Consider the following 72,089-nt stretch of genomic DNA (forward strand, 5'->3'; position numbering starts at 1 on the left):
TTTAGTTTTATGAACATTAGCATACTCAGTATCTCTCATGTAATCGAACAAATACAGTTAGGGTTTGCAATATATTGATACAAAATGTTTTTAATGTTTAAATTTGGGCAGACATTTGTTATAAGGAACACAGCGTTTTTGAATGGTGGCCAGCTGCAGTGTACTGAAACTTCTCACCATAGTGGGGGAAAGAAAATGCATGCTGGCACAGTTAGGCATCTGGTGGCGTGTATTCAGGCTTGATGGGGGGTGAGAAGAAAAGAGCCACTGTCACATTTGGCCTAAACATCACAACACTCTTCATAAAACATGATAGATGCAATCTTCAGAATGTGAAAAGGCACAGAGATGACAGCGCTGTAAACACTGGACACTAAATTATGAATGGTCCCGGCTTTATAACAAGCTTAAGGGTGATGCGAGGGTGAGAAAAGGGATTCAGGCTTTTTTCAGGTTAACGTCTTATCAATTCAATGTGATGCATGGCACACTCTCTTACATGTTTTATGCATGTGACTTTTTTATGTTTGCCCACTATTCTATTGCATATTCTACTAATCTACTAAATATTAATAAATGGTATCAATGAATATGTTCAATCCTCTTGTTGAACATCTTCAGGGTATCTGCAGCCACACACAGCACTAAAATATAAAAAAAAGGTATCTTTCTCTTCCCTACGGCTCTAACCCTTTGGCTCCTCAGCCTGCAACAGGTTTGCATCGTGAGAAAAAATCCTCGGCTGTTTTAATCTGTGTAATGAATAAGAACATGCCAGCGTGGTAATGGATGCCTGCCACCACGCAGCTAAATTATTCAGAGTCTGGGGAACCAGAGAGCCGGCTGGCAGGATCGGATGGACCCACAGTGTCATCGGTCCGCCTCCGCACGCCTGGCTCCTCTTTCGGCCCGTGCACCCCGGCTTCCTGGGTTTGAAGCCACGTGAGAAGGCTGAAGAAGCCCCGAGGTTGAGCGTGAGGAGAGCAGGCCAAGGCCCTCGGGTCAACTGGTCAGAAACCTGCAGGTCTTAGACTAAACGTGAAGTATATGTAGTACAAAATATAACCTTTATCCATCCTTTTAACATATTATTACATCTACACAGTAAGCAGAGTTCGGAGAAGTACTCAGATCTTGTACTTAAGCAAAAGTAGAAGTACAGTATTCAAAATGATACTGAAATAAAAGTATTAGCAACAACATGTACTTAAAGTACCAAAATTAAAAGTACTCATTATGCAGATTGGTCAATTTTCTAATCATATGTATAATGTGTTTTGATTATAATTATATATGTATTAATGTGTTTAACTCATTTTAATTACTTTGTAATTACTGCAGGGTTGCTTGTGAATGTTACTCCAGGTGTAACTTAAAGGATATTTGAGTGTTTTTTATATTTTACATTATTAATCCAAATCTTCAAAGCAACTTAATATAATATATACGTGTAGTAAAAGTACACTATTTACCTCTGAACTGTAGTGGGGTACAAAGTAGAAAACATTGAAATACTCAAGTAAAGTACAAGTCTGTCAACATTAAGTACAGTAGGCTACTTGAGTAAATCTATTCAGTTTATACCACTGACAGTGAGTAGCATGGACAGCGCTGGAGCAACCTGCTGCACTAACCTCAGCTGTGCTGTCCATGGTGCTGAAACAAACAAAAAAAACTTCAATTTGAATATCAGTAAAACTTTCTAAAATATAATATAAATTCACAACAACGATCTCATCAATAAACAACGTTTAATAGCAATATTATTCATGATTATTTGTACTTGACGCTTGCGCACAGAGGCCAACATTGTTCAACTTGTAAGTTGAGCAGGTCGGAGGGAAGGAGGAGGAGGAGGAGGGAGGCTGAAAGAAGAGGAGGGGGAGCAAGGGGGGAGCGAGGGATGCCGGGAGGCGCTGTCGATGTTAACAGCTCAGTCTAGTGAAGGAGAGCAAGAGGAGCTCTGCAGCCGTCCAATCACCCGGCGTTCATGTCAGGGGCCACACTGCTCGAGAGGTGCTTGCAGGGAGGAGGATGATGACCATGAACGGAAAGCAGCATTTCTCCATGCACCCGGCCCTGCACGAGCCCAAGTATCCCGGCCTGCACTCAGGCTCGGAGGGCATGCGCAGAGTCTGTCTGCCCGCCCCGCAGGTACGTTCAGGTCGGGGGAGAATATAGCTGTGGAGAGTATGGGAGAGGAGGGGGAAATTCAACAGTGGAAATGTCGGTAAAGTTGATGGAAGGAGTGTTAGAAGGAGAGGGGAGAGAGAGAGAGAGCGAGAGAGAGAGAGAGAGAGAGAGAGAGAGAGAGAGAGAGAGAGAGAGAGAGAGCTCTCTCTCTCTATCTCTCTCTCTCTCTCTCTCTCTCTCTCTCTCTCTCTCTCTCACCCCCTCTGTCCCCCCCCCCCTCTCCAAAAAAAACCCTCCTCCCCCCCTCTCTCATCCACATGTCTTTTCAAGCAATGCTCTTGCTTTCATATTAATTTTTATGACCTGTGCTTTGAAGAGAGTTCTCCCCTCTCCTCGGCGCTTGCTGCTTGCCTTTGGAAAAATGTTTTTGAGATTCTGAGAGCTGCCTGACACAATTCCCCACTGACTCCAGTATGCGCACTCTTGCTTGCAGCTGCAGGGCAATATATTCGGAGGCTTTGATGAGAGCCTGCTGGCACGGGCAGAGGCTCTGGCGGCTGCTGACAGCATTATCTCTCACGGCAAGAGTCATCCGTTCAAACCAGACGTGACTTACCATACCATGAGCAGTGTCCCCTGCACCTCAGCCTCCTCTTCTTCCTCCACCACCGGGCCCATCTCCCACGTCCCCTCCACCATCGCCTCACACCACCACCTCCATCACCACCACCTCGGACAGAGCCTGGAGGCCGGGGACCTCCTGGATCACCTCTCCTCCAGCCTGGCCGTGACCGGGATGGGTGCTCCGGAGCCTTCCGGGATGACCGCGTCGGCGCACCACCACCAGCACCCCCACCACCACCTGCAGACCATGGGGCAGCTGCACCAGGCGATGGCCAACATGGCGCACCCCCACTCGCTGTCAGTGCACGGAGGCATGGCGTGCATCAACGACGTGGAGTCGGATCCCCGGGAGCTGGAAGCCTTCGCCGAGCGGTTCAAGCAGAGGAGGATCAAACTCGGAGTGACCCAGGCGGACGTGGGGTCAGCGCTGGCCAACCTGAAGATCCCCGGAGTTGGGTCACTGAGCCAGAGCACCATCTGCAGGTTCGAGTCCCTCACTTTGTCACACAACAACATGATCGCGCTCAAGCCAGTTCTCCAAGCTTGGTTGGAGGAAGCAGAGGCTGCGTACCGGGAGAAAAGCAACAAGCCGGACCTTTTCAATGGGAACGAGAGGAAAAGAAAGCGCACCTCCATCGCGGCGCCGGAGAAGCGCTCGTTGGAGGCTTACTTTGCCATCCAGCCTCGGCCCTCCTCGGAAAAAATTGCAGCGATCGCTGAGAAACTGGACCTGAAAAAGAATGTGGTTCGAGTGTGGTTTTGCAACCAGCGGCAAAAACAGAAACGAATGAAATACTCTGCGGTGCACTGAGTCTCACACATCATGAATAAAATAGCCTACTACATTTTTGATCGAGTGATTAATAATAGCCTAAGTAGCCTCACTAACAGGGAATTATCAACAGCTCCTCACGTCTCATCGGATTATTTCCAAAAAAGACTTTTTTTTCTTTCCGTGTCACCCACTCTTCGTTGTTGCACTTTTGTTCGATTTTGATATGGGAATCATAAATGTGTAGATCTGTGAGGAGGGTGATTTTGATGTTGTTGATCATGTATATCTTGCACACACTGAATATGAACTTTCAGCAAATACACCCTGACAGTTTGTCACATTCAGGGATATTAACTCACTTTTTTAGACCATGGGATCGAGTGTATAGGCATTGTACATGTATGGGCTGATAAACTGTCAGCAGTGTTAAAGGGACAATTTAGAAAAAGAGAAAGATATGTTTATTTCGTTAAAAAATAATGGATTTTTTTGTAATGTTAGTTGAGTTTATTCTCAACATCACGGGCTCACAAGTGCAATAGTACACCATCATATATATGTGTCATCATATCATATCTAACTGTGTTCTCAATTATTTTTATTTTATCTACGAATTCATACTAATGTGAGTTTAATGATTAAGGTTTTCAAAAAATTCACCCTTTTAACACCACGAATTTTATTTTGCAAACAAATCTCTGTTTGTGAACTGTTTGATTGTCATATACGAACACATATGAATCATTACAGTAATGTAATTTCACACACTGTCTGTTTATCTTCAATTATTTAGAAATTGAAATGACACTGTCATACGAGGCACCTCCGTGTGGCTTTGGCTGCTGCTATATTTTAGTATTTTGATGTGAACATGTTTTTGAACATTACAGGTGAGCTATATGTTATTTATGTAGCAGATATATACAGTATCACCCATTTCATTTTTCCTCACTCTTGATTTCACTTGAAAAAAAATGTGTGAAGTTTAAACTTAATAAATTATTGGTTATTTTGTAAAAAATAAATAAAAAGGGAAGCGATTTTTTCTTTTTGTATACGACATTTGAATTTTTAAACGAGATTATTTAAAGAGATTATGGAGTAACAAACTTGGTTTTAACATCCGATACAATCTTGGTTTGTTTTGTGGGAGCTCGAAGGGCTGTTTTATTTATGACTCCCTTAACCTCTGCTGGGATTAAATATGTATTGTCGTACATGATATAAGCAACACATAAAAATTTAGCGGCTCTATTTTCACAGTAGTTTTCACACCGCGGAGCAGGAAATGTGCGTCTCTTCGCGCTGCTAATGGCCTCCTTTGATTAGTGCGCTGTTAATTATGGATGCCCTCGTGTCACCGGGTTATGTCGTGCATGGGGCTCGAAATTATTAAGTAATGACATGCAATATTAATTATATATTGGTATACAGCGAAGTAATGTGGAGGAGTTGTTAGTAGAAGTCTGACTGGGAACTCTAGGGAGACACAAAGTGGCTCCACAACAGGTTGGCCGAGGAAACACGGAATTAGCCTCTTTACGCGTTCGACTAAGTAAGTATTTTCCACTTTATGTTCAATTGTTCTCAGTTTTACTTGGGATGATAGGATAAGAAGCAAAATTATGTTTTACTATCCATATACACAGGCCAGCAAAGCTATATTTTTAATGTTATTTTTCGATTAAAAGTAGGCCTAGGCCAAAATGCAACACTTTATTTAACATATTTTACAGCGTATTTATTCAATTTATTCGGCCGATTTAATTCAATTTGCTTGAATTAATTGTACTCCTGATTTATTATCTGCGGCTAAAAAAAAGGTTTTCTCCTATTAAAAAAACATTTAAAAAATAATAATTATATCAATATTCTAATAATAATCCCCATCATCATAATTAAAAGCGTCAACCGGATCCTCTCTCCGCCAACATGGCCTGTGGTTGTGTGATTTTCCCAGGGAGACTGTCGGCGGATTTTCACAGCCCGAGGACCCTTCCCTCGTTATTGCGCGGAAACGATTGTGGCTAATATTAATATTCTCTTTGATGTTAGGAGCTGATTATTCTCTGTCTGTAATTTATGGTGTTAAACACCATTTTTTAAAAGGAGAATGCACATGTTAATTGTTGTCATAGATGCTCTTTCCTAAACCGGCCTATTTTTTGGAAAATATTAAGCATGTTTCCGACGATTTTTTGGCTACAAATTCTCAAACCATCTAAGAATGATAATAATTAGGCCTAGAGAAAACCCACATTCTCGTGTGTTTCTGACGTAAATGTAAAGGTTAAAGTAAGAGCGTCGCCGTGTAAATAATTGATCTTTGTAATACCCAGATTGATATCATAACGTAGGCTGCTCCGTGGTAAACTGAGCTGAAGGCTCGTCAGCGGCATGTGGGGACTGAGGGCAGCTGAATTATTCAGCAGCAGCTGAAAGGTATATTACATTTTCTCATGCAATAATGGAGGTGTGCTCCAATTTGTGCAAAAATGCTTAATGGAAAAAAACGTTTGGAATTAAACCTTAAGCAAGTTAATTCATCAAAACAACAAGATAATTAAAGAAAGACTGTTTGAGCAGAGGTGGGAGAAGTTCTCTTAAGTAAACGTATAAATACGGTCTTAAAATACTCCAATAATACTAAGTAAAATGCAAAAGTATAAAAGTAATACCAGCTAAATGTACCTACATTATCAAAAGTAAAAGTAGCGACTGAATATGCACATTGGCTCCTTTTACAATGTAATATTTGTATGTAATATTATATTATCCTGTTTTTATCACTAACATTTACATGTCATGCAGGGCGTTTAAATGTTGTAGATCTTCTAGTGGAGTAATACTTTTTCAAATACTGGGTTGGTATTTTTGTACATTGGTTGTGCAGAACTGCATGTATAAAATAGATAGTAACGAGTGTTAAATACATCTAGTAAATATTTGCTTCTAAAATGTAGTGGAGTAGAAGTTAAACAAGTATAGCATACAATGGAAATACTCAAGAGAAGTGCACTTACTGTAATACTGTATGTCAAAATAGCACTTATGGTACTTGAGTAAATGTACTTTGTTACTTTCCACCACTGTGTTTTCCAAGAGTGGGAATTAAAAAGGGATATCAAACAAACAATATATTATAAAACAAGAGAGAGAGGGAGAGACAGAGTGAGGGGGGAGAGAGAGTTTGCTTGATATGTTTTCATGCAAGAAATACCTTTTTTGACAGAATGAGGATGAAAGTTATGTTTAAATGCTCAAGAATGCACACACACATACATATACAATCTTAGACACGCACACACAAGCACACAGACACACACACACACACACACACACACAGACAGGATGGCTGTCATCCTTGGGAGCAGAGTGAGGGAATGTGAAGAGGGGGTAGGGGGGCGAGAGCCAAGACACCCCAAACTCAATAATTCATCCACTGCCAGTAGCAACACATGAGAATGTGACCAGAGCAAAGGGAGACAGCTACCTCTGCGCTCTCTATTAGTCACCTCCTATTATCATCACACGCCAAACCAGCTCTGGGCCGACCTGCGGCTGAAGTCTGCTGCATACCTGAAGCACAAGCATGCATGGATGGACACACACACACACACACACACACACACACACACACACACACACACACACACACACACACACACACGCACGCACGCACGCACACACACACACACACACACACACACATACACACACACACACACACACACACACACACACACACACACACACACACACACACACACACACACACACACACACACACACACACACACACACACACACACACTGTGTTACTCTCTGGAAACTTGAGGACAAGGTGATGGATGTCTTTTAAAAAGGTATAGCAGGGGATGCTGTCCATCTGTAGCTCCTGTTCCCTTCTCTACCCTGCGGCATGTGAATGCACAGTAAGAGTGTTCAGATAATAGAAAACAGAATGCGTATTGAGGCTGTTAATGAGCGGGGGAGATAACCAATTACACTTGAGTACAGTGAGGTAGCCTATTTTAATATGTGCTACTTTATATTTCTACTGTAAAACATTTTAAGGGGGCACTCCGTTTTTTACTTATGACTTTGCAGATATTTAAAACCTATAACAAGCACATAAAATACAATGCAGATTGAACTAACAAACATATAGGAACGTTTGTACTTCTTAAGTATTTAGTATCAGCCACATTTATATTAAATTCAAAGATATTCCTGCTTTCTCCTCCGTCACGTACTGTAAATGCATATTTTAGACATTTGAAGACTGGAAGTTAGACTTTAAGGACGTTTTTGTGAGCTGCATTTTTTTAAACTTTTGTTCACAGCCTTAAACAATTAAATAATTAATTAATAATAATACATTATCAAAATGTAATGGGAAAAAGAATAAGTAAATAAAATAGTGCCACAGCTCAAATTAAATTGATGACAAAGTAATTCAACAATAGGAATCATTTGGAGACTTTTCTTCACTAATTTCTAAAAATGAACTTAATTATTTTTGCACAAGGTCATCAGATCTGAAGTTTCATAAAGCATCAACTGTGGAGAGAGAGCAGTGCACTTCTGTGACAGAGAAACAGTGAGGTCAACATACTAACCCTGCATTTGACTAAAGTGACGTGCACACATGAAAAGATGACAGCACGAAGAGGGAGATCCTTCTTTTAGCCTAGATAATAAATGAGACAACTCAATATTTCAGCATACATTAATAACATTAAGTGTATATTTTAGTTCCACTTTCAAAAAAACAAAATGGGAGCATTGAATGCAATGGACGAAGTGTGGGAACAGGGTGCTATATTAGAGACACTCAGAGAAACTCACTTATAGGCACTTGCTTAATTCATTCAGCGGCCCGAAGAACAGTATTATACACCCCATTCATTATTCAAGTGCTCTCCATTATCAAAGTGCCCAGAGAAATAAGATGAACTCAGCCAGAAATAACTCACTGTGGCGTGATTTCTTTTTCTACAAAGCACTTAGCTGGTCTTATGGAGGTCTGCACACGAGTATATGAACATATAATCACCCTAACAGTCTGCTGAACACAATAATCCTCTCCAAGAAAATGTTGCTGTAGTGAAGAGAGACGGAGGGAATGGAAAGATGAGAGCAGTGAAAAAAGAAGGGAAAGAATTGTTCGAGGGAGGTATGAGTTGAAGTTGAAGAGGGAAGAAATACAAAGACAATAAAAAGAAGGGAAACACGAGAGACAGAAGGGAATACAGACAATAAAATAAGAACTTAATAAAGGGAGGATACTTGAAAGACATTAATAAAACATGAACTGAAGAAGGAATGGAAGGAGTTAGATGGGTAAAAGAAAGGGAAGCCAGAGATAAATTGCATGTGAATGGAGTTTAGAAAAGAAATAAAGCAAGGAAAACTAAATCCCTAATGGCCGACATGTCTGTCATTGTGACCGTCTGGATTTGGTTCTCTTCATTTCTAAGGTGATCATGTCAAGGTGAGTGCGTCCCTGTCGGCCCGAACAGTCTAACACTAAACTTCTGTGACAGCAGGAGCACCCGGAGGACGTTCAGCTCGGTCGGGAATCGATGGCTATTACTTTTCTTATTCATAACTTTCATAATTCCAGAGATACATCCCATAATTCATCAAATGTTTAACATGGAAGTCAATGGAGAAACTCTTCAGACTTGAGCAATCTTCATGCAACTTCAACTGCTAACTGCTCCTTCATACTTTCACTCAGAAACTTCATTCCAACTTTAAAATGTTACACATCCTTCTGACATTATTCGTGTAACACAACTTTTAAATCTGATTCGTACTTTTAGAGATATTAAACATTGTTCAGACCTTGGTAAAGAGGCCTTCTTCAGATTTTAGAGTGCGTGATGTCACAGAGTGGAGGACAGATTTAATTTTGCATATTTTCTTTTAAACCTGCCATAATTCCCAAACCCTACATTCCTGAGACATCATTGTTCATGAGAAACGTAGGAAAACATCTCGTAGCTTGAAAAATAAAAAAAAATTAAGCAAAATTATTAAACAAAATGCCTCTTGAGGGCATGAAGTGACAACAACTTTCAACATGTCTCCATTAAACCCCATTGTAAATTCAGCCTCATCTTTCCCCACCACAGCAGCCGCACACCTTTAGTTCATCTGCCAAAAAGGCCACATTATTAACCCGAAAGTACACAAAAAGTACACTTCAGATGCTCAATTTCCTTGACATGCTTCACGTTTTGAAATTTCACAGATATCTGTTACGGTTCTTCAACAAAACGTTCACATGTAAGAGGTTTATCTATCATTCAGAACAATGGAAACCTGTGATCTCTGCACACCTCGTTAGCTCAAATATAAACACCTGTGTCATGGAACACGATGATGTCATCACTCCAACTGACATGCTCAGAGCAGCAGACTTCAGATAATGGTTAATGGTCCTGCCCTCAACAGCTCAACGTCAATTATGGGGCGTCATCATCATATGCCGTTTCCATCCCTCGCCATAAAACACGATGTCTCTGTAACTCCAATGGACACGGTCCGATCGTCCCCTAAAAACTTTGCTTGTATATCACCGGTCCATGCCTCAACAGCTTTACGCCAAATCTGAGATCTCACCATAGGCCGTTGCCATGGAAACGCATCCCTCGCCATAAAACATGATGTCGCTGTAGCTCCAATGGACACGGTCCGGTCGTCCCACAATCTTCACCTGTATATCACCTCTCCATGCCTCAACAGCTCTACAAATCTGACATCTCACCATATGCCGTTTCCCTCGCCATAAAATACAATGTTGTCGTAACGCCTATGAAAAGGGTCAAAACAGCACCACACTTCAGATAATGGTTAACGGTCCAGCCCTCAACAGCTCTACGTCAATTACGGGGTTTCATCATATGCCGTTTCCATGAAAGACGATGTCGCTATAACTCCTATGAAAATGTGCAAAAAGTGCACAAACTTCACATGTGTGCGACAGATCATTCGCCATCAAGTTAGTTCAAAAGTTTGCAGTTCAAATATTCTGCTGCTTTTCCAAGCCTTTTTACTTTATTTTCTTCTCTCATCACACATTAATGTATCATTTCAATCTAAATGATTCACTTTCTTCTTACACATTACATTTCAGCATAGCAGTTTAGTGTCAGCTTTTCAGCATAAAGCATTCCCACTAGCAATTTCTTCAGGAATTGCATTCTCTAGTTTTATTTAACAAGTTGCTGGGATGCACTTGTTTCATTTACAAAAAGGAAATGCAATATAGGCTGATAGCTTTCTCCTTTGTGAAATGCAGGAAATACATGTTAACAACTTTAAAAAAAAACAGCGTCGGCTCTGGAACCTTACTTCTGGATAGGGGTTGGACTCTATTCTTCTCCGGAGTTGCTCAAGGTGTGAGGCGCCGGGTGGGTGTGGGGATACTCACAAGTCCCCGGTTGGGTGCTTCGTTGTTGGAGTTTACCCCAGTGGACGAGAGGGTCGCCTCCCTACGCCTGCGGGTTATGGGGGGGGAAAACTCTGACTGTTGTGTGTGCGTATGCACCCAACAGCAGTTCGGAGTATACGGCCTTCTTGGAGACCCTGGAAAGAGTCCTGTATGGGGCTCCTGAAGGGGACTCTTTAATCTTGCTGGGAGACTTCAACGCACATGTGGGCAATGATGGAGACACTTAGAGGAGCGTGATTGGGAGGAACGGCCCCCCTGATCTGAACCGGAGTGGTGGTTTGTTACTGGACTTCTGTGCTATGGATTGGCCATAACAAACACCATGTTCGAACATAAGGATGCTCATAACTGTACGTGGTACCAGAGCACCCTAGGCAGAAGGTCCATGATCGATTTTGTTATCGTATCATCGGACCTGAGGCCGTATGTTTTGAACACTCGGGTAAAGAGAGGGGCGGAGTTGTCAACTGATCACCATCTGGTGGTGAATTGGGTCGAGTGGCGGGGGAAGCCTCTGGATAGACCTGGTAAGCCCAAACGCGTAGTTCGGGTGAACTGGGAACGTCTGGAGGAGGCCCAAGTTCAGGAGGCCTTCAACTCACACCTCCGGCGGAGCTTTTCGGGCATTCCTGTGGAGGTTGGGGACATTGAACCAGAGTGGTCGGTGTTCAAAGCCTCTATTGCCGAAGCCGCGGCGGGGAGCTCAAGGTCCTAGGTGCCTCAAGGGGCGGTAACGCTCGAACCTCCTGGTGGACACCGGTGGTCAGGGAAGCCGTCCGACTGAAGAAGGAGGCCTTCAGGGATTTGTTATCCCGGGGGACTCCCGAGGCAGTTGCAAGGTATCGAAAGGCCCGAAGGGCAGCAGCCTCATTCGTGGCCAAGGCAAAGCAGCGGGTGTGGGAGAAGTTTGGAGAAGACATGGAAAAGGACCAAAGTTGTTCTGGAAAACTGTCCGACACCTCAGGAGGGGGAAGCAGGGAACCATCCAAGCTGTGTACAGTAAGGATGGGACGTTGTTGACCTAAACTGATGGAGTGTTAGGGCGTTGGAAGGAACACTTTGAGGAACTCCTGAACCCGACAACTCCGCTCTCTATGTTAGAGGCAGAGCTGGAGTATGACAGGGGATCAACACCAATCTCCCGGGGGGAGGTCACTGAGGTCGTCAAACAACTCCACAGTGGCAAAGCCCCGGGGGTGGATGAGATCCGCCCAGAAATGCTGAAGGCTCTGGGTGTTGAGGGACTGTCATGGTTGACACGTCTCATCAACGTTGCATGGAAGTCGGAAACAGTACCGAAGGAGTGGCAGACCGGGGTGGTGGTCCCCCTTTTTAAAAAGGGGGATCAGAGGGTGTGTGCCAATTACAGAGGCATCACACTACTCAGCCTCCCCGGGTAAGTTTACTCTAAGGTACTCGAAAGGAGGGTCAGGCTGATTGTCGAACCTCAGATTGAGGAGGAACAATGCGGATTCCGTCCTGGTCGTGGAACGACGGATCAGCTTTTTACTCTCGCAAGGATCCTGGAGGGGGCCTGGGAGTATGCTTATCCGGTCTACATGTGTTTTGTAGACTTGGAGAAGGCGTATGACCGAGTTCCCAGGGAGTTACTGTGGGAGGTGCTGCGGGAGTATGGGGTGAGGGGGCCTCTGCTCAGGGCCATCCAATCTCTGTACTCCCAAAGCGAGAGCTGTGTCCGGGTCCTCGGCAGTAAGTCGGACCCATTTCCGGTGAGGGTTGGCCTCTGCCAGGGCTGCGCTTTGTCACCAATCCTGTTTGTAATATACATGGATCGGATTTCGAGGCGTAGTCGTGGGGGAGGGGGTCTGCAGTTCGGTGGACTAAGGATTGCACCACTGCTTTTTGCAGATGATGTGGTTCTAATGGCTTCATTGGTCTGCGACCTTCAGTACTCACTGGATCGGTTCGCAACCGAGTGGGAAGCGGCTGGGATGAGGATCAGCACCTCCAAATCTGAGGCCATGGTTCTCAGCAGGAAACCGATGGACTGTCCACTCCAAGTAGGGAATGAGTCCTTACCCCAAGTGAAGGAGTTCAAGTATCTCGGGGTCTTGTTCTCGAGTGAGGGAACAATGGAGCGTGAGATGGGCCGGAGAATCGGAGCAGCGGAAGCGGTACTGCAGTCGCTTTACCGCACTGTTGTGACGAAAAGGGAGCTGAGCCAGAAGGCAAAGCTCTCTGTCTACCGGGCCATTTTCGTTCCTACCCTCACCTATGGTCATGAAGGATGGGTCATGACCGAAAGAACGAGATCGCGGATACAAATGGCCGAGATGGGTTTTCTCCGCAGGGTGGCTGGTGTCTCCCTTAGGGTAAGGGGAGAAGTTCAGTCATCCGGGAAGGACTCGGAGTTGAGCCGCTCCTCCTTCGCGTCGAAAGGAGCCAGTTGAGGTGGTTCGGGCACCTAGTTAGGATGCCACCTGGGCGCCTCCCTAGGGAGGTGTTCCAGGCACGTCCAGCTGGGAAGAGACCAAGGGGTAGACCTAGGACCAGGTGGAGGGATTATATCTCTTCGCTGGATCCCCCAGTCAGAGCTGGTTGATGTGGCCAGGGAAAAGAAAGTTTGGGGCTCTCTGCTGGAACTGCTACCCCCGCGACCCGACCGCGGATAAGCGGGAGAAGTTGGATGGATGGAACTTTAAAAATGGTGGAAGATGAGTACAAATTATTAAATTAATACAATATAAGGCCTGCATCAGAATACAATAGCACAGTGGTCGATGGAGACATCATTTCCGTATTTTGTCTAAATGGCAATTTAATACTGCACACACATCACTGCAGAAATCTGTTTTCTTTTTGTAATATTAGACCAAGATGACATTTTTTGTAATATTCCTCATGCTAATAAAGTGCTCATCAGCAATTAAGTAGCTTATTTTTTAATTGGGGGAATCATATATTTTGATAGTACCGTGTACATTCTGTTTTTCTGATTGCCTTCCGGGTGATAAACATGTAAACAAGGATGTGAGAAGCAGCTCAGCGTTGACATGCTCCGCCACCTCAGACCCAAATACCCACGGAGGGAGGGAGGGAGTCTCTGTGTGTGTGTGTCTCTGTGTGTGTGTGTGTGTGTGTCTCTCTGTGTGTGTGTCTCTGTGTATGTGTCTCTCTGTGTGTGTGTGTCTCTCTCTGTGTGTGTGTGTGTGTGTCTCTCTCTGTGTGTGTGTGTGTGTGTGTGTGTGTGTGTGTGTGTGTGTGTCTCTCTCTGTGTGTGTGTGTCTCTCTGTGTGTGTGTCTCTGTGTATGTGTCTCTATGTGTGTGTGTCTCTCTCTGTGTGTGTGTGTGTCTCTCTGTGTGCGTGTGTGTCTCTCTGTGTGTGTGTGTGTCTCTCTGTGTGTGTCTCTCTCTGTGTGTGTGTGTGTGTGTGTGTGTGTGTGTGTGTCTGTGTGTGTGTGTGTGTGTGTGTGTGTGTGTGTGTCTGTCTGTGTCTCTCTCTCTCTGAAGACAGACATGAAAACCAAGCCAGGCCACAGTGGGGCCCCTGAAGGAGGTCCCTTAGCAGACGCAGCCCCACCCCCCCCCTCTGCTCCCACTGGCCCCAGGCCATGAAGACAGCCCCGAGGCTAATTGAACAGGAACACAATACAGAAGCAGCAACGGCAGCCTGCGTACAGATCAAGAGAAAGAGCGTGAGGATGTTTATCAAGCCACTGTAAATACAAATAATGATCCTCATCAGCCGTGGCCTTTTACACACCTTAAGAGATTTATGTCTATGATGCTTCCCCTCTTGTTGTGAATGGTTGAAGCATCGACTATCCCTGACATCATACCTGCTGCATCCCATCACATCAGGTAGAAGAACAAAGATGGTGAGATATGGTTGAATAGCAGGTCAGGTTATATTGCCTTAGGGTGATTCAAGCTTATTTGCATACTTTCCAACATTCCCACATGGGGTTTGGATTAAAAGCCATGATAACGGGTCTAAATTAATCTAAAACAAATCTTATTTTATCTTATAATGAGGCCACAAGATACCACTGGCAAAACAGCTTCCTTTGAGTTATGTAAAAACAGGGGAGCAGTTGATCTTTTGATTCAAAAAGCAACAAAACCAGAGTGATTGAGCGGGTTTAACTTCTATTAATATTAAACAAAATATATGACTGATGTGTTATGAATTACAAGAATGCAACGGCAAAGATTGTACAGGGGTTGCTACTTGCTACTAAATGACATGATTTGATCAAAGAGATGAATGGAAGAGTAAGGTTTTTTTTAAGGAAACAATAATTCAGCAATTTAGTTCTATGTAAGGTATTCTATTCTATTTTTGTGTTCTTACATTTATCACCACTGGCAATGTACACATGTATTCAGGCGATAGGTACTGTACTTAAGTATTGCATGATCTCAAATGTAAGATCTTTTAGAAAAAAAACATGATGCATTTTTACCTAATATTATACTGTTGTTAAATTAAACTTCCTTTTGACTTTCTGTTATATTAAAATGCTTCTTACACTTTGTTCCGCCATTGTTTATCATTCAACAGATAAAACTCAATGCAGTGTGGTCGGCACAAATAGATTCTCATTATGCCATTTTAAACTCATCTTAGTTTATTTGTCCTCTGAAGTCTTAAAGCTTGCAAGGTAAGGTTATTCAAAGTATTGGAAATATTGCAACAGTTCTATAAAAAGCATTGTTGGAAAAGAGAGTGATTCTCTTTATTAAGTAATGAGGGAGCCACGGTTCAGCAGCCCACAGACACACAGCGAGCGCCACACAGAGACCCCGGCAGCACCCAGAGCCAACCCCCCCCCCCCCCCACAGCTCTCACATTGCATCAAGTCACTGACTGACGGCTACATTGTCCAAGGCAAGGGGGAAAATAGTGGTGAAGATGTTCCTCTCAGAGAGCTGCTCACCACAGCCAGTGTCTACTCTACACACACATGGGGCGCACCCATTGGTTGAGTGCACTCCACAAAAACAGGGTCTTAAAGAAGTTATTTGGGGGCTGAATCATTAATATTTGAGCAATCATTTGAACTTCTAAACGTTTCTGCCTTGCCATTAATAACATAACACTTTGATTGTGTGGTTCCCCCTGGTCCGATTGAAAAGGATCAGCTGATTCATATTTCAAGTTTCATTTGACTGCTTTATTTTTTTATTTTTGCTTACTGTTTATAGCCATCTTGGCATAATCCACTATGAATTAAATAAAATATAAGTTTGTTCAAGACATGTTTTGCCATATAGGTTCATTTTTACAAATCCCATGTGTTTAAAATATGTGATGCATAGATGGTAATGTGTTGCTATTAAATAAGCCAATTTATTAATTGTTCAAGGTATTTAAGAGAAGTTAGGAAGCTACGGCTAACGGATGCTCAAATTACTTATTTAAGTATAATCATATACAACACTTCAATGCAATACAAACATAAGAGAAAGATCCTCAACTTCTAAAAAGTCTACTTCCAAACATGGTTTCCAAATCACGTTTTTGTTGGGACCCCTAAAGTAAAACATTAAAGCAAAATGATTGGACCGCACAATTTCCTCTTAATGGAGGTTATCCCAGAAGTTCAAGAATATGGCAAGCCGATTTAGCTTTTATTCATTTCTGGAGGATATCAAAAAAATCAATTCATACTAGTTATAATTACATTTTTATTTATAACTAGTTAGAATTTAATTCCTGATATAAAAAAAAGGATTTTGAACTAGTTGTAGTTTGAACATGTATTACTGATATCAAGAATTGGCATTGTGACTAGTTGAAATGTAATTATTGTTATCAGAAATTTGTATTTTTACTAGTTCTTACTAGTAAGAATTAATTTGTTGATATTCTCCAGAAATGAACAAAAGCTAAATTGGCTTGCCATACAGGTGAACACAGGCTTCAATTTGCCACCAATAGCAGGATTAACCCAGCAGGGGGCGCCATGACCTCCTACCCTCACACTCTGCCTGGTGTGTGTACTCATGCTTTCATGGCAGCCTCAATGTATTTAGCCTGTATCCCTATTCCCCAGATACCATAACACTATTTTTCCCGCTACAAAGAATTCCTGAATACGACATCACACAGAAAAGTGATTAAACCAGAAGGCTCATGATCAAAAGTTGAACAAGCCAGCGCTCTACAATATGTTCTACTTTTCTTGTTGAATTATGCAATGCTTTGGTTATAAACAACTTGACTGATCCCCGTTTAAATAAACAGATGTTTTGCTATATTTGAGAATCACCTTGTAGAACACAAGATCAATATGAGGTCAAAATCAAATTAGCCCCACTTTTAAATTGACTATTATTATTTTAATATTTGGTTATTTTCATATTGTTTTATTTATTTGATAGGTTTTGACTTGTATTTGTAACTTTATTAGCAAATGTCCCTTTTAAGTTGGTGTTCAATTTCATTTGACTTTAATTAATCTTATTCATTATTACATTTATATTATAAATGTCTTATTTGGATTTTATTTATTTAATGTGTATTTATATGTTATCCAATTGATTGATTATGTCTTCCTTTATTTTACCGAGAGGGATCACCATTTCATTGTGGTTTACTTTTTATTATCATACTTTGTACTGCTGTGTCTCTTAAAGTTTTAAACTGTTATATCATGTTTTTTGTTTCGTTTCTTGCTGCATGTAAAACTCTGGTTGTGTTTTAAATTGTGATGTGTGCCTTGGTAAAGCAAACTTTACAAATAAAGCTTATGGTTATTATTATTATTATTATTATGAATAGCTGTGTTGCAAATATAATAGATTTAATAATTTAAAATAATAAGTAAGTTCCCAGCAGAAACAAAAACAGACATAACTGAAATTGTACTTCAGATCCAGATTAAACTATATCTTAAGTAAGTTCTTTGATTAACTAAATGACTAAAGAAAGTATAGCATCGTTGCTATGAAAAAGATACATATAAACCTGATAAAAAGCTTCTTGCTGTGAACAGATCACCATGCCGACCGGAACAAAGCATTCCCATACACACATTCCAATCATGGGCAACACCATTTATTTGTTCTGTAAACAACTATTGAAAACACTGTGTTATACTACAATAAATATATAATTCAAATAAAGATAATTCACTTATTAATTTAGATTAAATACAATGAAAAATAAATATGCAGGTGTATTTGATAGAGATCTCTGTCATAAATAATCCAATGTTTTAGCTGTGCCTGAGGATGCCGATAAACATTTCCTTCAAGATAACTCAAAAACCATTCTTTGTAATGATCGCTTCTAAAAAATAAACAATTGCCATCATCATAAAAAAAAAAATCATTAACAACTTGTTTTAACAGTGTTACAAGAAACAAACCATGTCACATAAATCATTCAATATCTCAAATTTCTTCCCCTAATATTTTGTAGATTTTTGGTAAAAATGACATTTTGAAAACATATTTAAAATGTTATCTTAAATATTGAACTATAGTAAAATAAAAATGAAACACTCAGGCACTCGGCTGATCCACTGGCGGCTGGGCCTTGGGTGTGGGAGTAGTTGCTGGGCGCAAGTTAACTTGCCGGGCACATTTGAGGATTTTGGACCAGAGAAGGGAAACAGGTTCCATATCACCAGGTACCAGAGTAGTATTCCCCCTTTCTGGTTTCTCAGTACAGTTTGCCTGAAAGACAAAAATTGGTCAAGTGTCACTTTAAATTCTGCATTTGCTTTAACCATCTAAAAATAAAGTGGGGGGGGGGGGGGTTTCACAGATTTGGTCTTCTCATTTTGCAAATGTGATGTCAAAGGGAATTCTTACATGAGTGCCCACGATGTAAGCCTTCAAGTTTCTCAAAAGGAATTCCTCCTCCTGCCTGTGGTTCTCAGGTTTCTTCAGGATCGCAAACGATTTACAGAAGAACTTATCCTGTAAGGAACATAAGCAGGAAAACATTAGGACTTAAATAAACAAGGCAAACACAATTATATTCAATTAATCAACATGGCCATTGCAATCTGCTCTGTAAGCTACAGTGTGTAGTATATAGTACTTCAACTATAAGCAACCAAACTCTTCTTACGTTGCATTTTTCAGTCAGACTGGTCAAGCTCTCCACCCAGGGCGCCTTCAGAACATAATACAAAAAGTTAATTTAATATTTCAGGAACAAATCATTTGTTGCAAAAAAGTCACAAGCAAGTAAACGGTTATAAAATGAGCTCTTACCTTCCCGGACGATTTAGCACTATTACCTATTTTATCAATGATGATGTTTAGGTTATCTAGAGGAACATAAGGAGTAGGCTTGGCAACAGCTGGGCCGAGCATCAGTGTCGCGGCGGACAGAAACATCATCACCATCATCTTCATCATCATTATAGCTAGTTGGCTGTCGACCTCTGGTTGAAGTTATTTCAAGTTTTCTTTGACTTGATCACTCAAATGTCAGCTGACGCTTGTTCTGAATACTTGGCTGAGAACGAAAGATTTATACTTGCTTTGCCCCCGCCTTCGCAACGTTTCCCCCCTCATTAGAAAAAACTAACTGCAATGAGTCTGCAGTTTGTGTGAGATAAGATTTTTTGATTAAGCTGTGGTTTGTGACAAACTTCACCAAAAAGAAGCAACGATTCTCTGAAGCTAATCTATACCTTTCAACAACCGTTCAAGAGATATTCGTGAATAGCAAACCATTCCAAGATTTAATGACAGAACGTAATGAGAGGAAAACATAACTGTGAACTTTCCAAATGTTTAAGCAGAACAGATACATGGACAACAGATGGCTAAGGAAACGTTTTAAAGACACAATGCCAAGACCATGCAAACTTCATGATGCTTAACACGGAAGCTGTTCCTGCTTTAGATTAGAATCAGAACTTTGATCTTTTAGTGTACTTTATCTGGCCATTTCTTACTGGAATGGAGGATTTAATAAAGCATTACATAAAGCATAAGCATGTTCTGTTATGAAACAGTGACCTTTTAAAGGCACATTATCAACACAATATTTTGAATCATGGATATTTGCCAGTCAGTGTCTTCGGCGGGTTAAGATCAATTAACTCGTTCCCTTTTTTCAACTAAATCAACGCTGAATTTGCCCAACTGAAATGAAAACAAGAACATCGAGGTGTACTGTGCATTTCCAAGGAAGAGTCTTTGGTCTGCTCAGTGGAGATAGGTAGAGAGGGAGGTGATGCTGCACTTTGTGATCTCAGAGTTCTGGTCCTGGTTCTTACGGATGCGGTAGAAGTGCTCGATGTAGCTGGAGCGGCCCAGCAGCTCCACAAAGTCCTCGTCGTGGGTGATGATGAGCAGCTGGAAGTTACGCTGGCGAGAGCGACTCTTAATGATCCTGAGGAGAGCGAGCGAGAAGGGTACATCAACTCACAGTTCACACAGTAGCAGGACACTCCAAATCAAAGCTAACTTTTCAATTGTGTTCATGCAGAGCTTAGTAATTAAGCATTATCAGCCATTTGATGAATGATTTTGATATTCTTTTTGTTTAATAGGTTAGTCTACTGATTGTTTGCTGTCCCTTCTAAATGCTAGAAGGATAATTAAAGGATTTAAACCTTTCTGAAGCAAAACAAAGCTGGAGGCTTGATGATTAGAGCTGGCATGATGTGCCGTCACTGTGGGTGTTTTCTTTTTTTGGTTCTATCCTTGTTAGGTCCTTAATGAGCTAAAGACCTCTTTTTTAACCTTGGGAGTGATTATATTTACGTGGATCCACACATTGACTTTTGAGTTACGCCAAGAGTGTCCTCTAAAATAATCAAGGTTTAAATATCCTGATTGTGGGAATTGAAAAGAAAAGTGGTTTAAAGGTCAAAGTAAAACAGGGGAAAAGTGTTGTCTGGGGTGCAAATGGGTGAAAGAGAAGGATGAAAGGAATATCAAAAGGTTAGAAAAGTGTCAAAATAACTATCATTTCATGGGAAGACTAGGGGTAGAGGCATGTGAGAATTTGGTCAGGGATATTACCAAATATCTGAAACCTGCAGGTCTGCTGCAACTCTTACTGCTTTTAAATCCAGGCTGAAGACTTTTCTTTTTGCCGCTGCTTTTAATTGAACTATTCACATCTTACACTGCACTGTAACCTTTATTCATGTACCTGTGTGATTCTGTGTTTAAATATAGATGGATAGAATTGGAGGGATGAAACCCGCTTTAAATGGTCACACATGCAGAGCACACAGCTCACACAGTGAAATGTGTTCTCTGCATTTAACCTAGTACTACTTTGCTTTTTAATGTTTATTATGCTCTCAATGTCTTTCATTTTTATAAAGCACTTTGAATTGCCTTGGTTTGAAAAGTGCCTTAAAGTTAAAACAGTGTATCTGTCTGTATGTGTGTGTCTGTGTGTGTGTATCTGTGTGTGTACTGACTCTACGAGGGCGTGTGCCAGAGACTCGATGTTGTCTCGGTCCAGGTTGGTGGTGGGCTCGTCCAGGGCCAGGATCCCACAGTTCAGACAGAAGGTCTCTGCCAGAGCGAGACGGATGATCAGGGACGCCAACACCTGGTCAAACAGCCACATTTAAGCATGTGGTGATATGTTGGAACACTGCATGATGATAAAACAGCATGATACATTATGTTTTAATGTAATGCATGTGCTTATAGAGAACATTTATTGTGATACCTTCTGCCCGGCACTGCAGCGCCCCCTCATGTCCAGAGCGGTGTCTCCTTTCACCATGACCACTCTGTAGTTGTAAACCCTCCGCCGCACTCCAGCAGACGAGTTTTCGTCCACATCAGAGCGGATCTCCACGTACTCAATGTCTGGAGAGGGGGCAAGAGGAGGTGAGGAAACACAGAGGATACATCCACAGCAGTATGTTTTTGAAAATACATCATCAAATGTTGTTGCTGGCTTGGTTGTCTTCACTAGCCGCTGTTTAAGGTGTTAGTAAAGACCGATTATTTCTGTAACGGGGCTAAAATACTCTGCACGGAGATCAGTGTTGTTTTAAAATGGAAAAAAAGTAAGTGTGGATGTAGCCTAACAGAGAGAGGAATTAGGGAGAATGATTTACATATAAATAATACATAACAATCGTAGAGTAGGATTGAAATGCACCTTGACCCCTGTAGGTGCTGCGCCAAAGGTCTCTGATGATCTTGTTGATCTCATCCATCTTCATGCTGTGGAATTTCATGATGGTTCTGAGGAAAACAAAAAGGAAACCAAGATAAAACCCTAAAGCAGACAAGATATTTGACCTTCCCTAAATCAAACCATCAAATAGACATTGCTTTGTTGGACATCTCACTTTTATGATTTGATAATCAAGTGAAAAAAACTCAAGACAGAAGCAGGCACACGTATGTGATTTATAAATACCAATGTCAAACAGTATAATATATGTTACTGTTCACATTGACAACCCCTGCTTTGCACACAATGTAGAAGACACAAATAATCAACTCCAACACATTTGTAAACCTTTACTATTTCATGATGATTTGGTGAACAAAATGATAGCGACAGCATTTTTTAAATGAAATCCAGTGATATTGAAACATGAGAAATACTGAATAAAAGATTTGAAGGCAGGCAACTGGATGTTGCTTTCCGGCATACTAAGAATCATTTTGTCGTTAATCTAGTAATTTGACCCGAAACTCCTATGTGGTCTGAAAACACCGGTGATGACATTATATCAACATCTTCTCTGAAGCCCATATGTGGGCGATGAATTGACAAACCATGAAGCAAGGAAGAAAAGAGAGAGGAAGTAGCGCAGTCCTTATCAATCCATGTGGCCCGGTGTATGCATACGCTTATGCAGCAGAAGGAAGTCATTGGGCACGACTCCCTTCTGCAAGTGTATTTGACTCGCAACAAACAAAAGAAATGTAGTTTTGTAAGTCACAATAATAATCAGTGATTAATCATGAATACAGTTTATTATACTTTCTTGCATTTTAGACGGAGGTAAAACAAACAACTTGTGACATGACACACTGGCCTTTTACTTTGTTATATCATGGATAGATTTCCGTTGTCTCGGAGAGCCGCTGTGATTCCTCCTCAGGGAAATCTGCGCAAAACAGGGCCGCTCTGCCGCCATCTCATTGCAAGCACTTTCTTTTACAGTGGTGAGCTTATCCGCCATCTCTGGGGAAAAGACTTGTACATTTTATTAATTTGCGTTTTTTTTTATGTCTTAAGATTTTCAGACACATCCCGAGTATTGACATGTTAACGTTGATGGCATGAAAAATAGTGACTTGGTCAAAATCAAATCATTTCTGTTATTTATACAGGGTATATGCAGGAATGCTGAAGTCAAATAATACCTTTTAAGACCCTTTCCATACATTTTAACCTCATCGCCAATTCGAGTTCTAACCGGTTACATTGGCGACACACTTTACTTCACATTTACTATATACAGTATTGATTGTAAGATAGCATAGCTAAACCGTTTGTGATAACTCCTTATCATAATTCAGATAGAACAAAGCACAAGAGAATGAATTGTGTGACCAACCCAATGCAAGGTTTATTGGAAAAAAATTAGAAAGTAGTATTTGATCTAGGCATTGTTCCCAAGAGATACAACAGACAGACTACTGAAGAGAGTCTGCACTGCAGCGGTGTGCGTCAGCGACGTGCAGTCAGGGGAGGCACGGATTGGCCATCGGGAGAGTCGGGACTTAAAGCATCCCCATAACGCTGTTGTTTAACAACCGGCGTAAACGGACCTTCGCGCGCTATCAAGCAGCAGTCAGTCAGTGAGCGATGTCCTGTTCAGATGACGTCAAACCCAACGGGATGCCATAAATAAACTACAGAATCACACTACACACTACGCAATGATTACATTCAGGCAGACTGTAGAATACAACCTCTTTGGACCATTTATATATTTATTGAAAACAAGCTACAAAATGTAATACCTTGGAAAATGCAGTTTAATAGCCTTCATTTTCGCTAAATTGATTTGATTGTAATACTTTTTTAAGACCCCGCGGACCCCCTGTTATACATACACAAATCACCTGCTGATGAGGCTTATTTAAAACACTTTTCATGCTTTTTTGAATTTAGAATATTGAATGAGGGTGAAATAGGATTTAATCCTTTGAGTATTCATACTGTTAAAATAACCCGTCCAAACCATCTTCTCCAATGTAAGACATGTGGAACAATCCCCACTTTTGTTGCTATTTGCAAACACATTTCCAAAGTTGATCAGAAGTGAATACAATGCCTCAGAATTCTGAGTTGATCAAATCAAGTGTGTATCTTCCAAAGTTACCACCTGTTAAGTAAAAGTTGTGCTGTTTTTCTTTACACCATGTTCCCTTGCTGAGCCAAGTTCGGTAGTTAGACCAAGTGGGAACTTTTTACCAAAGACCATGTCTGTAGACAGGACCCTGCTAAACAAATACATGCACCCACATTTCTTGTAGTTACTTTATAATGTGATCGCTGAATCTTTAGTGTTGACCTCGCCAAGGTTAAAGAGCTCAGTGATCAGGAGCTCAGATGAATGTTTTTGTATTTGTAGCGTCAGGGATGTCGTGTAGGTAACACAGAAACATAGAAAGCTGTACCATTGACGAATCAAACTAAAAGGTTCCCACTGAAATGATTCTAATAAAACATATTTTTGTTTTAAATTAAATACAAGACAGCTGGGGACTTCAATATAGCTGAGAAAAGATTGAGTTCAAAACGTATAATTATTTTATTATATATAACATTATATAATTCTTCTACAATTCTATGTGAAATGTTGTCCAACTGCTACGGCCAGTTATTTAACAAATGTTGTACATAAACTATTAGAGACAGCAGGTACAAATGAATGAGATACAGGGAAGTTTTTTGAAAACAACATACATACACATATTCAGTTGTGACTGCAAGTGATTTAAGGAACATGAAACATCATTGTCTTGATGGTCTCAACCTATTATGCTGACAACAATTAGTTGCAAAGTAATTTTTTCCAAACCCAAATCAAAGCATCTCACCATGAAAACCATTTTCTGTGTATTCAGATAGAAACTGTGACACGGCAGTATGCTCTGCTGGGAGGCTTGCTTTCAATCTTGATAACAGACACTGAAGTCTTAACCCACACATACTGGTAAATGATGCTCTGCTCTCTGCTCAGATAGCATCTGAGCAGAGAGCTCACGCTTCCTCACTGAGACGAGCACTGGCCTTTCATCCTCACTTTGTCAATCCAACAACAAAATAAATAGGATTGCACCCTGATCAACTACACTTTATATTTCAGATTGTAATAAAATAATGCCATCAAGGAAGGAAAGCCATTATATAAAGCATACGGAGCCTTGCTGAACTCATTTTCAGTGAATAGAGAGAAGTGATATCTACCATTATCTACAGTCATTATAATTTGTGAGTTTTATCTGACCAACAGTCCGAAACCCAAACATGTTCAGTTTAATGTGAAGCTACAACCGTATAATCCATCAGTCCATTTTAAATGTACATTTCTTGATTGCTTTATTTGTTCAGCTCTGAATGTATTAAATATATACTTGTTGAATGAGACATTTCTTGTAGAGTTGTATATAAAAAAAAATGATGACTAACACACTAGCTACACTTTTCAAACTCATAGGGAATTACGATGAGAAACGATACAAAAAAATCAAATAAGGGCAAACGATTGCCTCTTGACGTATCTCACTGCAGAGACTGTGTCCACCCTCGCAGAGGAAGGTCATGATGTCACACATATCTCTTCGCCACAAAGCTCGTCACTGCTTTGATACGTTTGTGGTTTGGATTGTTTCCGAAAAAGCCAGGCCATTTGTTTGGGGGGAGGAGGCGGCCTCGAAGCGCCTCAACAACGTGAAAGAGAATACAACTTAATAAATTAGACTTCAAAGTGTGTGTGTAAAATGAAGATTTGATATGGTGTTGCTGTTGCTAAACATGGCACCCATTTACTTTAATGACAGACTTTACCTTGTTTTTTTAGTCTCTGTTGGAGGAAAAAAATGTCTTCACAAATTCAAGGTAACGTGAACGGAAGAGGATTAGGGGCACATGAAAAAAAAAATTGGGGATGTGAAAGAAAAGTAATAATTCTGAGAATTTGTTTTCTGAAGGCCCTAGCTACTTTGTTTTTGCAGTGACACTGACATCGGCATTACCTGAGACATTTCTAAAGAGCTCAGTGATACAAGAAAAGTGACATCACCAACATGAGCTAAATGACTTTCTAAATAACAACCTAAACGTTGAGGTGGGCGAACTTCAAAAGGCCTGAGAAGGAGGGCATGGACTCATGTCTCATAACAGGAAAACTACGAGAGAGAGAAAGACAAAGGTGCTGATGTCGACACTAAATCTTACCAACAATACGACCTACTGTAAGCTCCAAGCCCTTCATAGATAAATGCTGAGTGTCTATGTTATTGCTTATATACATTTTCTCTGTGAACTATTATTTTGCAGGGTTTTTCTTTAGGTCTGAAATTGAAGGAATTTATTTTTAAAAGCAGTTTTTCGTACTTCAATCAATCTCAAACAATGTCTGTCGTGTTATTTCCTTCTATACGTTTAAAGCCTTTTAACATGTGGTGGTTTCTTTGTTCTCTGTGGTTTCACACTGAAATCATCAGTCAGATCTGCTCCAGTTCAAGTCATTGTATACATGCATGTCATTTTCCCACTACGAGTAAACCTTTTAAGAAACTGGATTTGACTACTGCAGTCATCTGATATTTGTGGATATCACAATGACATCTTCTAGAATTTGATGTATTTTTTATATTAAAGGCATTTACTGTATACTAATACCGTACTGCTATATCCAGCTGGCTTTCTCAAGTTTCAAGATTCTGGGAGAAATCTGTGACTTTACTTTAAGTTTGTTAGTTCACAATCCATATACTCAATGCAATTCCAGGCAACACTTACTGATCCAGGGCCTTATAGTAGAGATCCAGATCTTTAATAACCAGCTCGGTTGTCCTCATTGTGATCATCTTGTTCTTGTAGCGCTCATCAGCTTTGTTATACTGATCTTCTCGAAGCTCTTTCCTGCAAAGAACAGGTCAAAGGCAAAGTTTAATTCAAGAAATAACTCATTAATATAAAGCAGTCATTCATGAGTATTGGGTTCAGAATCGGGGGACAGGAAACGGAGAAAACTGCAGGGAATGATGGGAGGAACGTGGAAGTGTTGGCAAGCAATGGATGCTCCTTTTGTTTTTAGGGATCAGATCATTTACATCATGAGAAACGCAGCTCTTACACCATGAGTGTGAACACAAATGGTAGTGGGGTTATCACTATAACTATCGTTGCAGTGACAAAGGTCAGCCGGAGATACAACATTAATGTAATAATAAAAAGTGCATCTGAATTTGGTTAAGCTCTGTGATGTCCCGAATACCATTTTTCGGGCTCCGGATATTCGGTAGTAATCAGCAGCGAATATTTGGATATTCGGCCCGTGCAGGGCGGGGGGTGCGTAATAGGGATGCCAGAAACTGACCATGATCAAATTCGAAAATCGGACAGCCCTGGCGAATATTAATCGATTATTGGAAATTCGACAAATGGAATTCCGTTGCACTTCATTTGCACTTGTCAGTTCGAAGTAGTTCCACGAGGAACTCTTCTTTGAACGTGCCGCTTTGTTCAACTTTAGTTGTGTTGTTCTCACTGTTCTGTATATCGCCAATAAATCAATCGCACGTGTGACGGAGAGGGGGGGGGGGGGGGGGGGTCGGTGTGTAGCAGACAGCAGCAGTCTGCGCTGCTGGCTTCCTCCAAGTTTACAGTAAGACTAACTGGTGGTGTGACCAATGGCCATTTACAATTATTAATAATATTACTATTATTAGCATTAGTCTATATTTTGGTTGAAACTAAGCCAGAAAAAAAAGAAAAACATAAATAATAATAAAAAATATATATAAATAACATTTTAAAAATAATTTTCGATTATGGAGACTGTAACGAATATTCGAAAAATCGCTGGCATCCCTAGTGCGTAATAATCAGCAGCGAACCGCTTCAACACGTATATTTCGGTTTATTCACGGCATTCATTTTGTTATTCTACAGTATTGTTGTTTTATAGTTATTTGTTAATGTATATAACCCAATTTGTGTTCTTTGAAATTGAAAAGGATATTGTGTTTGTTACTTTTGTTGCAGTTGTATATGTCTTAAGTGTAATTTGGCTTGGCTTCCTATTTTGTATGGACATGCTTTTATTTTTAAGGAGAGTTAGCGCTGTTGACAGGAAGTTGTTGTTGCTATGGAAACAACGTGACAGAGATTCACGGAGAAAAGCCATATCTACATATAAAGACGGAGAAAGTAAATGATAACGTTTATGGTTAAGTGTTAGCACAATCTCTTATAAATTCTATTTGGCACTGCGGCTGCCAAAAAAAAAACAACGAATATCCGAATAACGAAATTGAAACACGAATAGTACTCCAACTAACGAATATTCGGGTACAGCCCTATGTGATGTGTAAACAATAGACGTGCATATCTCACCTGTAATGCAGTATCTCCTCCTCAAAGCCTTTTTGACGACCCATTGCAATACTGCGGTTCTTCTTCAACTCTTCCAACTTGCGGTCGGCATCACGTCGTTCTCTGGACAATGACACGAAAGGATAAGTGAACTTCTAATAAGTGTGATACCGCTGAGGCAAAAGAGACATGGCTTTTGTGCAGCTCGGTTCAGTTATAATAACATTGATTGATCTTAAATAAGAGTGTAGTGCTCTTACTGGCGTAGCTGCTGGACTTTCATGTTGCCCATGTCTTTCAGAAGAACCTCACGTCTAGCCACAACCTCCTTTAACTCCTCGACACGTTTCCTCAACGTCAGGTTGTCCTGCAACCAGCGCTCCTGGACCTAAGAGATATACAAATGTATCTTTGCTTCGCTTCTCTGAAACTCAGCATTGACCTGTACAATGGTGGATAACACAAAGTCCCACCATGACTCAGGAAGTCGTACCTTTTGAGTGTCAATGTCCTGGCGGATGTTTCCCATCTCCTTGTTGATCTTGTCTTTATTCTTCTCAGCCTCGTGGAGCTGAGTGTTGGTTTCTTGAAGCTCAGACTCTTTTTGCTGCAGCAACAACAGACAATGTCAATAAAGTAGTTCAGTACTTCCAAAAGTGAATACTTCTGCACAGTTTGAGCCAAGGTTCTTTAACTAATAAACCTTATTCAAAGAAAAGCAACGCTGATTTTTCAAAGTGAATAAAGGGACATATGATGAGTTTTCATGATGATTGTTTGTATCGATGTCCATCACTAAATAACCCATGGAGGAATCAGAAAAACTGATGTATCAAATATGACAGTGGCACACAACTTGCCTCTTTGTATTCGTGTTTGCCGCCTTCGACATATTTCTTGATGTCTTTTTCCAAGTTGCCGATTGACTTCACCTTTTCTTTAATGGCATTGATCTGTCGGAGGGAAAATGTGTTCATTTCTGCTTGATTTTCAGTAGAGAAAAAAAGGGGGCAGCGACAGAGAGACAAAGTGAGAAAGTACCCACCTTCTCCTGCCCCTCCTCCTGCCTCTGCCTCCTGCGCTCCACCAGCTCCTGCTTCTCCTGCTGCAGCTTCTCCAGAGACGCAGACAGAGGGGACAGCTGCTCCTTCGCTTCCTGTGAGACATGAAGGGAGATGAGAAGGGACAACATGGCATTTAGAGATTCTCTTTTCTTACAATTCACTATGGCTGGACAGTATCATTGTCATAGCTATATGAAAATGGTATATACTTTCCATATATATTTTTGTTGTAAACATTATGATTATTTAGCACTTAAGTAAACTGTTATTGAGACCCAAAATGAACAATATCCTTAATAAAGTTATAACAATATTACAGAGCCATTCTAGAAACCTACACATTTCTTTCCATTTTCCTACATTTGTGTATGAGCTACAGTAATTCACTAGGGCCTCTACATCAACGTCTTCCAAGAAGTATCTTTGATATACAGAAACAGTGAAATGTACCCTGATGTCCCGGGTGAGGGTCTGTATTTCCGTGGTGCACTCGACACACTGCTCCTCCAGCTGCTGCTGTTTCTGCATGTCACTGCTCAGCTGGAGCTTCTCTGCCCTCGTCTCGTTCGCCGAACTTCTCAGCATCTGAATCTGATCCTGCTGGTCCTGGATCAGCTTGCGTTTCAGCTCCATCTTGCTGGAAGCTGCAGGGTCACAAAAAAGACAATATGCATTAAAAAGAAAACTTGTAGTCAACAGGGTTTTAGATCCATATTAGTTTTAAAGATGGTAACATCTAATTACATATTTTTCACTGATAACTTTGATGCATTATCTCTTTAAAGATTGCTCAAAGTGAGAGTTTTTTTCTCAAATTCTGAACCCATTTCCTGTTCTGACTTTGGGATGAAGAGTAAAATTACATCATTGAGATATTCAGCCTTAACTCAAGGAGAAAATGAAAATAATTGAATATATAGTGTGCGTTTTCTTTGAGAACAAATCAAATACATGATTATTATGAATATTTGATGTTAAGTCTTTATTCTCCCTTCAAATGTATTGTTTTTGATTGTATATGTTTGTATGAATGCAAGCTGTCTGATACATTTGGACCCCAAACACAACAAGTATAGCAACTCCTCTACAAAGGACCTTAGTAGAAAAACACATTCCCCCTAAGTGGGTGTTTGTGCATCACGCCATCTTACTTGTGTCCAGCTTGTGCTGAGTTTCTTGTTTCTCCTGACTGACTTGCTGGATGGTTCTGGTCAGGTCTACTCCCTGGAGTTTGGCTGCCTGCTGAGCGATTTTCCTCTCCAACTCTTTAAGGTCCATCTGGAGAGAACAAATATGTAGTAAGGTGAGAAGGGGGATGACAAGATATTTACAGGAAGTCTAACAGTGATGATTTTGATGTTGTCACTTGTTTTGCTTTGATTGCTGTTATTTGTATATGTGACATCAGAAAGTTATCTATTTGGAGAAAGATGGGATGGTGGAAAGATCAAAAGTGGTCAGCTGGTTAGAGAGTGTTCAGAAACAGAGAGGCAGGAGGGTACCAGGTATCTGTCCATCAGAGAGATGTCCTGCAGGCAGGCCTTGGCGGTTTCCTCCTCTGACATGAGGACACCCAGCAGAGTCTCCTGCTCCTCCACGTCCCCCTTCAGCCGCTCGATTTCTCTATTCACAGTCTGCAGGCGGTTTCTCAACTCAGGCAGCTCCTTTTCCTGAAACTGCACAATGGACTGCCTGGGAGGCATGAGAGAAAATAGAAGTATACTTTGAGCAGAGCTAAAAGGTGCATGTTACATGTTTGAATCATGTTAGTCAACATTATCCCTTCTCACCCTGCTGTTATTCAGGGAGAAGTTTTCATTGAAAACTCCTGATTAAATTACATCAATTTGACATCAGTTTCAACAACCCATATAGTCTGAAACATTTCTAGGATTAAATGTCCTAAGAGTTTGCCAAACTAAAGGGCAAAGAGAATGTCTAGTACATGGCCTGATAGCTAAGATCAAGAGTGCAATAATAGTTTCACAAAATGTATTTCATGGCCCATCTACATTAACAATAGATGTCACTAGATACAGTAGGTCCCTGCTGAATTCGTAAATCATGATCCGTAATCGTACTTGGTGTTTCAGGTAAACAGAAACCTATAACCAACAAAGGGCATTTTCTAATGTCAGCCAGAAGAAGTATACTCCTGAAAAACCCAAGTGGATTTTGTGATAAGATTTGTATTGTATTTATAAGAGGACTATCAAATAAACCAATGTGTATGCTGTGTTCTTTGTATATTTGTTCTGACGGAGAAATTACAACAGCTCTAATAGCATTAAAATGTGTTGAAAGGTAAGATATATAAAGCTCTTATTATATTTTGAAATAAAGGGAGTGGCTGCTTGGAGCTCATGCTCTCCAGGGTTCTGCTCAGGTCCTGAAAGGACAGTGGAGAGAACCGGAGACAAATCTCCATCCTATGAGAATCTTGCTCCACCTAGTGGGGAACATAAAACCTGTGCTCCACCCTCTTTAAAAATCAAAGGGGAGGGGAAAAGGACAATTGTAGCTCTATATTTGTCCATCATTTATTGTGAAGTAATTTATCGATTGTATAACTTAAATTTGGTGTAAAATAATATCATGTTGTACAAATCATCAGTGGGCTGGTGAGATTTCCTCCTCCTTTCTCCACGCGCCATACTGCCTGAACGAACACTGCTGAATATCTATTTTTAGAGTGACAAGTTGTTGTTTGCTATTGGGGGACTGGATGAATACATCACAGATTTGTGTTGTACTTTTTTTAAATTGTCTTTGCCATGAGTAGTTCATGTGTGCTGGTGCAATACTCTCAAATGGGATGATTTAAAATGTGTTCATGGAAACAACAGAATGAAAGCAATTCTGAAAACACCTGACACGTCGAAGCCTTAATTCATTCGAGGCTGCAATTATTCAATTCATTAATCAATCACAATTGCCACACATCAAAAGTTGAGGATTTCCCGATTGACAATGGAATAACTTTGAGTGTAGGCAAAACTATACATTTCACGATGCCACCTTGTGAAATTGTGCATTTTTTTATATTGAAAAGGCAATTGAAATGGATTAAGTGTGAGAAGTAGCAGATGATCTGATATTCAAACTACAGGACAAAAAGCCTGCAGTCATAGAGAAGGGAGCCATTTCATAATTGCTAAAATAATGGCTTACATTTTCGCAGTGTTTTTTCACTAAGGCTAAAATGACTAGCCCCAGTACACTTGCTGCACTCCAACAAACACTCTGTCTTTGGCTTTGTGCGTACCTGACAGGTCTGAGTGCCATCATCTCCTCCCTCTTCCTCTCCTTCCTCTTCAGATCCGTCTCTGTGTTCTTCAGCTTGTCTGGCACCAGGCGCAGCTTGGACTGCATGTCGCTGATGACTTCCTGCAGATCAGAGTCTGAAGGGAACGTCCGCTGGCACACGGGGCAGCAGGGCTCTCTCTCCTCCGTCAGCTGGCTGATGAACTGGGTGTACACCGCTGTTGCTCCGGATAGCATTGCTATGAAAGTACAGGGGTAGAAAGAAAGAAGAAACATATTGTTTATTCCTCTGTAATACCTTTATCACAAGTACTATGAGGAAAATAATTTGTGCATGCCAGAGTTCCCGAATATTCTTTCGCCGGTCAACATGTCCGTTAAAGTTTAAATCTTCGGGACAAAATTAGAAAAGTGCCGGTCAAAGGTCTTCTTTGTTATTTATTGAGCTTTAAAACAAATTGATATGATTCGATATTAAACAAACTAATATAGTAGATTAACTACATTATTCAAAAGTGTACAGTAACTTACAATAACACGGGAATAATAAACGGAGCGCTCTCTCCCTCTCCTGACAGCCCGCCAGTATCATGTAGCTCGCGGATCCAGAGTGACCCGACAGTAAAACTAAACATATCTATAACTAGTTTAGGTAGTTTGAGAGGTAATTAAAATAGCTACGTGTGATATTCTAACCTGAAATGTGTGTTTTGCTCCGCTCGTCAGCAGCAGCTGATCCCTCTCTCCCTAGCTAGTTCTAGCTAATGATAGGACTACCTGCTTATTAAAAGACACCTAAACAGTAAGTGTCGCTGTGCAACCGGGTGAGGCCACAAAGTATAGCGCAGCATTATGCATTTGTTTACATGCCCACCGGAACCCCGAGGCATTACCAACAGATCACCGCACAATCAACCCATACAGGACATCTCTTTCTCCACATTAAGTGTTGGACATTAGAATTGACTATTCTTGTCTGTCACATAAGTGGCGCAACTGATGCGGTATTGCGCTAAGGGGAAACTATTTTGACCGGAGAGATTTAGATTTGCCGGTCTTCAGCATATTTTGCCGGTCATAGTCCGGTAATTACCGGCTAACGGGAACTCTGGAACACATCTTAAAACTGCCACTTGTACTTGTAAAGCCATTCCAATGTTTTATTATGGGATTGTAATGGCTGTACATTAGGGTGGTCCTTAAAATTGAAATTCGGAAAGTCTAAGCTCCAACCCCCAGAATTCTTTCCATTGGTGAATCTTTTCCTCAATCTGACAACATGTACCCCTCCCTCATCGACCTTGAAGTTTAGCCTCAGTTGCACCACCAGGTCGATGAGGGAGGGGTACATGTTGTCAGATTGAGTACAAAATTCACCAGGAGAGTTTTCTTGACTAATAGAATGAATTCTGGGGGTTGGAGCTTAGACTTTCAATTTTAAGGACCACCCTACTGAGGCTAAACTTCAAGGTTGATGAGGGAGGGGTAAATGTTGTTGGAATTTGAATAAAATTCACCAGGAGAGTTTTCTTGACTATCATAACAAATTCCGGTGGTTTGAGCTTAACATAAATGAATTTGAAAATGTACATGGCACTAAGGACCACCCTACTGTACATTCATCAGTGAAAGTGATATGTCACATACATGTCATTCACATTTCTTTCAAATGGAAAGTTGTGTGTTGAGTAAAAAGGGGTGTACATGCTATGGCGAATACCTTTTTCAATCCATTTTGGGAACTTTGTGTGAGAACTGTTTGATGCATTGTGAAGGTTTAGGAATGTATGTATCCATGATAAGGTAAGGAGCACAACACATGAGACATGAGACATGTCGTCTCTAAATGTAGTTCTTTTCGAGGTTTAGACCTCTCTATGTCAAAAAGTGCATGCTCACTTCTATTATAAAGCATTCACCTCTTTGTTTGGAGATCTTTTCCAGATCTTCTCGCAGTTTGCCCAGGTCCTGCTCCAGATCTTGACTGCCACACACATTGAAAAACTTCTCTTCGTCGTTGGCCAACTGCTGCTCCTTCTTCCGTACCTCAGCAGCGATGTGGCTTTTGTTCTGCTCATTTGAAGCCAGGTCCTTACTGAGAATATTTAAAACCATGACATAGAACTAGTCAGTGACACAGAATAATAAGTTCCCTCATAATGTATGGGCTGTAAATGTAAAATAATCTTATTAACTTGAATTTGGCAAGTCGGTCCCTGGTGCTGTTGATTTCCTTCGACTTGGAATAGATCCAGTCCTCCAGCTCTCTCTTGTTGGGAAAGTGGCCGAGCAACGACACCAGTTCCTCATTGTGACGAGACTTGATCTTACGAACCTGCTCGTCCTTCTCTGTCTGGAGGAACCAAAGAGAAAAGATGAGAGGAGTGACAGGTAATGAAGAAGGGAAAAGATGAAGAGAGGTAAAAGGCTCTAGTCTGAGACCAAAGAGGAGAATGTTCACACCAGTTGCATTTCAATGAGTGTAGGTTGCACATTACCTTGTCCTTTTTTAGCATGTCCATCTGTGTGCGAGCGGTGGTGTGTGTGTTGAGCATCCCCATCTCTTGGTCGAGTTGTCTCTGTAAGCGGTCGAGTTCAGCCTTCTCTCCCTGGAGCTCCAGCACCTCGGCCTTCAGCTCCTCCACGTTGGAGCTCTGAACCACGCTCTGCAGCTCGCGCTCCTGAAGGGAAAAGAACACACACACACACAAAGTGATCAGAGCAGTGATCCTGAAGGGGCACTTTAGGGTAAAAGGGAACTGTATATTGTGAGAAAAATACTGTAATAACAGCATGAATGAATTGTTTGTGTGCCTACCACTTTAGCCAGTTCATTCTCCAGTTCTTGCAGCCGGCTGGACGAACCCTCGAGCTTCAGCAGCTCTGTCCGGACGTTCCTCATTTCTTGTTGCTTCTTTCCCTGCATGTCTCTCTTCAACTCCACCGTTCTCTCCAGGCCGGTCTTCTTATCTCTCATTTCATCAATGGACTGCTGCTTCTGCTGATCCTTTTCCTGCAGGTCAGCCTGAGTGAACAGAACGATAGGAGAGATATCAGGCCTGACTATAAACACTATAATCGTGTCTCTGGTATGAACACATATGTACAGCAGGAAGAGAAGCAATGCTGTGACATTTTTTGGTTTTTAGGAAATTAAACGGAACATTTCTTACCATAACCTGATTGGCCGTCTCTTTCTCCTGATCCAGTCTCTGTGTGACTTGACGATTAAAGCTTTCAAGTTGAAGACTGCTGAAGGGAGGTCTGTCGTAACCCTCCATCTCCAGAGAGGACGACAAAGAGCGAACCTAAGAAAGAGATGTTAATCAAACATGCATCAAAATGATGTACAGTGTATTATTATAGTATAATACATGTTTTACAGATGTTTTTATCTTTAGGTAAAATACATGCACTAAATACAAACTTAGCATTCTTTTTACATGTTGAAGATCATTAGGGTAGTGTACATGGGTAGAGAAAAAAGGGACCAATAATGAAACCTTTGGTGTTGGCTGATTGTAATGAAGTGCACTTGCTCCTTACATAAAACGACATTTATTTGGCAGGAGCTTTTGACCAAGGTAACTTAAACTGGGTGCGGTCCACCTCCATGGGAATAAGAGTTGGAGTGCCCCACAGATTTAGATGTTTCTCTCTTACCTGAGTGTCTCGGTTCTTGATGTTTTGAGTGTGGCGGTCAGCCTCTAGTTGTAGACGACCTGTGCAAAGGTAGCAGGATTTCAAAAGCTTATTAAGTCTTCAGGGGATATCTCTTTATCCACCTGTGTCCATCCTTTCTTGTATCTATCACTGATTTATGTTTTTCTCTTAAAAGAACAGCATATTTGAAGGTTTTGGGGTAACTTTCTAAAATCAATTCTGCCAGTTCACTCTAATTTTTTCAATAATACCTATGGCTGTAAGGGCTGCTTGAAACTTCAGGAAAATGCTATTAATGAGTGTGTGTACCTTGTTCTACCAGGAGGTCGGCCTTGATCCTGTTGAGTCTCTGACACTCTCGCCCAGCTCTCTCCAGCTCCTTCTGGCAATCTGTCAGCCTGCGCTCCTTCTCCCTCACCGTCCTCTGGTGGTTCTGGTAAATCTCCTGCAGCTGCTCATCTGAACCCTGGAAAACCTGCCGAACACACACACTTCACTGGCTTAGAGCGGTTCTGGAGCTCACCGAGTACAGCGTAGCAAACTGTCAGGGTTTAGTGGAAGAAATCCCTCTGTGATAAAAAGATTTGCATTATGGCTCTTTGGATATGATCTGGATAAAGGACACGGCATACACATAATCGAGGTGTGCAATGGCTGCATAGAGCAAAAGCAGTTCATTAGTTTCATTACTACATAGCATAGTGATCAAGCAAGACTGGTTCAAGCTTTCTGATACCTTTGCAATATTAGCTAGGAGGAAATGGTGGTCATAATTTTGACAAGCACCCAAGACTTCCAACAAACTCATGTTATCACACTGACAATTCACCTGTCTATTAAAACAAACACAAAAGTGCAATCGGATAGTGACACGTCCCCTGACTATAAATAGACAGTCTTTAAACACAGACTCATACACGGCTGAGGCAGGGTTTCCGTTAGCCGGTAATTACCGTTTTTTAGCTGGTAAAATGTATTAAAAACCGGTAAATTCAAAACCTGCCGGTCAAAATGTCCGGTAATAATTAGAGATGCTCCGATCGATCGACCGCCGATCATTATCGACAGATATTCACTCTTAATAGTTTGATCGGTGCTCTCTATAGAGGCCGATCAGGAGAGCTGGATCTGATCGATATGGACATAAACACGAGTGAAGTGTAACCGGACGCGAGAGAGAGATCAGATCAGCTGCTGAGTCTGACCGAGGCACGCAGCTCTGATCACCTGAAGCCCCGCCCACTGTTTAGCGAGCTGCATTAGATACTGACGGGCGGCAGGAGAGAGAGAGAGGGAGGGAGAGGGGAAAAGAGAGGCTCCGTTTCTCCCGTGTTATTATTCAAAGTTAAATGTAAACTTTTGAATAATGTACTTCATCTACTATAAGTCGTTTGTTTGAATGTAATAATTATGTTGTTTGGGGAAGCGTATCATTTTTTGAAAAATGAATCTTTTACGATTATAAACTGAAGCAATATAAAAATGAGCCCCATTAACTGAGATAATGGGGATCAGCATATCCGGTCATAGTCCGGTAATTACCTGCTAACTGAAATTCTGCTACACAATTCTTCTTCTTATTATTATTATTGAAACATGACCGGTAAGTTTCGAATTTGAGTCCGGTAAAATAAATGATTTCCGGACATTTGACCGGCGAGAAATAATCCTAGCGGAAACCCTGAGCTGAGGAGCAACAGCCAGATGGAGGAAAAGGTTCCTGGCTCCCTTAAGGCAGAGGGGCAGAAACACACAAAAGAGGAATGTGAATAAAGGACAGTGACGGACTGGTTTGTGATTACAGCATGACAACAACCTCATTCTCCATCCGCAGTCTCTCTGTTAGTTTTCAATAAAGGTTAATGATACTTATAAAGTGGAGTCCGGGGTATGATTAAGCAGGTGTTAAGATGAAACAAAGCTCTCCATCCGACAACCTTTTTAACATTCTAAAAATAAATAACTTGTGTTTGGTGTATGTATTACATGTTTTATATGTTACCTGTTCCATAGTTTCCTCCAGCTCCTTGTTGTCCTCCTCCATCTGTTTCTTCCTGCTGTCTAAAGCCTTGATGTCGTTGTCCAGCTTCATCACTTTCCCCAGTTTCGTGTCAATATCCGTCAGTCGATTCTGAAAGTTATTTTAAAAGTCAATCGTTACTTGAGGAGTACTACGGGTAATCCACCATTCTTTCGACATTTTAATTTCAATTCATAAATAAAAGAATGCAAACCAAGTTAGTTACAACTCTACATATGTCAGTTTTTATTTTATCATATGCTTTGTTGTAGAATCTCCCTGAAAACAAGGGTTGTGTGCAAATAAGCTTTATTGTCAGGTCTGCCCATCCTTCCAATTGTTAAGAGTTTACTATATAATAAAGTGTTTGCAGTAAAAACATTATATAAAAGCAAGTGGTAGTGATTTAACAATGGATCCCTCTTCATATTTCAAATTTAGAAACATTGCTTACAGAACTTTACATAGACTTCTTGAGTAATCTGGAATCTCTCAAAAATCAAAGAGCAGGGCAAACTATAAGTTCGATGTTAGAAAGCTCACGAAACGCACATTATCATAAACAAACCTCCAGTGGATCAATCTGGCTCTCTACTTGCTGGATGTTGTCTTTAGAGGCTACCAGCTGAGCCTCTTTGGTATCCACAGTCTCTTTAATCTGCTGGGCTTTCTCCTTGTTCTGCTTCAGGTAGCGCAGCTCCACCTGACACTCCTTCACTGTGTGACTCTGTTTGAGACGCAACTGACGCATCGTTTCCAGAGCTTTGATGTACCTATGGAAAACAAGAGGCAATATGTGAATGGTGTGTGCAAGTTAATATATATTCCTTGGAATTATTTTTAGCAAATGTGATTCTTCATGTAAAAAAAACATCACATGAAAACTTAAGAATGAGGTCTTTACTTGGTTGCAGCGAAGATGGAGTCAAACTTGTCTTTGAGTGCTTTGCCCTCACAAAGTGGCCAGTTGGACTCTTCTTGGTGACAAAAGATGACATTATTCAGCACAGCCTTCGACACTCCCAGTGAAGAAATCATCTCCCGATCCAGTTCGCCACACTTTGATGACAAGCTCACCTTCTCACCGTCTCTGGATGAACAAGGATGGAGGTCACATGTTGAGTAAGAGGTCATGTTAAGAGACACAATGTCAATGGGAGACACAATTCAAAAGAGTAAAGAAACCACTTAATTGTGTCTTACTTTATTCGGGTAATGACTTGCTCCAAGCTTTTGAAGGAGTAGTTCTTCGCCTTCTGAGTGCAGGACATGGAGCGATGGATAGTCACTTTCTCTCCGTTGACGTCTGAGAATAACAGTCGGATCTGTGCTCGCACGTCTGTCTCATGGGCGTCCTGGAATTCAAGAAGCATGAACTATGATGTTGATAGCTTTTCATTGAAGTGACTATTCTGAAGCTTAAGCGAGTCAAATAACGGTGTAAAACATGTTTTTGAAGTTACATGGTTATAGTTATAGTTATTCTGCATGTTGAAACGAATTAATGATAAAACCGATCTAAAAAAATCAGTTTTCACTCCATTTAACAAATAGCTTGTTATATTTTAATAAGAAAATGAATTGAGGCAGAAATTGAACTCTTATCGAACATGTAAATATTGAATAAGGCAAGGGTGAAAATAAAAAGGTCTGAAAGTCTCGTAATGTAATACAATAAAAATGACACAAACATCAGATAAAAAAAATAGACTGTCTTGTGATGATTGAGACCACAACAAGAGAACCAAATTAGTGGTAAAGTTATTTCTTGTTTATAAATGTAACTGCCATCTTATCTATCCCAGGTCATAATCATACTTTGAAGTCTGTAATTGCTTCATTTTAAGTAGGTATCGTTGAAATAGCAAAAGTCATTAATCAGATAAAATATCAGAATTTATAATCTGGATATTCAATGATAGGGTAGCTTGTTTGACTCAAATAATAATAAGTAACATATTTGGTATATTGAATATATCATGTTGAGTATTACCTTAACAAATGAGAATACACAATAGTTTGAGAAATGTGTAAGAATAGAGCATCGTGGGCTGGTGGAGATTTAAGCCGATAAGTACAATCACTTACCTTTGGATCATGAACAAATGCCCCTCCTTTAGATCCAGGCGGAAGCTCTCCTGCTGTTGCATACTTAAGGCACTCAATAATAGTCTGGAAAAACAAAAAGGTCAAGTTGTATACAAATAAAAATGTGTCCAATCTCTACATGTCATGATTCACAGTCAACCTTTGCTCTCTCAAAATGTGTTCTCGTACCGTTTTCCCTGCTCCATTGGGTCCAACTAGCACAGTCAGTGGAGTGAAGAAAGTAATGACTTGTTTGTCTTTATCCTCTATCCCAAAACTCCTCACCCCTAAGATGCTCATCTTGTCTATCTTTGACATGTTTGCTTTCTGAAAGAGAAAGAGAAAGACATACATCAGTAGCAGTCATACAAACAGGGAATGCCAAGCCAAATCACTTCACTGTGAGCGACTTTTAATTCAGAATGCCACCTAAAGCTAATGAAAAAGTTAAGCCCTGTTACATAGGTATCTGTTGATTTGCTGACTTTGGCATTTGGTTTTCTAGTTGGTTTCGCTTTTCAACAGTAGAGTAATACATACAGTGTAAATAAAATAATAAAAACATAGAAAAGCTCTGTAATGCCAAGTTAATGTTTTTTTAGACGTAAGTATGAGGTTTAACAAAGCTACTAGAATACCTTTTTAATTGGTTAATGTCATAAGGCGGTATCATAGTGTGCATGTGTTGATTGTTTAATGTTTACCTGTGTAACGTTAGCTAACATGTGTGGAAAGCTAACAAATGTCAGCAGGCTAGTTTATAACTTAGTAAGTTCGGCTATATGCTAAGTTGCGGTGTTTGACAATTAGCGTCTCACTTACCAAAAGAGTCCCCCTGCGTGCAGTAAAACAAGAATGATGTTAGCCTGTTGCTGTCTTATACAGTTGTTCATTTGTTGTGAATTAAATTACCTGAGTGCTGTTGTGTTGCAGCGTTGCAGCAGACCTGAACGTTTTCGCGCTGTGAGAGAACGTGAACAGCGTCGACTTCTGACGACTTCCGGGAGAGGGAACTTGCACATAGAATCAAAACATATAGAACGGTAATGCAATGCAAACTGTTGTGTACAGTACTGCTCTGCTGACAGGTTTAAAACATCCCTGAGCCTGTGAGACATTTGAGCTGAGATATGAGTAGCTTGACAAGTTAGGAAACAGTTGATAAAGTGTTTTACTCGACCTGAATGAAGAGTAAACCAACACAGTCCCACTCCCTGCGAGTCAAAAACAGAAGCTTGGTCAGGGCCCGAGACTCGGGCTTTTCACAATTAGATTAGTCTTACATGAAAAAGTGCTTTATGAGTTGACAGAAGATAGGGCCTGCAGTTGGGATTTGAATTCACAACATTTAGGTTACAGAGCGTTTCCCAACCAGCTGAACTCCCAGGACACAGGAGAATTCAGGTGCGAATATAATAAATTGCTCACTATGGTTGCTCTTATTTGTTGGGCTGCAGACAAGGTTTATAAATACTGTCTGTGGTTTAAGGTTGTGCATAGAATCCAAATATATAGAACTGTTGTGCAAACTGTTTTAGTGCACTGCTGGCTGTTGACAGTTTAAACATCTCTGGGCCCATGAGACATTGTATCTGAGATATGAGTCACTTCACAAATTAGAAAACATTTGATAAAATATGTTACTCGATGTCCTAAACCAAGACCAAACGTGTCACAGACAATTTGGGTCAGATTAGGACTCACTTCCTCTTATGAAACCTTTTGATTCAGATGCAAATTCAATTGGTTGCTCCCAAAGACTGTTTATAAAGGTTGCTCCACATTTGTTTAGCTTCCAAGCAGGTTTAACATTATTTAATGGATAGATGCATTACAAAATATTTAAAAAAGTTTGGATTGGTTATATCTTAAGGGTTTCTTTAAAAATCCTAAGAAACAATAGTTTTGTTGTTGTTTTTAGAACTGAGTTTACCTACCTGTCATATTAAGAGTTGTGTAATGTATTTAACTGGATGGTTTAAAGGTCCCATGACATGGCCATTTCTACTGATCATAATTCCATTGTTGAGGTCTACTAGAATAGATTTACATTGTTCAATGTTCCAAAATCACATTGGTTTCTCATACAGCATGTAATTCACTCTCTGTCCTAAACGGCTTGTTGAAGAAAATGATTCTTTCCTTCTGGTTATTTGTGCTGGTTGGCGTGAGAAGGACACCTGCTGTTGAAGAAATTTAAATTGCAGGTTTGATCCCTGCCTGAGTTATGGAGAGTGTTTGAAAGAAAGCGTTGGTTTGTTTCACCAAGATTTGGTTGCAATATGAAAGTCAGGATTACAAAACTGTTTAAACTTGTCTTGCCTTTGGACGCTTGTTGTTTAACTGCATACAATTGATAGTGGTGGCGTGTGTTCTTGTACGTGCCCCTTCATTTGTCAATTGCTACAGTAAGGATAAATTAGCATATTCAAAAACTGATCATGACCAGTCTTCCCTGTATTCATTTGTTATCTCTCAAGTGGACCTATTTGTGTACATATTCCTGATAATCTTGCATCTCAGTACATTTACCACAAGAGGACAGTGTTTCCCTTGTGGAAAAGCCATTGCTGCCAAGTCTCACAGATCACACGACTGAAGTCTTTCTCCTCTGTCAACTCCTCTCCTCATTTTGCGAGCCAGAAACGTATAATCATATGGCTTTAAGTATTGCTGTGACAGTTCGTGTAAGGCTGTTGGCCATTGCAGCATCTCATTGATTTGAATCCAGTTAGATACGATTCAGATGCCTATTTTGTTTACTTGATCAGACATTTGAATAATTTTCATTATAAATGGCAACAAAAGGCAAACGTAAATGTAAAACTGTTATACATTTTCTTGAAATAATAAACAAAGAAAAGGAAAAATCCCTATTCAAACAAACATTTTCCCTGAGGCTTTCTAACACAATCCAGTACTCAAGCAACACTGATCAAAAACATATGCTGTGAAAGAAGACGGCTTAGAAACTGAGAGGTTCAATCTAATTGGGATACAGGGGCATGAGTTATTTTGAGCCTGTGTTTGGGGTATATGAAGAACAGTTTGTGGACGTCCACAGGGACCTGCAGGACTGGTGAACATCACCTGCAGCAAAGCCCCTAAAAACCTGACAACATCATCTCTCTGACTTCATCTCTGTTCTTTCCTCCTTGAAAGAACACACACACACACACACACACACACACACACACACACACACACACACACACACACACACACACACACACACACACACACACACACACACACACACACACACACACACACACACACACACACACACACACACACACACACACACACACTGATTCAGTCTTATCAGCCCACTGACTCATTGTGCCTCAGTCTGTCCAGCTCATGGCCCTCTTTCTATTTTCATCCTGTCCCTACATGAAAATGCCATGACCCTGTGTCATGTGTTGGACCACTGGAGGTATATGTGTACGTGTGTGTTATTATGTTTACGTGTTTGAGTGTGAAAGCCTAATTCCACATGCCTTCGGTCACCCTCCCTGTCTAAATGGCTAATGGAATTGGCTTACGCAGCGATTTTGATAATCTCACGGATGAATAAGGAACCAGCTGCTTCTCTCCTTCTTATCATTGAAATACGGTGAGAGAGAAGATAAGAGGGTCAAAAGACCAAGGGGGAAAGTAAGATGGGAAGCAATATAAATAGAATAACACAAAATAACAGCAGAGAAAGTGGATGTTAGAAAAAGCTCTATTTTACTTCTTAAAAAGAAATGAAATGTCTTACTGACAGCAATCACAGGTGGTAGACACGAGACAGGACTGACAGACTTACTTTTCATAAACTCCTTTCATAAAACCAATATTCTATCAAATCCTGAAGGACTGTGTTTATGGGAATTGGAAAATGGATTGAAAAACATCTGAATCGAAGAGCAAGACAAGCTGATTGATTTAAGTAATTATTTTTTCACAAGCAACTCTTTTTCAAAACAATCTTTTCTGATTCAGCAAATTCCTGAACATAGTTTCTCCCCACTGAGTGCTCTGAGGAGTGCCCATATTGGACAGTGGCCTTAAAATGGTTCAAAGCCAAAAATAGAGACAGATTGAGTTCAGAAAAGCAACATTTCCCTCATCTCCTCAGCATCCAAAGAACAGTGACTTGTTCTCTCTTGTAACCCTCAGCTCTGCTTTCTCTACTGTTTCTTTTTACATCCATGTCATAGAACAATAAGGCAAAACATATTTAACAACACTGAAACAAAACAAAAAACCATTGCTGCGTTTCAATGTTACCTCACTGGTGCAATAACTGTTAAACATGGGCATAGATATTTGGTTTAGGATCATCACCCAGCCATCCATCTACACTACATTCTAGTGCTTTCATGAGGAAATCTGTTTTTTTTGGTGTGGCTCTGTGATTTTACCCTGTCAGTGACATTTTCATCTATTTGACTTGTGCTCAGGGCTTTGTAAGACTGAAATGTCTTTTTTTCCTATTTGATTTTAAAACTCTTGTGCATCGACTATCTAATCTTGCACAGCACCTCTCAGTGAGGATTTGTCACAATGTGTTTTGACTTTGAAGTAAAGGAGGCTGTCTCATTCATTTTGGAGGGAAAAATAGAACAAGAACAAAATGCTCTTTATTTTGTGAATGCAGATTAAATATCATTAATAATCAACCTTTATTTATTTTGTATTATTAAAATGTATAATAATACTAAAAGGATACAAATATTTGTATGTTTTGAAACTAAAATAACCATATACTAAGAGGATACATCTTAGATGCTCTGATATATAGTTTCTGTTTCAGCTTTCCCTCCTCTGTAGACTTACTTTGACCCCACTTTACTCCCATCAGCTAATATGACCAGAAATACTCCCTTGGCTTATAGCAGACAGTATTGTTAGCCACTTTCAGTTTTCTCTTCAATAAAGACTCTGCTCTTTGTCGTCATGCAGGGCCACATATTTATTCTCACATTTTGGGTCATAAAGGCAATCGAGGACATGACAGATGACAGTATTTCATATTATGTAAGATAATGACAGGAAACATCTAGAATGGCTTGCTGGGTATACTTCATGATGAAGACAGTAGATCACGCTGGATAATGTTATAATGGTAATGTAACGTTATTGGTGAGAAAGAAGCCAAACACACTTTTTGTCTTTTCAGGAAGAGACAAACACTATGGATACCCTTTGAGCAAGGTTCGTCCGAAACTGTGTGCTGCTGTCCCCATCTTCAAGATTATCTCTCGTTTAATATATCTCGGTAGCTGCAGGACGTTCACCTTGCCTTCGAGTGTGGCTTTGGCAACGGCTTATCAGATAGTAAAGCTTGCACTCTTGCTTCCATGCCCTTGGGTGTGATTCCACTCCTGGTGACTTTCTAATTAAGCAGAAGGTGACGCTATTGTTTTGTAACCATGCAATTATCATGGGAAGGTGAAGAGAAAGACAGTTTGATGGATATATACTGTAAGCAAGTGAAATGGTTAAAGAGGTCAATGGAAATAATGAACGAATCCTGCATGTCAATGTCGGTAATGAGGTCACTGAAGTGTCCTCTATGCATTATCCATCTGCCAGTCTGTTTGTATTCTTCTCTCTGTGTAAGTGGCTGTGTGCTAGATAACAACATATAACAATGCAATCCAAAAGCCACATGCACTAAAATAAAAGGCAGCTGCAAGCAATATAATTAATGAGGGATATATTTGATTCAGGGGATCCAATTACCAATATTTGCATAACCAACTATTGTCAGTGTTTAGGCACACCTGAATCACATGGACCCATTATTCATCATCATATTATCTGCAGCTGTGCTTAGGACATTTCTGTTACATTTTTCTTTTTCTGAGCCATTTTGTGATCATGCAGCAGGTTTTGAGTATGACCCTGGTGCCAACGCTATGTTCTTTTCTGTCACTCTTGTTTGCTTTGCATGCATTAACTCTCAAATGTTATTCCGAATTCATTTAGAAAAACATTAGCTGTTGGATACACAAGCCAATATCTGTTGTGTGGGTTTGTGTCAGGTGAGACTGTATTTTACTCTCTAAAAATGGTTTGACATTTTGGGAATTACGCTTATTTGCTTTACTGCCAAAGGATAAGATGCTCCATGCCACATGTGTGCATACTAAATATAAACCTTAACCCTGCAGACAGTTGGCTTACCTTAGCATAACAAATTGGAAGCAATAACTGGCTCTATCCAAAGGTGTGGAAATCTCCTCACTAATGAATATATATAGCCGGGAAGCTTTTTCCTCAGGCATCTGGTCTTTATGCTTAATTTACCAAGCTGGCTAGATTAATACGTATACACAAACATGTAGGCCTTTGTGATTAAGAGTAGTGTGAATAGATGCACATTACACATTCAGCTAACTAACTAACTAACTCTAACCATAAAGACTCAAAGTCCCTGCTTTTCTGCCAAGACCACATGTCTATATGTGATATATTATTAGATTTGAGGCACTGGGTAGTAGCTGTTGAGTTGAGGACACTTCACCACTCATCCAATGCCTCATTACTGCTGTGGATGAAGTTTAATCTGATGAAGTGTCTTGAATGTGTGTCACCCCCTACAGCTCTGTGTGTTATTTTTCTATTAACTTGATAGTACATAATGTATTAGTCAATCTACCTGTAAACCAGATTGTAGTACCAATCAAATATTCTAAAAGACCGTATCAACACTACAATTATTGAGTTCCTGTGATATTCATTCTACACAAGAACAAGGACACAAGGGGAATCATAGTGATCTCCAATCTAGTCAATTTCTGTTTGTATCCAAGAGGAAATTTGTGTCCGATGTGAAGAAAATAGCAGCGTTCCTGAAATCAGTCAAGGAAAATCGTAAGACTCTGACCTCGTAACATCCAAGGGGATGTTTGTGCCAAATTTGATGAAATTCCCTCGAGGCGTTCTCTCAAATGTGCATTCTGGAGAATGTGACATATGTACAGATGGACCTAAAATCCCAAAACAAAATGTATTACAAACATACATCATTTTTTCATCATTTGAAAGGGAAAGACAACAGTCACAATGGAAATGGAAACAGAGACACCAAAAGCACCACAGTGGGGTTATACTGTAGATAACTTCCCCCACGTTATCTCTAATAACAGAATATTTGGAGATGACAGAAGTAGCTGCTAGAAGGAAAGTAAACGTTATTAAATTGCTGCACACTAAACACCAAAACACAAAGTGTATGTATTCTGTCTGAGCACAGGGGTATCTAAGGATATTTAAAGTGACCCGGTTTTATGTTCAGCATGCACAAAAGGCCTTTTTCACCAAAGCACAGGCGTTACTCCTGTGTTGTTCCTGTGTGTCAAAGAATAGATTTCAAAATACTGCTGCTGGTTTATAAAGCACTGAATGGTTTAGGCCCAAAATACATTTCTGACCTCCTGCTAAATTATGAACCATCCAGATCTCTCAGGTCTTCAGGGACTGGTCAGATTTCTGTCCCCAGAGTCAGAACTAAACATGGTAAAGCAGCGTTCAGTTATTATGCTCCAAATATCTGGAACAAACTCCCAGAAACCTGCAGGTCCGCTGCAACTCTGACTACTTTTAAATCCAGGCTGAAGACTTTTCTTTTTGTCGCTGCTTTTAATTGAACTATTCATATCTTAGACTGCACTGTAACTTTTATCCATGTACTTTTTTCTTTTAATGTTTATTTTATTAGCTTTTCTTTTTAATGACTGATTTTAAATGCCATTTTCTTAATCTCTTTCATTTTTTGTAAAGCACTTTGAATTGCCTTGTGTTGAAAAGTGCTATATAAATAAACTTGCCTTGCCTTGCCTTGCCTTGCCTTACGTGTCAGGTGGAGCAGAAATGGGAGCCAGCATGCACAACAACCTCAAAAATTCAAAAAAATGAAATAGAATTCTGCCATCATTCATTTCAATATTTACACCTGTGTTTTGACACCATGTCTGTGAAAATGGATCGCACCTTTTTTTTTAATGATTTTAGTCACACCGGAGATAAGATACGCTCCATGAGAAAGGCTTATTACAAGACTTTGTGTAGGAACAAAGCACCTGACTGAATTATGGCTCTGCCAAATATATCTTTCAATAAGCATATGTGTGGCAAGCTGTGCCAAAGATAAAGGTCAGTACAATTATAATACACATCACTTGTTGAATTCGAAAAACAGGGGGGGCGACACACACATTTTACACACAGGCACACTGCTCTCAGAGATAGAGGCCAAGCTGACAGCAGCACACAAAGCACACAAAGCAGGGGAGAAGAGGGGGGGGGGGGGAGCATGTGCCGGACCTGGTAATGGGAGATAAATTAACCTCCCTCGGATCTGCTGAGGCGTAGTTGTGTCAGGAGATACACAGCATCGGTGGCACAACAGTGAGCAACCACACCACGGCCACAAAGAAAAAGGTCGGAGGGAGGGAGGGAAAGGAAGATGGCAAATAAATGTAATCTGCTTTCAATTAATCTACTCTGGAGACTTTTACTTTCAATTACATTCTTCAGCATCAGTACAGCATCAGTACATACAAGAAGCCCTTGTACTTCTTATCTTCGTTTTGTAAAACATTTCACAATAGTACAATTTTGTACAAAGTATCTCACTGGTTTACAGTTTTTCAGGTATCTGCTGGACTTCATGTATTTCAGTGCATTGTCAAATGGATTTATAAAGACTTGAATATGCCTGAGTAAAGTAATCCATAATCAAATCCAAAGCTCGCTACAGTAGTGTCCTGATTGAGGATTTTAAAAATATTTGACCAAAACGTAAACTCTGTTGATACAATTTGTACCGTTTGGCTGCACTAAACCCTTTAATATATTGGAATATATTATAGATGTGGCAAAGGATCACTGATTAAACTAGAAAATGCATTTCCTGCTGAAAATGCATGCGAATGCTGTAAACTGTGTACATTTGTTGCTGAATTTAGCTGAAAATGCAGAAAAAGCTGAATATTTTATTCGTTGAATCGTCTCTGTAGCTGCTTTTAGCTACAAAAACCAAGTAAGTATGTTGCTGAACTTAGCGGAGAAATTAAGATGAGTTAAATTATTTGAATCAAAATTGTTACAGCTCAAATGCATTGCAATGACTTTGTTGAAAACTTGAAAGTGAATGTTAAACTGGAAGAGTAGGAAAAATAGTGAAGAAGCTTAATATTTAAAAGAAAAGGTTTATAAAAGGTATAAACAACAAAATGTATAGCCTCAATGTCCTGAAGTAGCTGAATAATGTAATAGTTGAATGGTTTCTGTAGCTGAAAGTAGGCTGGAGTTAGATATTAAATGTAAGTAGTAGTGAATGAATGTGTATTAACAAGAAAATAAAGTAAAAACGCTTTGAAAAGCAGCAGAATATTTTAACTGCAAACGTTTGAACTAAAACCAAACGTCACCAATAATGTATAAAATATGTGGAACATGTTGAAGTCAGTATGAAGTCTCCATCAGACAGAACAGATTAGGCTGAGACAGTCTGTTTGTCATTGTTTGTTTCTGTGCTGAGCACCTAATCATAACACACCTAATCATAACACCTGTGTGTGAGCCCAGAGATCAAAGGTGTCCATGGTGACGACGTTATCAAACACCTGTGTGCAGAGATCAAAGGTTTCCATGGTGATGTGCAGTGATCTGTGAGAGGAGAGCCTTTCCATTGATCTGAATGAGAGATAAACCTCTTACATTTGAACGTTTTGTTGAAGAACCGTAGCAGCTTTCGGTAAAATGTCAACGCGTGAAGCATGTCAGGACCGTGAGGAGCTTCGGAGTCTGCTTTTTGTGCACTTTTGGGTCAATAATGTGGCCTTTTTGGCAGATTTACTAAAAGTGTGCAGCTGCTGCTGTGAGGAAAGATCAGGCTGAATTTACAATGGGCCTTAATGGAGACATGTTGAACGTTTTTATCACTTCATGCCCTCAAGAGGCATTTTGTTAAATTTGATTGCTTAAATCTTTTTATTTTTTCAACGTAGGAGAGGTTTTCCTACGTTTTTCATGAAAAATGATGTCCAAGCAGGGGCGCCGCCAGGGATTTTGGGCCCCTTGAAAATATATCACATTGGGCCCCACCACCAGGCCCAGGCCACGCCAACCAAGTACAATGCTGTAACCACAGCTCCAGAACCCAACCGACTCATTTATGCTTTAAATAACTACCTGTACAGGCTTGCATCTATCTTGTAGTCCAATACTAACTGCACAATATTTACTGACACTGAACGGTGAACATATAACACTGTGCAGACGTGCAACATTCTACTGCAGTAGAATTCACTATTTTATATAACACTAACATTCCTGACAATAGACCTCAATAGTAATCTTTTATGGTGGACATGCCTTTTTAATAACATTTTTGAATGGAACATTCAAAAATCAAAATAAATGTAACTTAAATATACATGACCTCTTAAATTAAAATAAAGTGAACATTAACACCAATATTATCATTTATAAAATGCTATAACAAAAAAAAAACATAAGCAGCAGATTATTTAATTAAATATACATACCAACTACAAAATAAGCAGGTATTAAAGTGTAAATGGACAACAAAACGAAAATGGAAATGAAAAGGCCTGATGGTGGTGCTAAATCAGAGCCTATTACCTGTTCTCAGTGTAACATCCCGTCATGTCTGCTAAATTGTTTGTCATGTTAATCAGGTTCATGTTATTGTTTCACGTTTAGTTCATAGCCCAGGTTAGATTTATGTTTAGTCAAGTATTTTTGTTCACCTGTCTAGGCCTGTCATTGCACTTCCTATTTTATTTTGTACTTACCTCTCTCATTTCAGGCCCCCTTACTTCCTCCCTTTGTGTGTTTTCCCGCCATCGTCAGCGTCTGCCCCGCCCCTGATTGTTTCCACCTGTTCCCCCTTACCTCATGTATAAATAGTCCTGTCTCCCTTTGTCCTGTGCCAGTTCGTCTTGTGCCTTGTGCCATTTAGAGAGCCAGCTTGTCTCGCCAAGAGATTAATGTATTTTGTGACCATAGTCAATTGTATTTAGTTTGTAATTTGCTTTACTATGTTTTGCCTCTCAGGAGTGATTTTTTGTTTGAACTTTATACTTTTACAAAGTAAAGACTTTTTTTGAACAAACTCTCTTTTGAGTCGTGCGTTTGAGTCCAAGTGTCTGTAAGGTTCTTAACACTCAGTCCTTTTCTCATCATGCATCTTGTGTGTAGTGATCCAATATCGTTACCATAGCCTTGCCCTTTAACAGTTATTACGAGCCCTGGCTCAGCCTTACTCACCAAGAGCCCAGCGCCTAGCCTTCTTACAGGCAACGTCACTGATCAAGTCCTTGAAGTCGAGCTTTCTAGCCAACTGGCTTTCAATGGACAGCATGGCAAGACTGCAAAGCCTTATGGGGGGTCAGGGCTGCGGAGCCTAAAGATGGATCTGTTGGTCCTGGCACCAGGGGGGAGGGACAACTGATTTAGTATGAATAGCTGCTAAAAATGTACCTGCATTTATTAAATGTCAGCTAAAAGAGGAGTGAAATGAAAAACCTCAGCATTTTCTGTGAATATATTAACAGTACTTAGGTGGGGTAGGTAAGTTTGAGAAACCAGCTCGAGTGTGCTAGAATTTGAAAATACACAGCCGGAAAAAATCTGCCACTTCCTTACAGAGCCCCTCCTCCAACACACACGAACGCGCACATGACCAATGAGGGCACGAGATAAGTTTGTGCACAGATGGAAGGCTGACAGGCAGGTAGGCCATCCAATTATTTTAGCCGGGCCGGCTAAAATGATTGGTCGTGCTTTTTACAGAGCTACGGCTTCCACAGATGATTTTTTTTTAATGGATTTTTTGTCAAAGCACTTAAGATATTCATTGCTTTCGGGATGTTAAGAGCATTCCATGGAATATAACAAAAAGCGTATCTCGAGACGGTTTCTCAAACTTACCTACTCCACCTTTAATGTCAGCAAAACATTACAATTATTATTTACAATGGACTACGCTTGGCTAACAGACTAATTTCCACCACTCATGGACAGAGATGGGGTCGTTACTAACAAAAAGTAATATATTACATATTACAGATTACTTTTAAAAAAAGTAATATATTACACTACTTCGTTACTCTCTACATAAAGTAACTCGTTACTTTACTCGCAGGGCCGGCCCGCCCCTCCCTGCAGGCAGATCACGCAGACTGCTAAAGTTTCAAATGTTCTCTTTAGTTCAGTTTCCATTGTCGCATAAGACTGATCCAGATCCTGAATGTTTTCCTATCTGACCGTGGCTGTCCTCTGTCTCCTGCTATCTGTATTTTGCGCAGTATATCTCTGCTCACGCTGTTGCGTGAGCAGAGGTTTGAGGTTTGATTATGACTGATTTTAGTAAGTAACGAAGTAACGCGTGTCGGGGCAATGTTAGTAACTGTAGTGTGATTACTGAATTATAAAAGTAGCGCGTTACACTACTCCGTTACCGACAAAAGTAATATTATTACAGTAACGCGTTACTTTGTAACACGTTACACCCAACTCTGCTCATGGACCACACCCACATTTTCTTTGGAAAAACTGGGTGACATACTGTCGCCCTTTAGTCCCTCTCGCTTGTCTTTCTCTCCTTTCTTTTCTTTCTTGAAAGCCTGACTTTGTTAGTCGTTGAGACATCGTACACACGTAAGTACTAGCATCCCTCCTCACATGCTCTCACTAGTCTCTCTGCTAGAAAGGGCCGGTGCTGCACAGCGTTTGGAGGCAGGACCAAACCATTACATGTAAATAGAGGGGGGTGTTCGATGCTTTGGATAATTAACTTTTGGAAGAAAATAAGTTAAATTAATCATAAGTTTAGTGAGTACATCATCAATATGACGTTATATTAATGTTAATTATTAATGATTGATGAAAGGTTACTTAACATTTTTTTCTTAATGTTACATTCTTAATGTTACATTAAGTAACATTTTTTGGGTCCCCTGTCAGTCACGGGCCCTTAGAATCATCCTAACTTTTCACCCCCTTACGGCGCCCCTGTGTCCAAGGAGTATAGGGTTTGGGAGTTATGGCAGGTTTAAAACATTTATTTGGGCAAATTTCAAGCACTCCTCCACTCTGTTTTGAGATCAAAGCACTCTAGACTTAACAAGCTGCTCAATACACGCTAATGTTAAAATCTGAAGAAAGCCTCTTTACCAAGCTCCAAACTAAGTTAAATATCTCAGAATGTGTAAAAGATATCACAAATCTGAATGTGATTTGAATGGCTGAATGTCTTGTGATCATTTTAAAGTTGGAATTAAGTCTCTAGCTGCAAGTATGTGGAAGGAGTAGCATTTGACGCAAGGTGTAGGTAAAAGAGGATTTGAAGGATCCTCCCATTGAGTTACATGTTAAAAAAACAGTTTAAAAAGCTGAATATTTCAAAAAGTATAACATATTTTTTAAAAGTATGTTATACTCCCAGTTTCCCATCATGTGCTGAAAAGGCTGAATATTTTTGATATTTGAATGGTTTCTGTAGCTGAAAGTAGGCTGAAGTTATTCGACGGCAAAATATTGGTTGAAATAAGAAGAAGATTAAAGAGAAACAGAATAACTAGTGCACAGCATTCCACTAATAACTTGAATCACTGAGGTTGAACTGCACTGTAGTTGTGTATATGACCTTAAAACCTTTTAACTTTTTGAAGATTATTTTAGTCTTACTGTAAACTATTGCCTACTAGCTAACTCTGACATTTGTGGACGTGGCCGTCGAGTTTTTTACCTTTTGAACATGAGACAGATTGACAGCTGAGATTACACTGTCCAGATTTATTTTCTTCGCAGTAACGGGTTTATATTCGTAGAGAAATCTGGATGTGTTGAGCATATGCTTCAGGGCCGATAGTTGGAATCTCGTGCCGTATTATTTGTTTCTGCCATCTCATCTCAGTTGCAAGCTCGATGCCCCACTTTGATGGCACTTGCATGATGGAAAATGAGCTGGTGCGTGAAATCAGCAGAGATAAAGTTGCCAAGTGAGTTCATCTGAGACAGCCAGCAGAAAGGAAGCAATTATTATGAACACAAAAGGTGACTGCTGTCAGGTTCTCACCGTTGCATATCAAAGGCGTGCATCTGTTTTTGTTTCACTAAATCTCTGAACAAGTGTTGAGTCTCTCTAGAAATTATTGTTGTATAAAACCAATTAACAGAGACAGGGTTGCACAGACCAAGTTTGTTAGTTTAATCAATATTTTTATTAGGAATACAAAGAAAAACGAAGAAGTTGAAACATCGAAACATAAAAATAATTATAAGAAAAAAGATAAAATAGGACATTTTAAAAAGGAAAATGGAAGTTCTTAATGAAAGTGAAAAACAAATGTTAATGGAAAGGCGGGATTAGTCAAGTGTTAAGGTTTGTGAGAGAGTAATCCTTAACAATTCCATTTACTACATGTTTTAATCATCTGTCACTGAGACTCCTTGCTTCAACATCAAAATTATAAGCCACAGGACAAAAGACAGCATTGCTGTCAATTGTTATAAAAATAAAATGCACTGTTTAGCCAAAAGAGAGGTAAAGAATTGGGAAGAATTCACAGAGACAACAAAAACACTATAAAGGTTCAAATCTTAACATCTATTCTGAGAACCTTTCAAACGTCATGGAAAAAATCACTCAAGCATTAATGTACACTCGGACAAAAGAAAAACATAAAACTGAGGTTATAGAGGAAGCATCTGTCACTTTGAGTTACAATCTTTAGATTGATTTCAGATTTTGAAAATTGAACTCTGTGTAACACCTTACATTGTATATTTTCTTGAATTACAGCCTAACACAAAAGTGCTTGATTGAATTCTGAACAGAGCTTTACGCCCTTATGGTGTACTCTGTCCTTATTTCATGTTCCCAAGTCATTCTGGTTTTGGCAAACGAATCCCACTCAAAGCCATGCGTTGCTCTTATAGCTTGGGTATAATTGAATTCTGGTGGAACCAAATCAAACCTGAGGATGGATCTGAAAGCTATACAATTGGCAATCTTTGTATGGGTCTCTAAAAATAATGATGCCTTGAATTGATTACAACACATAAGTAACATCAATGAATGATGGGGGAAATAGCTGGTTCTTCACTAAAAGCATCAGGGTGGAGGCTGGCAGTAGAGACAGACAGCCACACAAGGCGCAGCACTTGTAAAGCTGCAGAGATTGATTTTTAAGGAGGAGGTGTGTAGAGCCATTAAAGGGAGGATCATGATTGAACCTCAGGGGAATTGAGGTCAATAGGTCAATTTATAAATATGTGCTAACCATTTATAGAATGATTTGGGAACAAACAAAAGGTTACGTTAAAACAAAGAAATCAGGATGGAACATACGTTTGTATCCCATGATGGAGGAAAGGAGTTTTACATCGAGAAGAATGTCTTGACAAATGGGTCTGTTCACGATGCATATATATTATTTTTCTTTTGTATTTATCTGGGAGGCTGATGCTACATAAACCGTACTGTCAACACCAGATTAAGAGCATATAAACATTTGTTGTATTTAACATTTTCTAAAAGGGGTAAAGTATTATTTTGAGCATACATCTTAAATTGTATACATTTTGATATTAGCAATTAGCATTAAATGTTATCAAGGTTGTGAAACAATGCTTATTCAATTTGGGTTGGTCTATGTTTTAACTGATAACTAAAAATGTAACAAAAACTAAGAAGTATTAAGTGACCTAAGGAAATGAATTGCAAAATATAATCTAATCCATTAAGAGTAAAAGTTCATTAACATGTGTTTTAGCACTACAACTTTTACACTTTATTCATTAGCTTGTGGAGAACACTCTTTTTTTTTCTCATGTTTCCGGCACTAAGCTATTATTTCTATTTTAAAGTACATTTTTCCAAGTGATTACAATGATCATTTGATTATGTCAAACCAGGCAGCCAACTAAAATCTAACATGATTCATCATGATGTGATGTCACTCTATCCGACGAACATTTCAAATTATATTTTTTAGTGATTTTTTTTTTTTACCAATATTTGTATTTGCTATATGTGTCAATCATACTGAGTGTGCAGGTGTTGACATTTCCCTCAGAAGCTTTATTAAAGAAAACACCCCAGGTCACGCCGTCATGGCCAGCATCAGAGTGACAGCAGCAGTGATGAAAGCCTGGCTTTTACAGCAGTGGATGAAAACAGCTGTATTGATGTTTTTCTGAGTGATGTTTTGATCTTCAGAGCTGAGCCTGGTTCACTCCCTTCCCTTCTGTCTGTTGGACCCGATAAGAAACAATACTTACATTGAGACTGTGATGGATTAATGCATATAAATGACATCTCATTTATATATTGTCATGTTTATAAAGTACTACTGCTGGTTTTTAAAGCACTGAATGGTTTAGGACCAAATTATATTAACGATCTCCTCCTGCATATGAACCATTCAGAAGTCTCAGGTCTTCTGGGACAGGTCTGCTCTCTGTTCCAAGAGTAAGAACTAAACATGGAGAAGCAGCATTTAGCTATTATGCCCCGACTATCTGGAACAAACTACCAGAATCCTGCAGGTCCGCTGCAACTCTTACTACTTTCAAATCCAGACTGAAAACTATATATTTTTGCCGCTGCTTTTGATTGAGCTGTTCATATTCACACTGCAGTATGGCTTTTATTCATGTATTGTATAGCTGTTGTGTTTATTTTATTATCTTTGCTTTTTAATGCCTGTTTTTAAATGCCATTTTATAATATGTTTCTGCTGTATTTCTTCTTAAATGTCTTTTATTTTATTTTGTAAAGCACTTGTCGTGTGCTGAAAGGTGCTATATAAATAAACTTTCCTTGCCTTGTTTCAACAGCTGCTAGAAATAAAACTGATTAAATTAATCTATTCCTAATCAAATGTAAATTCAGTTATTTAACACTGTATAATTATAAAGTTATGGTTAAAGAGTAGTGGTGGGAAGTCATTACCTTAATTTGAATTTTACATTATATTGCATATACATTTGGGTCAGGTTTTTAATTCAAAACAACTTACAATTAATGCAACCAGCAATGAGGATACAAATTCAGAACAGCCAGATTCCTAAATTTAAGCTTCAAATAAGCCCAACCGCACATTTCTTTTTTGTGTGTTCAAATGTAATAGCCAAGATGCGGTGGAAACAGGAGGTTTTCAGTCCTCTGCAGTCCTGATATGAATGGGGAGCTTGTTCCACCATTTTGAAGCCAAATATCCAAGCTTTGCTGCTGCACTTTTTTTTAACATGTATAATCCACACAAATGGAAAGCTGTAAAACGTATTTGGGTGCACTGCAGTCTCCCTGAATCTGTATCTGTCCGAGTGTGTTAGCCTGCATGTGTAATACAATTATGCAGATGTGTGCTTTGGTCCTGCAAAATAGTTCCTCAGATAATTGCAAAGCTCATTTGCACCTCCAGCTACCAGCCGGGACTCGTAATTATTCTCTCTCTGATACACTTCTAGCTCAAGCACAAGTCACATTTCCTTGCTAATCAATCACAGAGGCATAGTTTTCCTATGTTTGAGTTTTTTACAGTGAAACGCCACACTGTGAGATCCTTAATAGAAAGAAACATGTTGATCGTGTTAAAAAGGAAGGTTTTTAAACAGATTAAGGGGTTAAGATGATTCATTTATCATCGCATTTGTGTTTGGCCTTGTTTCACGCTTGTCTCACTCATTACTGTTGCTTTTATGAGTAGCACACACACACACACACACACACACACACACACACACACACACACACACACACACACACACACACACACACCACACATCACACACACACACACACACACACACATACATACACACACACACCACACAACACACACACACACACACACACCACACCACACACACACACACACACACACACACAACACACACACACACACACACACATACATACACACACACACACCACACACACACACACACACCACACCACACAACACACACACACACACACACACACACACCACACACACACACACACACACACACACACACACACACACAATGCCAAAAGCAAAACATCCCCACCTTTGATTTAAGTGAGGTTAAACTTTTTGTGTTCATTCCACAGCAGGATGTAAGCTGTAGTGGCTTGGATTTAAAGCTGTGCTCTAAAGCTGAGCTGCAAAGCTGTCTTGATAAAAAAAGGGTGCAATACTTTGTGGTATGTCTGATTGGAAGCAACCCTACTGTGTGTGTGTGTGTGTGTGTGTGTGTGTGTGTGTGTGTGTGTGTGTGTGTGTGTGTGTGTGTGTGTGTGTGTGTGTGTGTGTGTGTGCATGAGAGAGAGAGATAGTCATATGCATTGGATACGAATCCAGAGCACACACACACACACACAGGGAAGCTAGACGGAGTCCAAGGGAGAGGGGAACGGAGGTCTGACCAGGTTGGAGAGTGCAGGGAGAAGAGCCAGGAGGAGCGGGACAGCGTCCAACGTTGGAGGTGGTCTAGAGACAGGAGCTAGGAGTCAGGCTGGCTTGAAGCTGCAGGCACAGGAGAAAACAGGTCAAACAGGGAATCACAATCGAAGACTTTCCAAAGCTAGAGACTGACTGTGGGTACAGAGTCTACGATCTGGCGAAGTGGAGGAGTCAGGGCCGGAGTCTTCTGCCAGAGGTGATTGGATTGCACACACACACACACACACACACACACACACACACACACACACACACACACACACACACACACACACACACACACACACACCACACACACACACACACACACACACACACACACACACACACACACACACACACACACACACACACACACACATCACACCACACCACACACACACACACACACACACACACACAATACACTCTCTCTCTGTGTGTTTAGATGGATGTGAGACCAAGAGCAAGAGAAGCAGATATATGTGGCACACAGAAACAAATGAATCCCCTTTGGCAATTAAAGTGTATAAAGAGGGAAAGAACATTTCAAACAATTTCAAAACACGCTGTGGTGTCCAACCGAGTAGCCATAGCAAGATTAAGATTTAAAAGAAGCTTGTCCTTAGATGTCTGATTCTCTGGTTAAATCCACCAGCGTAAGTCATAGGACTTCACTGTGTCATTACTGTCAAATACAAAACATGTCTCTAAAATACAGTTACTGACACATTTTGGCTCAAAATATGTTCCAAACAGGTCACAATTCGGTCAATTAAAAAGAAATGTGTAGACAATCACGTAGAAATATATACAAAATATTATGTTTACATAATCACATTCAATGTCTTTAGGCTGGACACAAACATCTACTTTAATATCTGAACAAAGTAGTGCCATCAAGGAAGGGTTTTTCAGAAATATTACTTGAAACACAATCAAATGTGACATTTGAAAGAGAAGAGATGTTCTGCTCTGTTGGGGTACGATAAACTTTCACAGTTACAAGATTGAATCAGAGTCAGAAAACAGGGTTATAATCTTATTTTTCTGCAATGCAATCAGGTTGTTTCTGAGTGTTTTGCACAAGCACAGAATACAAATACGTGGAAAAACTGTGGTTGTGTGTTTGTGTGTGCGCATGTGCATTTGTGCTTGCATTATATTCAGAGATGAACCTTTTGCGTGACTGGTGCCTTAATTTCTTTATAAACCTACTTTATCAAATGAAATTCCCGACAGATGGTCCAAATATGATCAACTGCTCTGAAAGTATTATCCTCTGAAACAAAAGGAAGAGACAAGGGAGGATGAGAAAAGGAAGGGAGATAAGACCAGGAGTGCTTGCCGGGAGGATGTGAGTATGTGCATAACTGGTAACTGCAGAGATTAAACTCATATAGGAAAGGAACCACGTAATAAATTGCTTCGCCAAAGTACAGAGGTTCTTTTAAAAAGAAAATTAAACATCTAAATGTAAAGTCTGACTCTTAAAGTTTATTTTATCAAGTAGAATTGTTCACTCCCGATGACTTGACATGACTATGCCATCTTAATACCACAACTAATGAAGAAAAGTGTTTACACGCTATCCCTTCCGCAGTATCTTACGTATTGTAAACTAATAGCATTTTTTTCCGCTCGGAGAGAATTCAAGCAATCAAGAATGTGTTCGATGGGATCACTAAGAGGTCATTTTAGAAGCAGCAATCACATAAAAAGATTCCACACACTGCAAGGAACCACAATACAAGTGATGGTGCATACAGATCATACAATAGGTTTTGATTACCTCACCTAAGATTACCATAATGAGGACAATCGGGTTGAATGTCATGTAAGGTGTTTCATAGTCATTGTGTTTGGTGTGTGTGTGTGTGTGTGTGTGTGTGTGTCAGATGTCACACACACACACACACACAACACACACACACACACACACACACACACACCCACACACACACACACACACACACACACACACACACACACACACACACACACACACACACACACACCACACACACACACACACACACACACACACACACACACACTCGCTCTGCAACATGTCAGTAAAACATTAGAAAAGCATGACTGTAATATCGGACAGTTTTTGTTTCCTAATGCTGTTTTCATTTGGTTGTTTCACAGAGGCGAGGCGAGGCGAGGCGAGGCGAGGCGAGGCGAGGCGAGGCGAGGCGAGGCGAGGCGAGGCGAGGCGAGGCGAGGCGAGGCGAGGCGAGGCGAGGCGAGGCGAGGCGAGGCAAGGCAAGGCAAGGCAAGGCAAGGCAAGGCAAGGCAAGGCAAGGCAAGGCAAGTTTATTTATATAGCACTTTTCAACACAAGGCAATTCAAAGTGCTTTACAAAAAATGAAAGACATTAAGAAAATGGCATTTAAAATCTGTCATTAAAAAGAAAAGCTAATAAAAGAAACATTAAAAGAAAAAATACATGGATAAAAGTTACAGTGCAGTCTAAGATATGAATAGTTCAATTAAAAGCAGCGACAAAAAGAGAATGATCTAATGCTGGGCTTGATCAATTGTCTCATCTTACAGCGATCACCTTGGTAAAAGTCTAATACATTTCCACTGATGTTTTATTAACAGTGTTCACTGTAAATTTGATTTTGTTTATCACAAAGAACACCCATGTACCTCTTAAAGACGATCTATGCTGACAGCAATCATGAGGGAAGTGTAAACTGGTTTTGTTTTCATAAACTACTTTGTGTATGCCAAAATGCTTCTGACTGTATGTTTTGGTTGAATTACTCTCTTGTCTTTGGTTATAGAAATCAACAACGCTAATTATATTCATCATAAATGTGAATTGCAATGTAGCAGATTAAACTCTGATGCTGCCAATTATTGAGAGACACCTGTGCACACAGAGTGGATTGTTGTATATGTATGATACTGTAGATGGTGTACAAATGACATTATACTTGTTGAGAAATCTCCAAAGGGTCCAAAACGTTAATAAATAGTGATCAGAATCAGAATACCTTTATTCGAGAGGGGACATTTGCATTTGTTACAGCAAGTATCACTCAAGATGCATGCATAACAATTAAAGCATCTTATTAAGACTCAGATTATAAGATTATAGTTTGCACAAAGGATAGAATTGAAAGGCCACAGCCTTTTCACACACTTAGGCTGATCTTGTATAGAATGTATAGGCAGATCCGTATACAGCCTGGAAGCTTATATTAGTATTCAGTGTTGTTTTTACGTAATTGCCCCACTTATTGTAAATGAAACAAAAAATGCTCCAGCTAATGAGTAATGAAGGCTGCCTCTGGTAAATGTCATAAAAGGCTATCATTTTAATTGGTTCCAACATAAGCTACTGTAAATTATCTGCACCAGATGTGAATTTGAAATGAAGGAAGCCACCAAACATTTGGTAGACACACTCAGAAATGTCCTTTAAATATGGTGTTACAGGAAACCAGCTTGTTTAAAGGAATACACTTTATAAATACAAATGTCTATATATTAATGTGTGCACTGCTGAATAATGCATCTTGGCTCAACACACACCTTATGACAGCAGTTATCCTTAACCCTTAGATGCATAAGTGGGTCTTTTTTGACCCGGTGAGGTGGTTTTCTTAGAGTATTTTTGTAATTACATTTTTGTATCATTTCATATTCCAGCTATTCCTCAAAAAACATGTTTTGGATATCATGCCATTCAAATGTACATTTGAAGACATTTTAGTTTTTGTAGTACTACCCCAAGCTTCCATAAGTGGATCAAAAATGACCCGTATGCATTTTCTATGGAATTTCGTTTTTTTTTTCAAAATGTAAAAAAAATGTCTAAAATGATAAATAGTGAAAACTTAAATATAAAATATTTCTAGTGTGAACCAAAATATAAATATTATACAAGTAATTGTTCTTAACCAAAATGACAAAAATGGCATAAAAACACATATTCTAATACGGGTCCTTTTTAACCCACTTATGGAAGAGTAGGGTCCAGTCACTCGTGCATCTAAGGGTTAAAGAAAGCATTAATATAAATCTATTTGCGTATCCGTAGATCACAGCTGTCCAAAACGTATTTAATATTCAAGTGTGGGATGATGAAACGTGTGGTAAGCGCGAATAATTAATCTTTAAACTTTCCCTTGCAGATGCAAAACATCTTTGGCATTCCCATATTGGCTCTTATCCCTGCTTGTGGTCATATTTTAAGATTAGAAAGGGTTTAGGCTTAATTCCTGGACATTTAAAGATGGCAGCATTTATTCCACAGAGATCAGCGGGTACCATCCAGTGAGAAAACTGAAGAGTTTCCAAGTTATCTGTTCTGATTCATTGCCAGTTGGAATAACTGACAGGTCCTGACAGAATGGTAGAGTCTCTTAACTTCCTGTCAGCATGCCAGCTGCCACACTCTCTGGGTGTCATGTAAAGTTACACAAAGTTTTGTCACTCCAGTTCATTAGCAAACTTTCTGAATTAATTTGAATTAAACCAGCATGTGTTAGAGGACTCTTGCTGCTCATTTCAAATGCATCACGGAGACCTTAATTCATCTTAGAGACGTATGCTGATTTGAATTTCGGTGCACAAAGTCAATAGACTAAGGGGAGCTATTGTTTTCATTTTTCTTTTTTTAAAAATGTAGGCTCCCACATGGAAAAGCATAGATTGAAAAGTGAATATAAAATCATGTTTATAAAGATTGAATGACAAATTAAACATCTGATATGAATGTGGCAAAAAGTAATCCCAAAAAGACTTTCCTATTCTTTCCCATTCCATTCTATTTTGTTTGCTTTTTGGAGCAGACATAAATTACCCTGCATGGCTGGTTGTGTGTGCATGTGTTAGTGAGTGAGTGAGCAAGATGTGTGTGTTTTTTTGTGTGTGATGTAGTCTTGGTTTGAACTTTGTCTACTGCACGCACACCCTTGCTCTGTGCTACAGGGAAATGGGAAATGTGGGCGTTGTGTCTGCCAGGCCTCTTACACTTGGCATGTCTACATGCATTACTCACACACACACACACACACACACACACACACACACACACACACACACACACACACACACACACACACACACACACACACACACACACACACACACACACACACAACACACACACACACACACACACACACACACACACACACATACATAACACAACTAAAACAAATACATGTGTACACATCCGCAAACACAGAAATGCTCAGTCAGAGATGCACATGCATGCAGTCACACACATGCGCACACACACACACACACACACACACACACACACACACACACACACACACACACACACACACACACAGTCCATTGATAATTTCATCTTGTAAATAGTTAATATTCAAACTGGCCAGGCCCGCCAGGCTCGCCAGGCAGCTAACGGCATGATAGCATTAGCCATCTTACACACACACACACACACACACACACACACACACACACACACACACACACACACACACCACACACACACACACACACACACACACACACACACACACACACACACACACACACCACACACACACACACACCCACACACACACACACACACACACACACACACACACACACACACACACACACACACACACCTCGACACTCACTGTCTCTCTATCTACATGGGTCCGCGACTCCTCCTGCTGCAGTTGCTCGTGGGACTCAGATCTAATTCAGAGTTGTTCAGTCATGTTTATTGAGGTGACGTTAATGCACACTCCCTCGGCTCCCACACTAACATATAATCTCCCACAATCTTGCATCCAGTAGATGGCCTCATTGTGCCTCTGTGTTCATGCCTGCTGGCTACAAGTTCATCAAAGGACAACAAGTCACCTTCATATTTGGCTCTTTTATTTTGGGGAATTCAAATCATTGATATTGTGTCCAGGTGTAAAATAAATAAAACGCTTTATAGGGAATACGATCATTATTGTTACTTTGCAAATGAAACGCTGAGTTTTTGATGTTGCTATTAGTGAATCAGACAGCCACTAACATTTGAGACGAATCAGGTTTCATAAAGCCATTTGCATTATTTAAGACAAATCAAAAGCTATATATTTCCATAGGCTGTATTCAATAAACCTACTTTGTTTTTAAGTTACGGTAGGTTGTGCAGGTTTTCGTTATCACAAACCATATGTGGCTAAAAATGTGAGTGCTCTGTACGGTGTGATTTTCGGTGGCTTTACACTCCACAGCCTGCCTGGATGGATGGAGCAGTTGTGGCACCGACCGTGGAGCACAGCAGCAGCTGAGCGGAGAGAGAGGAGCGCGCGTGAAAACGTGTCTTGGAGAGATCGGAGTAATTCCCATCACTCTCCGCCGGCCAGTCAGACCGCAAACACATCACAGGGGTAACTGAATTTTGCACAGCAATGGAAGGCTCTAAAAAAGGACTTTGAAGAAAGAAAAAAACACCTGAGGACCATCGCAACAGGGAAGAGTGACTGACTTCCCCATGGAGGAGTGCGCAGAGACGGTGCTTTCCTTCTCCTTCACTTGTTACCAAGATACAAGTTGGATGGATGGTGACAAACGGTGGATTTAGCGGGAACAAGTTTTTTTTCATGTTGATTTTGGATTAATTAATTTTTCCAGTTGATCCAAGACGGTGCTGCGGAATCTGGACTGCCTGCACAGAGCCAAGCGCACGCTCCCGAAATATATACGAAAAAAGTAAATAAACTCTGTTTTTAAGACGTCAACCCAGGGAATGCGCTGCCAGAGATACTTTAGGTTGGTGTCCAATATATCTCTTGAATGTTTTTGAAAGCTGAGCGGTCGTTGTGCTGTGCACGCGAACTAAACCAAAAGAGAAATAAATGACCTCGCATCTGGATTAGAGCGACGTGTCAGTTTAAAAAGAGCTGAGATGATTTCCTGCAAATGATTTATACTTTAATGTATATCTCCGTGATATCAAATTGGATTGTTAAGACTTTTGAACGCCTAATTCTATCACCACTTACAATTCCATTTACTCACAGGGAGCTGCATTCAAAGATATAAATAAATACAACAAAACATCTAGTAGCTGGGGTGAATCAGCGTCGATACAGGCACCAATATAATCACACGGACACGCCAAGAGAATCATTGAACAAATCAGATAAACGAAGCGCGAAAACCATCAATATAACTTATTGATGAGTTGGTATATAAGGCTAATGATTGACCAAGCCTCTGTTTACTCAACAGCTCGGCAACCATATACTGTGAAACTTTCACTTGACAGCTGAGGCATCCATAGAGTGGAGAAAAACGAACAAGGAGTTCACTTTAAATCTCTTTTTTTTTTACAGTGCTGATTGGAGAAATAACTGCAAACAACAGCTGGAATAATTTCACTCCTCTTAAAACTAGAATGTCTGCTGCCTGTGCTTCTGCTGCAGGAATTTATGAACCAGGTATTTTCGGGAGGCAAATTTTCAAAGAGATCTTTTTGAAATATTTATAGCAATTCTCTTGCAAGGATGGTGTTTGAAACAAGGAACCTATGGATTACCCAGTCTGTGGGAGAGCTGGTGCCGAGACAATTGACCTCTCCACCAGCTACGCCATCTGTCTAAAATTCCTCCCCAGAGAGGCACAGCTGCTGCAGGCTGGGGATGTGATGGGGTGACTGTTGACACCCCCCTCACCCACCCCCTATCTCTCTATTAGCAGTGTAACATAAACAATGGATCTGAATTTCTCAACGGTTCAAGATGGAAAGCAGCTGCTACCAGAGAGACACTCGTCCAAGCGTGTGCTGACGGGATGCTTCCTCTTCCTCCTCATCCTAACCACGCTGCTAGGCAACACGCTCGTGTGCGCTGCCGTCACCAAGTTCCGACACCTGAGGTCGAAGGTCACCAACTTCTTTGTCATCTCCCTGGCCATCTCTGACCTCCTGGTAGCTATCCTGGTTATGCCATGGAAGGCGGCAACTGAGATTGTTGGGTTTTGGCCGTTTGGCGCGTTCTGCAACGTTTGGGTCGCGTTTGACATCATGTGCTCCACTGCCTCCATCTTGAACCTGTGTGTGATCAGTGTAGATCGGTATTGGGCCATCTCAAGCCCGTTTCGCTATGAACGCAAGATGACCCCTAAAGTGGCATGTCTGATGATCAGTGTGGCGTGGACACTGTCAGTCCTCATCTCCTTCATTCCTGTTCAGCTTAACTGGCACAAAGCTCAGACCACCAGCTACGCAGAGCTAAATGGAACATACCCTGACGATCTGCCCCCTGACAATTGCGACTCCAGCCTTAACAGGACCTACGCCATCTCCTCCTCCCTTATCAGCTTCTACATCCCTGTGGCTATTATGATAGTCACTTACACCCGGATCTACCGCATCGCTCAGATACAGATACGGAGAATATCTGCACTGGAGCGGGCAGCAGAGAGTGCCAAAAATCGCCACAGCAGCATGGGGAATAGTTCGAGCATAGAGACTGAAAGCTCGTTCAAAATGTCGTTCAAACGAGAAACCAAAGTCTTAAAGACGCTCTCAGTCATCATGGGAGTGTTTGTTTGCTGCTGGCTGCCCTTCTTCATCCTTAACTGCATGGTGCCGTTTTGTGAGCCCGACGTGCCGGACAGTGCCACGGACTTCCTCTGCATCAGCTCGACCACCTTTGATGTGTTTGTGTGGTTTGGCTGGGCGAACTCCTCGCTAAACCCCATCATCTATGCCTTCAACGCCGACTTCCGCAAGGCCTTCTCCATCCTCTTGGGCTGCCACCGGCTCTGCCCGGGCAGCAACGCCATTGAAATCGTCAGTATTAACAACAACATGGGAGCCCCTAACACAAACCCCAACTGTCAGTATCAGCCCAAGAGTCACATCCCTAAGGAGGGCAACCATTCAGCTAACTATGTGATCCCCCACAGCATCCTGTGTCAGGACGAGGAGTTACAAAAGAAGGATGGATGTGGAGGGGAGATCGAGGTGGGCATGGTAAACAACGCTCTGGAGAAACTTTCCCCAGCCATCTCTGGGAATTTAGACAGCGATACTGAGGTCACACTGGAGAAAATCAATCCCATAACACAGAACGGACAGCATAAAACCGCTTCATGTTGAGCAAAGGCAAAGATGTATCAAAGTACACCGCGGCATGTATGTACGCACAAAGGGAAGAAAAGCTTACCCAGGAGGACAGCACAATCTATGTCTTTAAGAACATGCATGGCAGAGAAACAGTGAATGGGATATACAGGACCTTAAGACTGTCAACAAAAACCTACATTGAAAAACCTACAGAATGTTTTAAAGTAAAGGCACTTTATCCTGGATATAACTATCTGCAAAATACGCTCAGCATTTATTGATGAAATTGAGACATTTGATGATAAATGTTGATAATGTGAATATTAAAGCAGAACACTAGCTAAGTGCACATGTATACATTGTTGTGTTACATTTGCAAAGATGTATACATCTGCATGTGTATTCTGTACAGTACTGACACAACCTTGGAAGGACTTAAACACAGTGTATACAGTGGAGGAAGATGTAGTAACTGTTAGCAAAATGTCTTGTAGGTAGGTGCATTGTATTTGTTTCATGAAAAAGATAAATTGGTAAATTGGGAATTGCTTTTGGTTCAGTATGCTTAGTTGTTCATGACAGTTATTTGTCTTCAGTACGTTTATATTCTATTGACATTTTTATTGCAAATTCAAAACAACTGTATTACCGTGGTAATTTATTTGAGTTAAAACTGCTTCAGACACCAAAGTAACAATATTACGTTTCATTGTAAGGGGGCAGGTAATGGAGTTCAAAACCTTAAGCCAAGTTGTCATATACTGTATTTCTAAATATTTAATTTGTACACCTCCCAACCTATTGTTACCTTGCAGTTTCTAAAGAGTAGAAAGTATCTTTCTTTGTCTACCTTCCTTCCTTGTACCCTATTCTTATATTTTCTCATTCATGCCCACCTGGGACGGATCAGACTGGCTCTCCTGAAGTTCCCTCCAGTTTATTCTCACTCCATGTTATCATTAGCTCTGTCTCCCCTCCCAGCTACTCTTCAGCAAACCCTCTCTAGGGCCCTACAGTCTTCTCTTCTTTACTTTGACTTGCTCCCCTTTTCCTCAGTCCCTTCCTCGCTTAAACCACCCTTATTTCTAAAGCATTGTCAACCTCCTTTTTCCTCTGTCAGCATAGTCCTTTACACCTGCACTCTACTTTCCATTTATGTTTGTCCATCTGAATTTGACTTGACCTTCTTCTCTGGCAGCCCTCCATTTTATATCTTTACTATGCCCACTTAAAGCTGTATTGGTTTTTCTATCCATCAATCTCATGGCTAATTCTGTCAGAAGAATGGAGATCGATAAACTCAAAATCCCACACTTGGACAGAGGAGGCAGCAGCAGCAGCAGCAGCAGCAGCAGCAGCAGCAGCAGAGTTCACTCATCTGTAATGCAAGTGACACCTGGTGACCTTTTTCAAACTTGCAGATATCTGATTTTGTAAATTGCTCATGCTGGGAGCCATGCTGTGCAGTAGTGGCGAAGGAGAGCATGCAGTGTGACAGTTGCTCTGTTTGCATGGGTGAAGTCCAAGTCAAACCACCATTACCTGCAAGATATGGAACATATTTGTATTCCCATTCCTCTTCCAGTCATTCCATTTGGCATTGTAGCCTTTATACCTATGTATACAATTACAACTGGAGTTGTGATAGAGTCAAAGTAAGGTCCTGTCCAAAAGGCAGTAATAAGTTAGTCCAAATGATTAAATGATTTTATACCAAATATGAAATATATTATTAACAGTGACCAACACCTTTTAAAAGGGTCATGTTTTTGCTAAGCTACAATCCTTTTCACTGAGTTATTTATAGTTAGTTTACAAAAAATGAATCTCCAAATAGGTTGTTTCAGATTAAAGGTAGTTAACACTTCTATGTAACATCGGCTTTACATTGGCCAGTGAGGCTGCAGTTGACAATATGTGATTAAACACAGGGTACGACTTTGCAAATTACATCATACAACTAAATGAAGCTGTTGTTTGCAAATATTTGCTATTATTAACCTCAAACAAGATTAAGTTAAGTTTAAGCTTATGAACTCAAGTTTTAATTGGTAAAACATAGTGCTATTGTTGTTTCAAAACATAGCAATGCTATAAATGTTATGCATGTTTACCAATTACAGTCAAACACATGACAGAGAGCATTACATTATACAAGTACATGAAGAGCGTGGCAAACATGGTGGAAAAGCAGTATGAAAAACACATGCTCATAACCTTGTTTTATGGGTAGATTACCCACTCTCTCTCTGTCAGAGTTTAAATAAATGTTAATGTATCTGTGGCACACATTATAAGCCTTTACTTCTAGGTTTAAGTTGTATTCAGTGTTGCTGGGGAAAGAGTGCTCAACAGCATGCTTTCGGACATTGTATGCTGTGTGTGGCGATGAAGGCGTGAAACAGTTTCACATCAGAGAAAGGCAGAGCAGATCCAATAGAAAGCAATTGGTCTTGAATGAAGCATTTGATTTTCCTGCTCTGGAAAATCCAATGCTACTGTATCTAGATGGCAACAAATGGGGGGAAAGCTTTTAGCTCAATATGTGACTTGGCTTGTTGCACAAAAGCAACTCATTGTCCTCTCTGCCTCCCTGTCCTCTTCCACTGCTACAGCTGCTGTTCCATCACTTTAAAACATTTATGAAGTTGAATTTGGATTAAAGATGTTTTATTAAGAATAAGAATGAATAAGAATTAATTTAAATTCCCAAGTGATTTAAATGTCTATAACAAGTGCCACTATATACTTAAACGTTCCCCTTTACTCCCATGCCTTTTAGAAACTCGCAACCATATCAGCTCAGTGACCTTTCCTTTTTCTCTTCCTCAATTCCTCTTAATTTACTCCCTAATTATTTCCAAACACAAGCCAGCTCAAACAAGCGTTAAAACATGAACTGCACATAATCTGACTGGACATTGGACATAAAGGGGAAATGCCTTGGAGAAGATTTGGTTCCCACTCCACCTCCTCTACCCTCCTTTTCTTCCATCTCTTTTTCTTTTCTCTTGGCTGCCTCTGTCGACTTGATGAGCACTCCCTATGTTAACACAGATTGAATTTATTATTAAACGGACAGGGCCGACTGTTTCCCTTCTGTAGTTTGAGTCAAAGCTCTGAATCAAAGCCCCAACTAGCCATGTTGTTATTATTATAGTTATTATTATATTATTGCTTTTGCCAAAATTCAAATGTTGGCTGAATGTGGCTGTAATGTAGCTTATGCTGTGATTTAACCAGTGTTTAAGCTGAAATGTGGGTATTCTTAAAGAGATTAATCTGCCATTTGTTGTGACATCATTGGCATTTACAGGTTTACCAGATGTTTTTCGTATATGCTGTATGTACACATTTATAGAAACATACCTCCAGCTGTGAGGGCAAATTATCTCTGATGTATTTTGACTCCATGTAAACCCCCTCCTGAGCCATCACCTTGTCAACTTGGTGAGTCATCTTTCCAGATGCCACTGCTTTGATTTTGTGGAAGAGGCTATGTCGGGCAACATTCCCACAAGCAAAATGTTTTGTTTGATCCCGAGCATTCCTCCAGGCTGCCCTACATGTTGCTTTCGGGAGTCAAGATGACAGTACACGGTCTCTCAATCAGTGTAGTTACATGATGTATGACAACTTAAGCAAATCTGACGGTGCAGAATCCCTCCTCCTCTCCCTCCAAAGGCGGGACAAGGGACGCATGAGATGTAGGGCGAACAACACTCCCAAGCCATGGGAGTGTGATAATGATATTTCAGCTTACTCAAACTGTCTAGGATAATGACGGAGTCCCTACCTCAACATCAATTCAGTGACAAAGCTTCATGTACAAAATTAAATTGCAGTATTTAGCGTTGGGGCGTGCAGGATAGAGTATTGTACAATGATGTTCAAAATGTAGTCGTGATGAACACAAGTGCTTTTTATCTTCAAAAATCCTTAACGTGTAGCAAACTTACATGCTGTATGTTTTCTTTTTCAGTG

The 72,089-nt window shown here is 40.3% G+C and overlaps 3 protein-coding genes across 4 annotated transcripts in view; 2 read left to right on the top strand and 1 right to left on the bottom strand.

The window, feature by feature from the left end:
• The first annotated feature begins 2,034 nt into the window (after positions 1–2,034).
• On the top strand, positions 2,035–3,709 carry pou4f3 (POU class 4 homeobox 3). The gene is made up of 2 exons (XM_034206459.1): positions 2,035–2,154; positions 2,627–3,709. Exons 1-2 carry the CDS (start codon positions 2,035–2,037, stop codon positions 3,566–3,568), a joined length of 1,062 nt encoding a protein of 353 aa, XP_034062350.1. The 3' UTR covers positions 3,569–3,709.
• A 15,935-nt stretch (positions 3,710–19,644) lies between these two features.
• Positions 19,645–41,583, bottom strand: rad50 (RAD50 homolog, double strand break repair protein). 2 transcript variants are annotated; one of them, XM_034206762.1, is made up of 29 exons: positions 41,492–41,522; positions 41,402–41,414; positions 40,769–40,906; positions 40,580–40,663; positions 39,695–39,846; positions 39,396–39,581; positions 39,060–39,264; positions 38,474–38,602; positions 36,781–36,946; positions 36,472–36,530; positions 35,982–36,116; positions 35,627–35,833; positions 35,307–35,489; positions 35,004–35,161; positions 34,728–34,903; positions 32,810–33,047; positions 31,047–31,236; positions 30,696–30,822; positions 29,995–30,188; positions 29,526–29,636; positions 29,341–29,433; positions 28,974–29,087; positions 28,741–28,868; positions 28,502–28,603; positions 26,903–27,025; positions 22,067–22,152; positions 21,626–21,768; positions 21,369–21,502; positions 19,645–20,323 (listed from the first exon to the last, which is right to left on the bottom strand). In XM_034206762.1, exons 3-29 carry the CDS (start codon positions 40,895–40,897, stop codon positions 20,137–20,139), a joined length of 3,939 nt encoding a protein of 1,312 aa, XP_034062653.1. In that variant the 5' UTR covers positions 40,898–40,906; positions 41,402–41,414; positions 41,492–41,522; the 3' UTR covers positions 19,645–20,136. The 2 variants fall into 2 exon arrangements, with proteins under 2 accessions (XP_034062653.1, XP_034062652.1); XM_034206761.1 differs by lacking the exon at positions 41,402–41,414 and having other exon boundaries at positions 41,492–41,583.
• Positions 41,584–65,337: 23,754 nt separating this feature from the next.
• The window catches only part of drd1b (dopamine receptor D1b), a 6,906-nt gene continuing 154 nt past the window's right edge, over positions 65,338–72,089 (top strand). Inside the window, exon 1 of the mRNA XM_034206496.1 lies at positions 65,338–72,089. This exon is cut by the window's right edge and continues 154 nt beyond it. Within this exon, the coding sequence (XP_034062387.1) occupies positions 66,747–68,138 (1,392 nt within the window). The 5' untranslated portion in view covers positions 65,338–66,746 and the 3' untranslated portion in view covers positions 68,139–72,089.

This window comes from Gymnodraco acuticeps, unplaced genomic scaffold, assembly GCF_902827175.1.
Source record: "Gymnodraco acuticeps unplaced genomic scaffold, fGymAcu1.1, whole genome shotgun sequence".
Lineage (NCBI taxonomy): Eukaryota > Metazoa > Chordata > Actinopteri > Perciformes > Bathydraconidae > Gymnodraco > Gymnodraco acuticeps.

Bases quoted from the DNA above. Each gene is read 5' to 3' on its own strand.
- pou4f3 (XM_034206459.1), top strand. From the start codon at position 2,035: ATGATGACCATGAACGGAAAGCAGCATTTCTCCATGCACCCGGCCCTG. The intron at 2,155-2,626 runs GTACGTTCAGGT...TCTTGCTTGCAG, and splicing joins TCTGTCTGCCCGCCCCGCAG to CTGCAGGGCAATATATTCGG.
- rad50 (XM_034206761.1), bottom strand. From the start codon at position 40,897: ATGTCAAAGATAGACAAGATGAGCATCTTAGGGGTGAGGAGTTTTGGG. The intron at 35,834-35,981 runs GTAAGAAATGTT...CTGTTCACTCAG, and splicing joins AGACGGCCAATCAGGTTATG to GCTGACCTGCAGGAAAAGGA. The intron at 29,088-29,340 runs GCAAGTTGTGTG...TTGTTGCTGCAG, and splicing joins GCAAACACGAATACAAAGAG to CAAAAAGAGTCTGAGCTTCA.